Source organism: Arachis hypogaea, chromosome 6 (genome assembly GCF_003086295.3).
Source record: "Arachis hypogaea cultivar Tifrunner chromosome 6, arahy.Tifrunner.gnm2.J5K5, whole genome shotgun sequence".
Classification (NCBI taxonomy): Eukaryota; Viridiplantae; Streptophyta; class Magnoliopsida; order Fabales; family Fabaceae; genus Arachis; species Arachis hypogaea.
In genome coordinates this window covers 19,541,876-19,612,406 of record NC_092041.1, presented here as the reverse complement: position 1 = coordinate 19,612,406, position 70,531 = coordinate 19,541,876, and the positions used below count along the sequence as shown (strand labels likewise).

The 70,531-nt window shown below is 37.2% G+C and overlaps 7 protein-coding genes and 1 long non-coding RNA gene across 9 annotated transcripts; 6 read left to right on the top strand and 2 right to left on the bottom strand.

Annotated features, from left to right (window-relative positions):
* The first annotated feature begins 18,049 nt into the window (after positions 1-18,049).
* LOC112696402 (uncharacterized) lies at positions 18,050-22,360 on the top strand. The gene is made up of 6 exons (XR_011861962.1): positions 18,050-18,420; positions 19,993-20,725; positions 20,800-21,015; positions 21,116-21,208; positions 21,307-21,407; positions 21,846-22,360. It is a non-coding gene; the product is annotated as an uncharacterized lncRNA (long non-coding RNA).
* Positions 22,361-31,089: 8,729 nt separating this feature from the next.
* Positions 31,090-35,242, top strand: LOC112696401 (uncharacterized). Its single transcript, XM_025749155.3, has 9 exons — positions 31,090-31,529; positions 31,674-31,796; positions 32,521-32,601; positions 32,742-32,830; positions 32,952-33,026; positions 33,395-33,456; positions 33,533-33,592; positions 34,049-34,243; positions 34,857-35,242. The coding sequence occupies exons 2-9, from the start codon at positions 31,674-31,676 to the stop codon at positions 34,934-34,936; spliced, it is 765 nt and encodes a 254-aa protein (XP_025604940.1). The 5' UTR covers positions 31,090-31,529; the 3' UTR covers positions 34,937-35,242.
* Positions 35,243-37,874: 2,632 nt separating this feature from the next.
* LOC112696400 (expansin-A11) lies at positions 37,875-39,360 on the top strand. The gene is made up of 3 exons (XM_025749152.3): positions 37,875-38,319; positions 38,384-38,705; positions 38,777-39,360. The coding sequence occupies exons 1-3, from the start codon at positions 38,187-38,189 to the stop codon at positions 39,084-39,086; spliced, it is 765 nt and encodes a 254-aa protein (XP_025604937.1). The 5' UTR covers positions 37,875-38,186; the 3' UTR covers positions 39,087-39,360.
* A 1,108-nt stretch (positions 39,361-40,468) lies between these two features.
* On the top strand, positions 40,469-42,161 carry LOC112696399 (peroxidase 64). Its single transcript, XM_025749151.3, has 3 exons — positions 40,469-40,762; positions 40,845-41,033; positions 41,111-42,161. Exons 1-3 carry the CDS (start codon positions 40,559-40,561, stop codon positions 41,669-41,671), a joined length of 954 nt encoding a protein of 317 aa, XP_025604936.1. The 5' UTR covers positions 40,469-40,558; the 3' UTR covers positions 41,672-42,161.
* LOC112696398 (UPF0496 protein At1g20180) lies at positions 42,024-44,550 on the bottom strand. 2 transcript variants are annotated; one of them, XM_025749150.3, is made up of 3 exons: positions 43,917-44,550; positions 43,258-43,810; positions 42,024-43,011 (listed from the first exon to the last, which is right to left on the bottom strand). In XM_025749150.3, the coding sequence occupies exons 1-3, from the start codon at positions 43,975-43,977 to the stop codon at positions 42,435-42,437; spliced, it is 1,191 nt and encodes a 396-aa protein (XP_025604935.1). In that variant the 5' UTR covers positions 43,978-44,550; the 3' UTR covers positions 42,024-42,434. The 2 variants fall into 2 exon arrangements, with proteins under 2 accessions (XP_025604935.1, XP_025604934.1); XM_025749149.3 differs by having other exon boundaries at positions 43,258-43,813; positions 43,917-44,135.
* Positions 44,551-46,552: 2,002 nt separating this feature from the next.
* LOC112805415 (uncharacterized) lies at positions 46,553-47,649 on the top strand. Its single transcript, XM_025847803.1, has 2 exons — positions 46,553-46,958; positions 47,066-47,649. Exons 1-2 carry the CDS (start codon positions 46,553-46,555, stop codon positions 47,647-47,649), a joined length of 990 nt encoding a protein of 329 aa, XP_025703588.1.
* Positions 47,650-58,325: 10,676 nt separating this feature from the next.
* On the bottom strand, positions 58,326-59,917 carry LOC112696397 (probable cinnamyl alcohol dehydrogenase 6). The gene is made up of 4 exons (XM_025749148.3): positions 59,664-59,917; positions 59,255-59,596; positions 58,717-59,159; positions 58,326-58,634 (listed from the first exon to the last, which is right to left on the bottom strand). The coding sequence occupies exons 1-4, from the start codon at positions 59,756-59,758 to the stop codon at positions 58,432-58,434; spliced, it is 1,083 nt and encodes a 360-aa protein (XP_025604933.1). The 5' UTR covers positions 59,759-59,917; the 3' UTR covers positions 58,326-58,431.
* A 4,219-nt stretch (positions 59,918-64,136) lies between these two features.
* LOC112696396 (la-related protein 1C) lies at positions 64,137-68,562 on the top strand. The gene is made up of 6 exons (XM_025749147.3): positions 64,137-65,178; positions 65,618-66,200; positions 66,276-66,447; positions 66,543-66,633; positions 67,847-67,918; positions 67,990-68,562. Exons 1-6 carry the CDS (start codon positions 64,657-64,659, stop codon positions 68,218-68,220), a joined length of 1,671 nt encoding a protein of 556 aa, XP_025604932.1. The 5' UTR covers positions 64,137-64,656; the 3' UTR covers positions 68,221-68,562.
* The last annotated feature ends 1,969 nt before the right edge of the window (positions 68,563-70,531 follow it).

The window sequence follows — 70,531 nt, the reverse complement described above, 5'->3', positions numbered from 1 at the left end:
AGGTCAGATAGTCTGACCTGAAGAGGTCGGTCAGCTTGTCGCTAAACATCCCGGGTCGGACAGCTTGACCCAGGGTATGAACAGTGCCCCTGCTTGAGTTCGATCTTTCCGTGAGATCGTATTTTTCAGAGCTTCGATCTCTTTGGAAGTCATGCTCAAGCATCTGTCTGGCTTGTTTCTTCATTGCTTCGCAATCTTTGCAGATTTTCTAGAGGTTTGGTACTTCATAGTCCAACCTCTTTTGAGTGGTAGTGCGGGTTTTCTACCCTTGCCTTCTAGATCACGCCTTGCTTTAAGTTTGTGTTGACAACCTTTCTGCTTTGGCAAAGTTATCCTTGCGGCTTGATATCCGAGCTTTTAGTGACTTGTCCCATGACTTTTTAGTGTTCTTTATATAGAACCTTTTTTTAGTCTTGGGTGATGTTCGTAGCCTTGTTTGAGATTGTGCCTTTTTTTAGTGGAGTTGTATCCCTTTTGGCTAAGCACATTTGAGCCTTAAGTTGTTTCCCAACCTTTTGGCTTGTTCTTTTTTGAAATCGTACTTGCGCCTCTTCTTTATCTAACGTCGACCTGTAAGACTTTGCCCCTGCTTGAGTTCGATCTTTCCGTGAGATCGTGCTTTTCAGAGATTTGATCTCTTTGGGGAAGTCGTGCTCAAGTATCTTGTCTTCGGTCGATTTTGAGTAGTTTCTCCTTGTGCAAGTATGGTATTGCCCCTTTTTACTTTGAGAGGTCTTTTCAGCCTTCTTTTGATTTGTTTGTCTTCTTTGCTCGGGCTTTTTAGTCATAATCCAACAACTGTTCCGATGGGAAACCTTTTTATAGTCTGTTTGGATGACTTTATAGCGCCATTTTGATTTGTGCTTTTGCCTTTTAAGTAGTGTCTTTTTTCAAGACTTCGTACTTTTTAGCAAAGCATTTCTGGCCTTCCTCTAGCCGTTTCGAGATGTTTTTGTTCCCTTTGTGGATCTTTGCAGAGTGTCGGTACTTTGTTGTCCGACCTCTCTTGATCACTTCTGGTTTCGTCCACTTTCTGTTTGGTCGAGGTGGTCCTTGGGGCTAACTTGTCCGACGACTTTTTAGTATTCTCGTAGAATACTTTTTAGTCAGTCTGAACAATTTTGATAGCCTTGTCGTCGAGCCGTGGCTTTTTGGGCAGAGCTATGTCCGTTTTAGCGCACTTTTTGTTAGTCCGACTTCTTCTTGTCGATCCAATCTGTCGCTTTAATTGGCTCGGGCTGACTTCTTCATGTCGGGTCCTTTTAAGTTATTTTTGTAATCCTCTTTTTTGGACCTTTGTCGGGTCTCTTTCAGGGATTACTTTTATAACTTGTCCGTTGTAGGAGACCGACTTCTTTATGTCGATCTCTTCTAAGTTATTTCGTAATCCTCTTTCTTGGACCTTTGTCAGGTCTCTTTCAGGGATTACTTTTATAACTCTTTGGTAGTAGGAGTCCGACTTCGTTATGTTGGTCTCTTCCTAAGTTATTTTTGTAATCCTCTTTCTTGGATCTTTGTCAGATCTCTTTCAGGGATTACTTTGATAACTTTTTAGTGGTAGGAGTCCGACTTGGTTATGTCGGTCTCCTTTAAGTTATTTTTTGTAGTCCTCTTTCTTGGATCTTTGTCAGATCTCTTTCAGGGACTACTTGTATAACCTTTTGTTTTGGGCTGACTTTGTTATGTCAGGCCCTTCTAAGTTAAAGTAATCCTCTTTAATAGGGTTGGCCAGACCTCTTTCCGGGGTTTACTTATAACTTGGGTTGACTTGGTTCGACTTCTTAACGTTCGACCAGTCCTTAAGTTATTATTTTAGCGATCCGTAAGACCTCGTCAGGTTCTTTTTTAGATCACTTTCGATAACTTCTTACATTATTCTGTGTTCATCTTTGCCGATTTGTAGAAAGTGGTTGTCATCTCTAGATCGTCCTTTGGGTGAATCGCGTTTTCACTTTTATCGGACGGTTGTCTTTATCGTGATCGTGCAGTAAAATTGTTTTTCACTTTCTGCCGATCTGTTGCTTTATAATCAGGCGATGAACTCTGCTTTCACTTTTTTTCCGACCTTGTCAAAATCGGGTGATGAATTATGGTTTCATCTTTCCCGACTTTTATCATGATCGGGCGGTGAATTTGGTTTTCACCTCGCCGACCTTGTCGTGATCCGGCAGTGAAATTTGCGTTTCAGATTAATGCGTCTTGGTATAGCAGTGAATTTTGTTTTCACTTTGTCGAAATCAAATGATGAATTCAGTTTTCATCGTGGTCGGGCGGTGAAGTTGGATTTCACCTTGCCGACTTGTCGCTTTGTAATCGAACGATAAGTTTGGTTTTCATCTTGCCGACTTTGTCGTGATCGGGCGGTGATTTTGGTGTTTCACCTTGCTGACTTTGTCGTGATCGGGCGGTGATTTTGGTGTTTCACCTTGCCGACCTGCCGTAGTCGGGCGTCTTGGTAGGAAACCTTTTAGGGAATCTGCAATCTTTTAAAATAAAGATAAGAGTGTGTACATGTTAGTACTTACCTTTCTAGGTCGGGCAATCTTTTTGGATCTCGGCCTGGCGCCCTTTTTAGATTGCAGGCATGCCATGACCTTGGTAGCTCTTGCCCTTCGAGTTCGGACAGTCTGTAGCAACCTTTCCCCAGTTCTTCTGAACAACTTGGTATGGTCCTTTCCAATTGGCTGCTAGCTTTCCTTCTCCAGGTCGAGTTGTTCCGATATCATTTCGGATTAGGATGAGGTTGTTGTTGGCAAAGCTTTGCTGTACTACTTTCTAATTGTATCTTGAGGCCATTCGACGTTTTAACGCCTCTTCCTTGATCGGAGCTCTCTCTCGGACTCTTGGAAGTAAGTCGAGTTCTATCCTTTGGATTTGGGAGTTGACCTCTTCATTGTAGAAGATCATTCTGGGGGATCCTTCTTTAATCTCTACTGGGATCATTGCCTCCATTCCGTAAATCAATCGGAAGGGTGATTCCCCCGTGGTGAAGTGTGGAGTTGTCCGATATGCCCATAGGACTTGTGGGAGCTCTTCAGCCCAAGCTCCCTTTGCGTCCTGTAGTCTCTGTTTTATCCTAGCTAGTATGACTTTGTTGGCAGCTTCTGCTTGTCCATTGGCTTGTGGGTGTTCTACGGATGTGAATTGGTGCCTGTAATAATGTTTCTGTACAAGAATTTCTGACTTCTTTGAGCAGTGGCATTAGCTAGGGGCTCTGCCTCAATCCATTTTATGAACACCCCTACAATGAGGAACTTGACTTGTCCCAATCCTTGGGGAAATAGTCTGAGGAGGTCGAGTCCCCTCTTTGCGAATGGCCAAGGTGATGTTACACTGATGAGCTCCTCTGGTGGGACAATGTGGAAGTTGGCATGCTTTTTGATGTAAAGCTTTGACTTTGTATTTGGGTTTTTGCTCCATTGTTGCCTCCAAAGGGTGCCCCTGGATCTTCGTGTGAGTCCTGGGGTTTCCCTTTTACTGTTGTATCTGACACCTGATATTTTGCTGTTATTGTTCGAATTGTTGCCCGAGTTGTTTGGTAGTAACCCCATAGTTGACCTATGTCTTTGAGATGTATACTAAGATCCCGGACGGCATGTCTAATTGGCTGGATTCCATAGTTTTTTAATGCGTGTTACTGTGGCTGACCCTGAGTACATCCCTGAGATTGACTTGTTGTGGTCTTGTGATGTAGCCTGGATGAGGCTTTTGTTATTGCCCCCTGGTTTGGTGTTGGCTAGTTTTGAAAATGCATCAGCTCGGGCATTCTGCTCCCGAGGTATGTGTCAGACTTCATATTCCCCGAAATGTCCGAGCTGTTTTCTATTTTTGTCCAGGGTCCCCTGAATTGTCCGAGGTATTTTTTGTGGTGGGATCCCAGCTTGGTTGTTCCCTTCTATTTATGAGGTGACTACTTGTGAGTCATTGGACATGGTAAGCTCCTACCTTCTTAGCTAGCCTTAAACCAGCCAGTAGTGCCTCGTATTCAGCTTGGTCATTTGGCTTGTTTTGGCTTCCCTAATCGCTTTTCTATAATTACACCTGCACCACTCCCAGTTTTGTTTGAAGAGTCATCCATGTAGAGTTTCTATTTTGTAGGAGTTCCCGGGGTGTCAGTGTACTCTGTAATAAAGTTGGCCAAGTACTATGATTTGATGGCTGTCTGAGCTTTTATGTCGAAGATCGATTTTGACTGCCCACTGTAGAATTCTTCCTGCTAAGTCTGTTTTCTTGTAGGATGCCTTCGATGGGCTGGTTGGTCCAAACTCTGATAGTGTGAGCTTGAAAGTATGGGTGGAGTCATCGAGAGGTGAGTATGGGGGCGTAGGCGAACTTTTCTATCTTTTGATAGTATAGTTCGGCCCCTTTGTAGAGCCTTGATGATGAAGTAGATGGGTTGTTGCCCACTTTTGTCTTCTTTAACTAGTGATGAGGCTATTGCCCGACTTCCCACTACGAGGTATAATATGAGCTTTTCACTTTTCCTTGGTTGGGGAAGAATGGGTGGTTGCCCCAAGAACTTTTGAAATCTCGGAAGGCTTGTTTGCACCCCGTTGTCCTATTCAAACCTCTCTCCCTTCCTTAATATACCTCTTTGAGGTGTCCTTTGCGAGATGATTTAGAGATCCCTCCTCCTACGAATCTTCCATGAACATGTCTCTCAGGGGTGTGAGGTGAACGTTCAACTCGTTCGACCTCTTTGGTGTGAGACGTTCGACTTGTCCAACCTCTTTGGTGTGAGGTTGACCTTCAACTTATCCGACCTCTTTGGTGTGAGGTGGACCTTCAACGCGTCCGACCTCTTTGGTGTGAGGTGGACCTTCAACTTGTCCGACCTCTTTGGTGTGAGGTGGACCTTCAACGCGTCCGACCTCTTTAGTGTGAGGTGGACCTTCAACTTTGCCCGCCCTCTTTGGTGTGAGGTGGACCTTCAACTCGTCCGACCTCTTTGGTGTGAGGTGGACTTTTAACGCGTCCGACCTCTTTTGTTTTTGATTGGGCGAGTTGATGGGATCTTCTCAGTGTTGCATATTTCTCGGTAGACATCCACAACAGACACCTGAAGGGGGTGTAATTGTGGTATTTTCTAGACTTCTCTCCATGTTGATCTTCTTTTTCTTGGACTCTTTATCCTTATCCCGAGAGGAGTAGGAATGTTCGGTTTTTGAGATCTCTCCTAGTCGAGAGTTTTCCTCCATATTAATGTACTTCTCTGCTCATTCTTGTACCTTGTTTAGAGATGTTTGGGTGCTTCCTGGATATTGAGTGGCTAAAAGGTCCTTTTCGTAGACCATTGATGAGGCCTCTGATAGCTGCTTCTGTTGGCAGACTTTGTATGCCCATACACGTTTTGTTGAATATTTCCATGTTCTTGCGAAGGCTCTCTCGATCTCCTTGCTTGATCCCTAATAGGCTCGGTGCGTGTTTGGCTTTGTCCTTCTGGATGGAGAATAACGGATTGCATCTGAGGCCTCCGTGAAATACATCCTGCTTCTGAAATTGCTAAGATGATGGCTTGGATCTGATGTGCCGTCGTACGGGGTCATGTCTGGAGCTTTGAAGTCCTTTGGGACCTTTAGCTTTCATGATCTCTTTGGTGAATGGATCTTGGTCCTTGCAAGAGCTATCCTCATAAGAGGATCGATTAGCTTTGGCCTTGAGATCGGCTTTGAGTTTTAGGAGTTTGTCCTCCAATTCCCGGCGTCGCTTTATCTCCCTTTGTAGGTCTTTCTCTTTTTCACGTCGATATTGGGCTTCTTTCTCAAGTTGCTCCAATCAATTTTGAAATGCTTCTATTACTCCTGGATTTGATGAATTTTTGCCTCCGTTGGTTTCTGGAGTATCTTTGAGTATCGTATCCGTGTTTTTATGCGGCGTTCTATCTTTCAAACCTGAATCGTGGTCGTTGTCATGGTCATCCGCCATGTTAATAGGATGACTTCCAGGTTCCCCGGCAACGGCGCCAATGTTCCGAGGGTTACCTGAAACTGTAGGTCGATCTCGGACGAGATCTTCTGTGTTGGTCGGAGCCGACGTGTCCGGCAGGTGTACAGCAGCCGGAGCTGGTGTGTCCGACTTGTTGGACTTGGTGGTGGTGCTGATCCTTCGTCCCCGGAGGGTGGGGGGTACCTGCAAGGGACTCCGATGCTTAAGTTAGCAAGGGTATTAAGCAGGTATTGAGTAGAATCAGAGTATGAGTTATACCTGGGTGCTCCAGTGTATTTATAATGGTGAAATGTGGCCTCCTGTGGATAAGATAAGTTAGTTATCTTATCTTATCTTTATCTTTGAGTGAGGTCATCTTATCTTTAGGGGAACCGCCTTTATCTTTCTGGACTTTGGCTGCCTTTAGATTGGGCTGTGTTCCTTCGTTTTGGGCCTGCTTTGGGCTCCTTTAGCGATTTGGCCGAGCTCTTTGAGAAGAGGTCGGATATTGGCCGAGCTCTTTGAGAAGAGGTCGGATAGTCTGACCTGAAGAGGTCGGTCAGCTTGTCGCTAAACATCCCGGGTCAGACAGCTTGACCCAGGGTATGAACAAATAGAGCCCCCACAGTCAAACTATAAGTTTGGTGTTGAACCCCCACATTCAAACTCTAAGTTTGGTGTTGGAAGGTTCCAACATTGCTTTGAACATCTGTGAGGCTCTATGAAAGCCCACTGTCAAGCTACTGACATTAAAGAAACGCTTGTTAGGAGGCAACCCAATGTTATATTTATATATTTTTCATTGTTATTTTATGTTTTCTATAGGTTGATGATCATGTGAAGTCACAAAAACAATTGAAAAAGCAAAAATAGAATGAAAAACAGAAAGAAAAATAGCACACCCTGGAGGAAAAGCTTGCTGGCGTTTAAACGCGAGTAAGGGCACCATACTGGCGTTCAACGCCAGAAAAGGGCACCAGACTGGCGTTTAACACCAGAAAAGGGCAGCAGCCCGGCGTTTAACGCCAGGATTGGCAGAAAAGGGCATTTTTACATGCCACTTGGTGCAGGGATGAGATATCTTTGACACCTCAGGATCTGTGGACCCCACAGGATCCCCACCTACCCCACCACTCTCTCTCTTCTTCACCCATTCACCAATCACCTCAACACCTCTTCCCCAAAAACCCCTCACCTATCAAATCCCACCATTCTCTTCACCACTCACATCCATCCTTCATAAAACCCCACCTTCACTCCTATATAAACCCATCTTCACTCCTTCATTTTCACACAACCTAAACACTACTTCTCCCCCTTGGCTGAAACATAAAGCCCCCCTCCATCTCCTACATTTCTTCTTCTTCTACTCTCTTCTTTCTTCTTTTTCTCGAGGACGAGCAAACCTTCTAAGTTTGGTGTGGTAAAAGCGTTGCTTTTTGTTTTTCCATAACCATTTATGGCACCTAAGGCCAGAGAAACCTCTAGAAAGAGAAAAGGGAAGGCAAAAGCTTCTACCTCTGAGTCATGGGAGATGGAGAGATTCATCTCAAGGGTGCATCAAGACCACTTCTATGAAGTTGTGGCCATGAAGAAGGTGATCCCCGAGGTCCCTTTCAAACTCAAAAAGAGTGAATATCCGGAGATCCGACATGAGATCCAAAGAAGAGGTTGGGAAGTTCTTACTAACCCCATTCAACAAGTCGGAATCTTAATGGTTCAAGAGTTCTATGCCAATGCATAGATCACCAAGAACCATGATCGAAGTGTGAACCCGGACCCAATGAATTGGCTTACAGTGGTTCGGGGAAAATGCTTAGATTTTAGTCCGAAAAATGTAAGGTTGGCATTCAACTTGCCCATGATACAAGGAGATGAACACCCCTACACTAGAAGGGTCAACTTTGATCAAAGGTTGGACCAAGTCATCATAGACATTTGTGAAGAGGGCACTCAATGAAAGAGAGATTCAAGAGGGAAGCCGGTTCAACTGAGAAGGCATGACCTCAAGCCCATGGCTAGGGGATGGTTGGAGTTTATCCAACGCTCAATCATTCCCACTAGCAACCGGTCCGAAGTTACTATAGACCGGGCTATCATGATTCATAGCATCATGATTGGAGAGGAAGTAGAAGTTCATGAGGTTATATCCCAAGAACTTTATAAGGTGGCGGACAAGTCTTCTACCTTGGCAAGGTTAGCCTTCCCTCATCTCATTTGTCACCTCTATAATTCAGTTGGAATTAACATAGAGGGAGACATCCTCATTGATGAGGACAAGCCCATCACTAAGAAGAGGATGGAGTAAACAAGAGATCCCACTCATGGACATGAGGAGATTCCTCCTCATGAAATCCCTGAGATGCCTCAAGGGATGCACTTTCCTCCACAAAACTATTGGGAACAAATCAACACCTCCCTAGGAGAATTGAGTTCCAACATGGGACAACTAAGGGTGAAGCACCAAGAACATTTCATCATCCTCCATGAAATTAAAGAAGATCAAAGAATCATGAGAGAGGAGCAACAAAGGCAAGGAAGAGACATTGAGGAGCTCAAGCACTCCATAAGATCTTCGAGAGGAAGAACAAGCCGCCATCACTAAGGTGGACCCGTTCTTTAATCTCCTTGTTCTTTATTTTTCTGTTTTTCAAAAATTATGCTTTATGTTTTATTTATGTTTGTGTCTTATGATCATTGGTGTCTTAGTGTCTATGCCTTAAAGTTATGAATGTCCTATGAATCCATCACCTTTCTTAAATGAAAATTGTTCTTAATTGAAAAAGAAAAGAATTGCATGAATTTCAAATTTTATAACAGATTAATTATTTTGATGTGGTGGCAATACTTTTGATTTCTGAATGTATGCTTGAACAGTGCATATGTCTTTTGAATTTGTTGTTCATGAATGTTAAAATTGTTGGCTCTTGAAAGAATGATGAAAAAGGAGACATGTTACTAAGGATCTGAAAAATCATAAAAATGATTCTTGAAGCAAGAAAAAGCAGTGAATTCAAAAAAAAAAGAACAAGCAGAAAAAGCCAATAGCCCTTTAAACCAAAAGGCAAGGGTAAAAATAAAAAGGATTTAAGGCTTTGAGCATCAGTGGATAGGAGGGCCCACAGGAATAATATCCTGGCCTAAGCGGCTAAACCAAGCTGTCCCTAACCATGTGCTTGTGGCGTGAAGGTGTCAAGTGAAAACTTGAGACTGAGCGGTTAAAGTCATGATCCGAAGCAAAAAGAGTGTGCTTAAGAACCCTGGACACCTCTAATTGGGGACTCTAGCAAAGTTGAGTCACAATCTGAAAAGGTTCACCCAGTTATGTGTCTGTGGCATGGATGTATCCGGTGGTAATACTGGAAAACAGAGTGCTTTGGGCCACGACCAAGACTCATAAAGTAGTTGTGTTCAAGAATCATCATACTTAACTAGGAGAATCAATAACACTATCCGGATTCTGAGTTCCTATAGAAGCCAATCATTCTGAACTTCAAAGGATAAAGTGAGATGCCAAAACTGTTCAGAGGCAAAAAGCTAAAAGCCCCGCTCATCTAATTAATACTGATCTTCATAGATATTTTTGGAATTCATTATATATTCTCTTCTTTTTATCCTATTTGATTTTCAGTTGCTTGGGGACAAGCAACAATTTAAGTTTGGTGTTGTGATGAGCGGATAATTTATACGCTTTTTGGCATTATTTTTAGTATGTTTTAGTTAGTTTTTATTATATTCTTATTAGTTTTTATTTAAAATTCACTTTTCTAGACTTTACTATGAGTTTGTGTGTTTTTCTGTGATTTTAGGTATTTTCTGGCTGAAATTGAGGGACCTGAGCAAAAATCTGATTCAGAGACTGAAAAAGGACTGCAGATGCTGTTGGATTCTGACCTCCCTGCACTCGAAGTGGATTTTCTTGAGCTACAGAAGCCCAATTGGCGCGCTCTCAATTGCGTTGGAAAGTAGACATCCTGGGCTTTCTAGAAATATATAATAGTTCATACTTTGCCTGAGATTTGATGGCCCAAACAGGCGTTCCAAGTCAGCTCAAGAATTCTGGCGTTAAACGCCGGAACTGGCACAAAAGTGGGAGTTAAACGCCCAAACTGGCACAAAAGCTGGCGTTTAACTCCAAGAAAAGTCTTTACACATGAAAGCTTCAATGCTCAGCCCAAGCACACACCAAGTGGGCCAGGAAGTAGATTTTTACGTCATTTACTCATTTTTGTAATCCCTAAGCTACTAGTTCTCTATAAATAGGACCTTTTGCTATTTTATTTTCATCTTGGTTCTTCTGGTTCCCTCTCTAGGGCTGAAGCCAATGATCACCATTATCACTTATGTATTTTCAACGGTGGAGTTTCTACACACCATAGATTAAGGTGTGGAGCTCTGCTTCTGGGTCCACTTAGTGTGTGCTTGGGCTGAGCATTGAAGCTTTCATGTGTATAGACTTTTTCTGGAGTTAAACGCCAGCTTTTATGCTAGTTTGGGCGTTTAACTCCAATTTTTATGCCAGTTCCAGCGTTAAACGCTGGGAATTCTGAAGCTGATTTGCAACGCCGGTTTGGGCCATCAAATCTCGGGTAAAGTATGAACTATTATACATTGCTGGAAAGCCCAGGATGTCTACTTTCCAACGCCGTTGAGATCGCGCCAATTGGGCTTCTGTAGCTCCAGAAAATCTACTTCGAGTGCAGGGAGGTCAGAATCCAACAGCATCTGCAGTCCTTTTCAGCCTCTGAATCAGATTTTTGCTCAGGACCCTCAATTTCAGCCAGAAAATACCTGAAATCACAGAAAAACACACAAACTCATAGTAAAGTCCAGAAAAGTGAATTTTAACTAAAAACTACTAAAAGTATACTAAAAACTAACTAAAATATACTAAAAACATACTAAAAACAATGCAAAAAAGCGTATAAATTATCCGCTCATCAACAGGCATTTAAAGTCATCTCAAAAATTTTGGCGTTAAATGCCGGAACTGACACAAAAGTGGGAGTTAAACGCCCAAACTGGCACAAAAGCTGGCGTTTAACTCCAAGAAGAGTCGCTACACATGAAAGCTTCAATGCTCAGCCCAAGCACACACCAAGTGGGCCCGGAAGTGGATTTTTACGTCATTTACTCATTTTTGTAAACCCTAAGCTACTAGTTCTCTATAAATAGGACATTTTGCTATTGTATTTTCATCTTGGTTCTTCTGGTTCCCTCTCTGGGGCCGAAGCCAATGATCACCATTATCACTTAGGTATTTTCAACGGTGGAGTTTCTACACACCATATATTAAGGTGTGGAGCTCTGCTGTACCTCGAGTATTAATGCAATTACTATTGTTCTTCTATTCAATTCAGCTTATTCTTGTTCTAAGATATCACTTGTTCCTCAACTTGATGAATGTGATGATCCGTGACACTCATCATCATTCTCACCTATGAACGTGTGCCTGACAACCACCTCCGTTCTACCTTAGATTGAGTGGATATTTCTTGGATTCCTTAATCAGAATCTTCGTGGTATAAGCTAGAATCCATTGGCGGCCATTCTTGAGAATCCGGAAGGTCTAAACCTTGTCTGTGATATTCTGAGTAGGATTCAGGGATTGAATGACTGTGACGAGCTTCAAACTCGCGATTGTGGGGCGTTAGTGACAGACGCAAAAGAATCACTGGATTCTATTCCGACATGATCGAGAACTGACAGATGAATAGCCGTGCTGTGACAGAGCGCGTTGAACATTTTCACTGAGAGGACGGGACTGTAGCCATTGACAACGGTGATGCCCAACATACAGCTTGCCATGGAAAGGAGTAAGAAGGATTGGATGAAGACAATAGGAAAGCAGAGAGACGGAAGGGACAAAGCATCTACATACGCTTATCTGAAATTCTCACCAATGAATTACATAAGTATCTCTATCTTTATTTTATGTTTTATTCATCTTTTAATTATCAATACTCCATAACCATTTGAATCCACCTGACTAAGATTTACAAGATGACCATAGCTTGCTTCATACCAACAATCTCCGTGGGATCGACCCTTACTCGTGTAAGGTTTATTACTTGGACGACCCAGTGCACTTGCTGGTTAGTTGTGCAAAGTTGCGATAAAGAGTTGAGATTAAAATTGAGCGTACTATGTTGATGGCGCCATTGATGATCACAATTTCGTGCATCAATGTCTTTCTTAGGATCATCAAGAATGTGGTCTTTCCAGACAGGTACTCTAGCAACATCTCTCGTTGTGTTGATTTAAAACAGCGCAAGTTATCTGGCTTGAAGAGTCATAACTGCCACATTCTAATGGAACATCTCTTGCCAATTGCGTCAAGATACGTATTGCCCACCCCAGTGTCCGCCGTCTTGGCTGAGTTATCAGCCTTTTTCGACTAATATGCAGTAAATCCATAGATCCTCAGCAACTTTCTCTCCTTCAGGATCGTGTAGTCCATACTCTATGCCACATGGAGATAATATTTCTACCTTCCTTCTTCACAGTCATGGTTCATCTAATGGTGCATATGGTCGAGGAGGCACACCTCGGTGGCCCAGTGCATTACCGGTAGATGTACCCAATTGAGAGGTAAAAATCTACTTAAGCTTTCTCGACCTGTTTTATTAGAATAGCTATCATCTAGTACTTTATATGTTATGTTCTCGAAGGTACCTATGTCGTCTCAAGTAGTACGTGCGTAATAGGGCATAACCGGAGGGATCTATTGCAGAGGGCTACTTATCCGAAGAGATTCTCACATTCTGTTAAAGATACCTAGATAATGTCGAGACTAGGATCAACAGAGCAACGCGGGTTGACGATCGGCCGAACAATGCTCTGCCGAGTGAGATTGCCAGCATGTACTGGTCAATTGCTTTGCTGTAGAGAAATTCTTAGAGTAAGTATCGAGATTGAGTGTTAAAATTATACAGTGAGCCAATATGGTATTGATAATATTGAATATGAACAAACTTTTTGTATGCATAGTGAGTACAGAGCCATCACAAAGAGAAAACTGCGACATAAAACAAGGTCCCATTCTCACATAGATAGTGTTGTGCACAGAGAATTTTTCAACTGGTTCAGGCATGAGGTAATCCTTAATATCACTCGATCCCTCTACCCTTTGATGCTTTCTTACCTCTAATAGTTCAATGCCAAGTCCCATTTGGAAGCAACAGTCATTCGAACGAGTTGCAGTGGCTTGCCTGTGGGACCCTTGCTCAGGCCAGACGCTTTCAGGCTTACAACGTCAATAGATTTAAATTTAGAACCATACGAGGGAGGAAGAAATGAAAACACAGAATAGCGGAATTTATGTCACTTCGGATACTAGGAGTTATGCAAGCAAACGGGATGTCAATGTTGCCGTTTGTGGTGTCACATATTACGGGAGATTAGTAGACATCATCGAGCTAAATTACAGTGGTCAATTCACTGTAGTCTTGTTCAAGTGTCTTTGGGCAGACACCATGTCGGGCAAAGGCATACGACAAGACGTTTTAGGCTACACCTGTGTCAATTTTACCACTTCAATTCACACCGGTGATCGAGAAGATGATGAGCCGTACATCCTAGCATCTGAGGCACGTCTTATATTTTACGTGGAGGATGAGGTGGACAACGGATGGAGTGTAGTAGTCCATGTAAAGCCAAGAGATTTGTTTGACATGGGCAAAGATTATGAACATTGTGAGGTCGTCCTTCATCCCTGGCCCTGTATGACTAGCTTGCCTGAATTTAATGTCGAAGGCCTGTGGTTGACAATAGACGGTGTTTTAGAGGAATCCACTAATGACGGGGTTAAAGATTGTGATGAGGCTGACGGGGTTGAAGATTGTGATGAGGCTGTCGATTCTCCATGGATGTAGCTCATATTCATGAGAGATTCTGCATATATACTACTATTATGATTCACCTATGATAGATAGTGGATTGTATTCTAGTCATATCATTAGACAATAAATTGAATTGATTGAGTTATTTTAGATTTTTTAAAACTTATCCTCTCATATAAAGCCCTTTTATTTGACTGGTTTCTCATATAAAACTCCTTTATTTAACTGTTACCTCTCCTTCAAGACTTCCTATAATCACATTTTTTTATTGTCCCTGTACATTCTTTCTATGTCCGTGGCCTATCAGAGCCGAGACTTTTTTCTTATTTGTAGAAGCCGTTCGTTTATAGAGAAGATGATAGGGGCGTCTCCATTCTCTTCGTTGGACCACACAACATCCTTTGCAAGGTAGTTGTGGTTCAAAGATTCTCGTATACAATCATGGCTGGATGCCTTCTTTGGACACAGTCACCTCTATCGAGCTATTGGTCATGCGCCGGCTTCAATGATGAGGGTTTGATTGCTGCTGCCCAATTTAATTTTCAAAATCCTTTTCATATTCATGGATGAAACCCATTTCAGGTGGTTATGTTAAAATTTTAGGAGTTGATTCAATGGAATCGAAGGTACCAAGCTAAATTTGGGTTTGAGTTTATAATAAGTACAGACATGGTGCTCACAGAAAATACTTGACGAGCTGAAGGTAAAAATTCATGTTTTACTTTTGTATTTATCTAATGTATATAACAATTCTCTATCTATCTATATAGCTGCAATCAATTTTGTAATGATACAATAGAATCTTATCATGTTACGTCAAAAAATCAAATATTGATAAGAATAACACAAGCCGAATCACCATTGAGGATGGATAATTAATTGTATTTTGTAGATCAAGATAAACTCTATTTGCCCTTGCTAGAAGAAACTTAATTGCATAAAATAGAGATCCTTTTGTGGAACTCAAGAATGGCTGGTCTGTGCTCTTTTAAATTGCCTGCTTGTCTCTATCCTCTACAAATTTGTGGGTTTTAAAATTTACTCTATTTAAATTGCTTGTATTGGCATGATATGCGCAGGCTCAAGAAAGCTCCTCATTCTTCAGTTAAACAGTGACTTTTTTAATTATAAAGTATTGTGAAAGATTAGCAACATATCCTTGCCAAGGGGCTTTAGTGGATTGATTAGAGGAAAGATCAATACATAGATTGTTCTGACTGAGAAACTATCATTATATTTTGACTCAAGCTAGGAGATAATTGTTTATTGTGCATTTTCTTGTTATTGAAGTTTATTGTAATTTATCTTTTAGTTATTCAACATAGCAAGCAGTGACTCTTACTTCATAGCTGCCTAGAACTACATATTCAATCTAGCCTTGGGGTATGACATTGTTCCTGTGTCTTAAAGGCTTCTAAAACTATGTAGTTATCACTGAGCAGTTTTTTAAACCATTGGGCAATATCAGGGAGTAATATCTTTTTGTTTGATAATTGGTCCATGTGTGTTTTTCTTATTATTATTATTATTATTATTATTATTATTATTATTATTATTATTATTATTAACTTTAGTATTTTGTGCAGGCATGCTATGAAAATACTCTTGTCGTTGAACTGGATATTGCAGCACGGGAGGAATTCAAACTCATATAACATGGCCTTGAACGACTATGGGACAGTAAGAAAGACATGACTTCTACAATGTCAATATAATAAGATTATGTTCACACTCTAATTCTTCATATTTTGGGTGTGTCTGGATATAATGCACAACTCTCAGGTTATCTCGATCCAAGATTCAAGAGGCATCCGAAGAACCGGGAGAGGTGGTTCCAGATTCAATGGAGAAAGAGGACGTTGTACCCTCTGATGGTTCTGATGAGGCCAATTCTGCTGGACGAAAGGATTCCATGCTGTCGTATGACCCCAATAAAATGCTAGAAGAGAATGAATATCCTTACAGTGAAATGTCTCTTGGGAATAAGAATGCATGGCATTTGGCTATGTGGGCAACACGGTACTTGAATCCTTGAGGACAGTGCTTTAGTATATTTGAAGAATTTCGATTCAGATTATAGAGGAAAGCTGAAACTTATTCATTGATTTTGTCGCGACTTTATAACTGTTCAGATTGTTATTAGAGATTGTTCTTGTTGGACAGTTTATCATACTAGAGAACTTAGGGAATCTCATATTTAGTCAAGATTGGTACAGTTGTTATTTTTTTGAGGTGAATAATTAATGAATAAGGTTTATCACTATATTCCAGCCACATTGAACGCTCTTGAGTCTACTGTTATACATATGACATACATATGCAGCTCTAGGAGACTGAAACTTTAAGGTTCATATGATTAAATGTTGTTGTATGCAAGTCAATGCTTCTTTTGTTATGTAGTCTGCTATGTTGGTGTACTTTGCACAAGTTTTAGGAATTATTTTGGATGCAAATCTATAGTTATGAATGGAATACTATGAAGATAATGGGAGTAAGAAGAATCGCTATTTTTGGTGTAGCCAAGCTTTAGATATTGATGTGAATTCATGAAGTTGTAGATAGTGAAGGAAGTGTTCATGAGCATGAGATGCAGTAGATGCTATTAGAGTGGTTGCCGATTGAGAACAGTTTTCCTTGTTCTTATGGATTTAATTAGAATTAGAAATTTGAGGTTTTTCCCCCATTGATTCTTTCATAATCTTACAAATCTCTGTATAAAACTTGTATTGAGATTTAAAACTATGCAGATCCGATCCATAATTCACCATTCTTTCTTAAGGAATAGAATTGCTTATGTTAAGGGAAATAAACATAAACAAATATCGAATGAAGAAAAAGAAATTATCATTAATATGAGTCTCCATCCACATTTGAACAAGTGATAACAGTATTCTGAATAGAAAACTCTTTATGAGAAAATTTTCACATGCACTATACACTAAGAATGAAAGAAAAAAATCATTTGTTTTGTAATTGATTCAGACTATTCTTTGATTTTCACTACTCATACCATCTCTGTGTGTGTCTACACTTCTCAACCTATATTAGTCTTTTCTCTCATTTTATGTATATATAATTTTTTCAGTGAGCTTTCACTTGATATAATGATAATAATAATAATAACAATAATACTACCTCTCATGGTTCCCAATTGCTATCATATAAGAAACTTTAGAAGCTACCGGATTAATAAGGCTAAGGAAGAAATCCCATTCTGCTAGAAAACTAGTGGCATAGCTTATGTCTCCAATGTGAAACACTGAGTCTACATTCTCAAAAGTCACTTCTTCACCTATAGCTGAAATAATTGAAAGTGCTCCTGGTTATGAATGAAAAATGAAGTAAATGAATGATGATGTTGTTTTGGTATTATTGTTCTATATATATGTTAGTAGTTTTGTTAAAAAAATTTCCTAAATGTAATGTTCTTGTGAATCATCAAGAGGAGTTTTCCCATATCACCATATGTGATGAATCTTAGTTCATCTGATCCTCCAGCAGGTAGAGTTATAAACTTGATTTGTTCACTCTAACCAACAGAATCACTGCATCATCATAGCATAATCACAATGTATTGCAATACAAATAGTTTCACAAGAGCCAAATGAAATGAAGTGTTCATGATCATGATATGAGTTTCAAATGCAGAAGATGCTAATGAAATGAAATTGCAAATATTATTACAAGAGTCAAATGTAGGCAAAATCAAGTATATACTGGTGATGATACTTTGAAAATAGAAAATAATAGATATAGAAATGGATTATGTATTCTCAATATTAGTTTTTATTTGAAAAGAACAATGGATACATAATGAATATCTTTTTTGGAATCAAAACATAAATTGTTAATTTTAAAGAAATAAAAAACTAAAGACTAAATTTAATTGTTAAATTTGAGGTAAAAGGAAAAAAATGAAAAAAGCTGCGTGTAAAAGGTCAAATTTAAATATTATTATTATTATTAACCCCTATACTTTATTATTATTATTATTATTATTATTATTATTATTATTATTATTATTTTAAAATTTAAAATATCAACACTAAATTTAGTTTGTTTAATATTTTTATTTTTCAAATGCTTCCTGCTATAACTATTCTGGTTATTATACTTCTTATTTGGCAAAATATACTTATTGGCAATATGTTATTATTAATTCCGACTAAAAGTTAAAATAAGGGATTTGGTTTTTTCACAATTTCAAACAAGCGCGAAAGTTGAATACTCCCCTTACCAGCGTCCGCAACAGCAACTTCCTCTGTTTCTCAATCCTTATACACCCCAGCCCACCTCAAACACATTGAATCAAGGCCCCCTCCCCACCCAACCAATAGAAGCTCTCACATCTCGCACTCCAACAAAGACTGCTCAGCTTGCATCGGCATTTTGGGTCTCTAGAAGCTGTCGGTCGCTCAGGTGTCTCTACCCGCGTGATCGTCGTTGGATTGAGATTATTGTTGGCCCATTCTCTCTGCTCCAGTAATCATCCCTCTTTCTTTCAATAAAATGGGTGATGTTAAAATGTGATTACAGTAGGTGCTCTTATTATCAATGAAATTTGTATTATTACTGCAGAAGTTAGCTTTCATCCCTCCAAAAATTGAGTTAAGCTCTCTTGTCCCAGCCTGGTCATCAACAATCAACACAGTAGGTAATGAAAAAAACTTCATTTTACCATTCTCATATGCCAAATTTCAAATTTATTTTTACCCCTTGAAAAATAAAGGAATTCCCCTTAATTGTAGTCAACTTTTCGCTGAAACATGCCAATAATGGAGGAGTTTCCTTTCACCCTTTGTAGGCATGCATTGTGCATTCTCTATTTTTGATCATATCTTCGGACTCCCAATAGATAATTATTTGAATTACAAGTTTTGGACCTGTTTAATTGTTTACCATCTAATACTGTCGATGGGTTTCCCATCCAATCTATATTTCTACATATGCTATATACGTGAAGAAGTAAGGATAAGTGGTTTTTTCTTGCAGACTTTTTATAGTTGACCACAAGAGCAATATAGTTTTCTTCTTTGGTTGAATTTTTTGAGGGACTTAACAACTCTCTTATAACTATTTTAAGTTATAAGAAAATCATCATAAAATGCTTAGGTTAACACCAACAATTTCGAGCATGATGTTTTGATATATAGTTGTTTGCTGAGTCGGTTGTGTTCTCCACTTCTTCCTCAATTATAGGTTCAATAATAATTTTTATTGTTGAAACAAACTTGTACAACATTTACCTTTTATGGTGTTTTATATATTCAAGATGCATGTAAGTAACCAAATCAGCATATTTTAAAAATTGTAACATGGAAAGATCTCTTAATAGTTATTACTGTCGCCTAATAGATATTTCATTAACTTAAATATTATATCTTCTATGCATAACATATATATTTCCCCTTCTATACTTATAGTTTTATATCCTGGAGACTTTTATAGTGGGCCACTTTTCATTTCTTCTAAAGGTATGTGCACAATAATGCTTATGTATACACTGACACTTGTATTAGCAATTAGTAATATCTATTGAATCCAATGTCAAGTAAATTTAACATTTATTATTGGCTAGCATTGTATTCATTGAATGATTAGTTTATATATAGTTGGTTAATGTTTTGAAATAATAACAGATTTCATTTCAAATTATAGTTTCACATGTTTACAATCTTATATCTATATTTAAACTTGTTTTTCTATATGAATTAGTTAACGAATTACCTTTCAATTTTGGATGTAACAAATTTACCAAAAAAGCATGAATGTGACATAACCAAGATTTGATATTGATTTAATCTCTTAGTTTTTTTCTGATTTACAACTTTGTTGTACCCTCTATTTTTGTATGTCTAATGTTCCATTATTATGTTAAAAAAAAGGAGATTTATTTTCTTTTAGGTGGTGAGTGATTGAAATTTAAATTGTATATTTTTATTTATAATTTTGTTTATTTCATGTGTCATTAATAATTTTACGAACTTGTGTTAATTTAATTAGACGTCAGGTTCATACAAAATGAAAAAAGCTTCTGCCATGTAACATGTAAAAGTCTTTTAATATTCTATATGATTAGTGCATATAAAACTAGGCTTCTACTTACTAAACCGTTGCCGAAAGTTCTGTGGAAGTCATTGTAATAGGTGGGGATATAGGATTTTAATTATGAGTTACGAAAGAATACATCATGCTTTGACTCTTCTTGATTCTAATTTATTAACAGGTTCCCTTTATCTTCTAAGATGCTAGAAAAGGTCGTTACACGAAAAAATTGAAATTAGGACCAGAGTGTCAGCAACCACAAACGGCTCCACCTCCGGTCTCGGCTTCCTACCACGATAACTCTCAAATTCTCCCGGACAGTGGTGATAGTGTACCTACAACTTCACGCCCATTCCTTCTGCTGCGCAGCGTACTAAGGCCTGCTCTACAAAGGAGCATAAATAACATTCAGAACTCGGAGCCAGGCCATGTAAACTTGGTAGCTAATGCTAATGATGTAGATTCTGTTGATCAAGAAGCTAATGACCCCTTTGTTGATTCTAGAGCTCTAAATCGCAAAGGATGCAAGACTACAGAGTTTTGGAAAGTTAAGATCATCGATAACGTATTTAATATTTTTTCTATGTTCAACATGATTTAGACTCTATGTTATTTATTAATTTTCTCACGTGCTGTCCATAACGAATACAGATATAAGGTATTATATTTGGCTTATAGATTCCGATGGCATAATCAAGCGGGCAAGACTAAGCGTGAGGTATGCTATTAAATGGCCTAACGGTAGAAAGATCGTGCTCAGGTTCAACAATGCAACGCAAGCAATTGGAAATGAAGCTGGACTGTTGAGTGGCGTGCTTGGTCTGCTAGGATCTGACTTTGAAAAATTTTCTATCTGTGAGACAAGTTGGCGTAAGATTACCACTAAAGACAAGGTTTATAACGAGTGTGTCAAGGTAAAAGTTTATATCCCCTTTGAAATAAATCTGCTTATTTTTACAATTATTGACAAATTGTATTATCTGTATAGCAAATTTTCTACTTTGATGAAGATAGTGAAGGAACTATCAAGAAAAATATTTTGAAAAGTATGGAGAAGTCTTGGAAGGAAACAAGACTAAGGTTGTATAACGCTTTTTACGAGCCAACATTCATGACTAAAGAAAATATTGAGCACCGTCCGCCGGAAATCAATCGGGAGCATTGGAGATGGTTCCTTGACTATCGCGCCAAAACTGAGATGAAGGTAATCTAGTATATCATTGGTACACAATAATACAATTTATGTTGCATTGAGTCTTTATAAATCAGTTTCTAATCACCCTTTGTCTCTGATGAACCAACAGAAAAAGTGTAGGAAAAATGCGAAGATTTGATCAAAACAACTATATACCCACATTGGCGGTTTAAAAAACTTTGCACGGCGGATGGAAGAAGAGGTACTTTACTTTTTTTATTCACTCTTTGGACTATTTCTTTGACTTAAGTTTCCTTGATTGTGTGGAATACGGTAATGACATAAACTTTGTTGATACAGTCGGAACAACAAGGGAGAAAAGTCGGTAGAGGATAGTTCTGGATCACAGAGCACAAAAAAAATATGGCTCCTATATCAATGATGAAGCAAGAGCAATTGGTGTAAGTACTACTATTTATAATTGATCCATAAAGTTATTACCTCAAATAGGGTAATAGTCTACTTCTTTATGTTATAACCTCAAATAATGGTTTACTCCCCTATGTCAAAGTGGATCAAAAGACCTTTACAATTTCTAATTCAGCTTCCTTTAAATATCATTGTAAATATACGTGTTATGTTTCTAGACATTTTGAACTTCGATATAATTTGGAAACAGTTGGGGTAGAATTTGAATGATTGAGTTTCATTTATCCCTTATTTCTTTTTATAGTGGTTGGCATACTATGTTGTTATCTTTTGAGACCAATATTATACCCAATATTTGTGTATTTTTTACTGTGATGAACGTGATACAGTTAATCATCCTGTTTGGTGTGTTCTTGATATGAGATGGACCTATCAACAAAATGATTGTATTTGCTAATTTGTGTCCGTAGGAAAGAATTGAGTAGATTGAGCAACAGGATGAGTCATCTAGGGTGTTGTCTCAAAATGATTCCATTGCTCAGGTTTTCAGAAAAGAGAAACCGGGTAGAGTACGTGGTGTGGGTTTTGGACGACTCCTAGTCAACTCTTCGGTCCGAATTCACATGCGCCTGGCAACGAAGTCCAACTAAAGGAGACCTAGAGGAAGCTGCTTGAACTGTAGGCAGAGCTGGAAGGCAAAAAGTTGAAGAGGAAGGCGATGGAGGATGAGGCAGCAGCAGAGAAGAAAAAGATGAAGGCGATGGAGAGTGCTCTGATTTATCTGTTTTAACGGCAAGGTGAGGAGCTGCCACCAAACATCGCTGCAGGGATGAATTTCGTGGAATGATAGAGTGAAAAATAGAATATTCGGATTGGAGATATTTTGGACTGAAGCAAACATTTTATTGAATTAGACTGAGCAACTCTTTGAAAGAGATTTAATTTCTTCGAATTTTCATAAATATATTATTTTGTTTTGCTTATATTTTAATTTTGTTTTTGCTAAAAGTTTAGATTCTAAGGTTGAAAATATTTACTCTTAAAATAATAAAAAATCTAAAAAAGAATAAAAAAATAATTCAATAATATTTTAAAAAAATTATGCGTGTTTTTTTTTAAAAACCCAAATTTTCTTTTTTTTTTATTTTTTCTCAAATTAGCGACGGTTTTAAACCACCGAAATGTGGTTCAAAGATTATAAAACTGCCGGTATTTGTGACCGAAACTATAGTGTTATTTAGGGTAAACCGACGCTAAACGCGCGGCAACTTGGACATATCGAGATAAATCGCGGCGGTTTGAAAACCGCCAGTAAATATGAAGCAAATCGTGTCAGTTTGGTTTGGCGGCAGTTTTCAATTGGTGTGCCACGAAATTTTGATTTAGAGGCGGTTATACCAGCTGTTGCTGGAAACTGTCGCCAAACCCAATCTTGTCGCCCATATCCATGGCGGTCCGGTTAGTCACTGGCATTTGATTTTGCGGTGGTTTAAAACCGCCACTAATAAAAAAACTGCCGCCATTTCGCGCCTCCCTTGTGGTGCTTTTAGTAGCCCTACTTTATACGTATTTTTTTCTTTTCTTCCTTTTTTTTAAGGAGAAAAATTGGAAAGTAAACAAAAAAAATAGTTTAAGACCTTTATTATTTGATTAAATTTCTTTATGATGATGATAAAGTAAAAAAATAAAAATCTAATCATTCTATTAAAGTTGTAGGATTCATACATAATAGATTTTATAAATTTAACCGTAATTAACTATTTATTTTATTATATTAGAAATATTATCACTTTAGATAATTTTTTATTTTTTGGTGTCAAATTGAAATGTCAAAACATAAGTTACTTATTATTATTATTATTATTATTATTATTATTATTATTTTAAAACGAAAGAAGATCAACACACAAGTAGAGCGAGAAAGCTAGAAAAATAAAAAACAAACAACACCTCTTAAAAAAACCTCGTAAAATCTCACACCAATAGCTATCCCAATGTTATTTTTGGAATTGCCATCAACAACAAAAGGGATCGTCGCACCTCCATTCCTTGAAGTGAATTAGAGACATGTTGAAGATTTCTTCGGCACCTTTTTCTATGTTCTGAAACAATCTCCTATTCCTTTCCAACCAGACGTTCCAAACAACCGTGATGTAACTTATAAACCATTTGTTACGCTCATCTTTCCTACTTGTAACACCTGTCCAATTTTAAAAATGTTCCTTCAAAGTACCTGGACATGACCATTGTCTGCCAAACTCAGTTAACCAAGCACACCACACCTGCCAAGTAAATTCACAACCAAGAAATAAGTGGTGAACATATTCAATATCCTTATTACTAACACAAATTATCACCCTGATTAACAATTCCTAACCGACACAGCCTTGTCTTTGTATTCACCCTGCCTATCAATACAAACCAGGCAAACAATTCTACTCTTGGAAGGACTAATCCTTTCTAAAGAGTCTTAGTAAAGCTATAGCTTGTTACGTCATCCGGAAGCGTTTCTGCTTGTAGCACCTGCACAAAAGAGTTAGTAGAAAAAATACCTTTCCTGTCAAACTTTTAGGCAACTGTATCCTCTCTATCAAAGGCTAATTTAACCGGTCTCAAAGTTTCTTGTAATTGATTTACAAGTTCCAACTCCCATCGGAACAGCTCATGCCTCCATTAGAAGTTTCATATTCACTCTAATCCATCCCAAAACCCATAAGCTCCTATGACAGAGCCTTTCTAAATTGAAACCGAGAAGAGCCTTGGAAATCTATCCTTTAGAGGACCACAACTCAGCCAAACATCTTCCGAAAAATGAGTTCTTCTGCCATCATCAATCTCCATAGACAAACTAGTTATGATTTTTTTTTTCTTATATGTTGCTCCTTAATCTGTAACTGCCAAATGTCCTTCCATGGACCCCCTTTAGTAGGTAAAGCTTGGGTGGACAACAGCTCATTAGGGGAGAAATTATTACAAGAGCATACCACCTTCTTCCACAATAAACACTCCTCCTTTGAGAACTTCCACCACCACTTAAACAAGAGTGAGGTATTACAAATCATCGCATCTCCGACTCTTAACCCCTCTAGCTTCTTTGGAGCTTAGACCACTTCCCATTTAACCAAAGCCATACCCTTCCTTCCATCCTCCTTACTCCACAAAAACCTTCTTTGTAACGGAATTAATTTCTTCGCCACGGCTTTCGCCATCTTGTATAAGCTTAAATAATAAATCGGTAGGCTATTTAATACTGCTCTGATGAGCACCAACTTCCCCGCTTTGTTTAGAACCTTTGATTTTCATAAGCTGAGCTTCTCCTCCACTTTGTCTATAACTGACTTCCAAGTCTTGACCAACCTTGGGTTAGCTCCTAAAAGAATTCCAAGGTATCTAACCGGCAAAGAAGCTTCCTTGTACCCCAATAAGCTGCACATGCTTCAAACCCACTGATATTCACAATTAATTGGGATCAAGCTAGATTTATCAAAATTGATGCTTATCCCCGACATCAACTCAAAACATCGTAGGAGCCTCTTGTAGTTCTTAATAGTCTCTTCCTCTGGCGGACAGAACAAGACAGTGTCATCGGCAAACTAGAGGTGTGACAATTCTATATTATCTCTCCCAACAAATAAAGGGGATATCCGACCATTTCTAACTGCCCCTCTAATCATTCTATGTAGTACATCAACAACAAGTACAAACAAGAATGGAGATAGGAGATCACCTTGTCTTAGACCTCTTTCCATCTTGAACGGTTTTGTTGGTGAACCATTTATCAAAACCTATTTTCTGCAGAACAATTTCCACAAAGCTCCACTTGACCCTATCGTATGCCTTTTGAAAGTACAGTTTGATTATTGCCGCTTTCTTTTTTCTCGTTTTAAGCGAATGTACAGTTTCACATGCAATAAGACCCCCATCATGTATTTTCCGACCTTTGATAAATGCACTCTGAGTCTCTCCAACTAGGCCTGGCATAACTAATCTCATCCTCCAGACTAATACCTTAGAAATCACCTTATACACACGACCAACTATGCTAACTGGTCAGAGGTCCTTAATCTCCTTAGCGCCAATGAACTTTGGTGTTAATGCAACCCATGTGATATTAGAATCTGTCGGTAACCTGGATGTCTGAAAAAACCTAGCACAACTACCATGAATTCAGCTCCAATCTCATCCCAGCACTTCTTAACAAAATTCATATTATACCCATCACTTCCAGATGCCCTAGATGATTCACAGTCCCACACTGCATCTCTAATCTCTTCAACTGACGGCAACACCTCTAAAGTCGCAGCTTCCTCTTCAGCTATCATATCCACTAGTCCATCCCAAAAGCCCACCAAAGGAGACTCCTCCTGATGATATAATTTCTTGTAAAACTCTCAGATAGCTACTTTTATTCTCGCTTAATTTCTTACTGACCTTCCATTAATTACCAACGCATCAATCATGTTATTCCTCCTTCTTGTAGAAGCTATGTTGTGGAAGTACCTGGTGTTTTTGTCCATGTCTTTCGTGAATCGGGATCGCGACATCTATTTCCAATGCACTTCTTTTCTCACATACCAATTTCTGACAACAAGTCACTAACACCTTTCTTCTTATCTCCATCATTCCCTCATACACCCTATTGCTATCCATGTCATCTATCTTCTTGATCTCTTCTTCAAACATCAAGTTTTCTTATCCATATCGCCAAGGTTGTCCCTGTGCCATCTCCCCAAAGGAACCGTCAAGGTCTTCAATTTATCTGTGAACTGTATCTCTCCTAACCCCATTCCATTCCTCTTTAACCATTCTTAGAAAACCTTCATGTGTGAACCATGAGTCAAGGCTTCATAAAGGTCTCGGACCACATCTCAACCTTGTATCTTCGATTATTATCGGGCAATGGTCTAACAACCCCTTGGTCCTCCTCTTATGCGAATCTCTGGGAACTCCTCAACCCATTCCAGACTGAGCAGAACTCTATCAATCCGACTGCAAGAATGACCTGTGAACCAAGTAAACTTGCGGTCATTAAGCGGCAAGTCCACCAAGTACATATCTTGGATCCAATTCTTGAATTCTTCAGCAAATGCTGTTAAGCTAGTAGTACATTTTCTTTCCTCCACTTGAACAATCTCATTAAAGTCTTCCAAGAAGCAACAAGGGACCTGGCATAATCCTACTATATAGCTTTCACACAACTAGTTTTCCATCTCTAGTATGAGCACCATAAACCAAGAAAAAAGCAAAGTTAAAATTATTCTTTAATATGGCCCCTTCCACATACAACCACCTCTCCCCTTTATAGCAATTACTCATTTTAAAAATTGTTTCATCCCATATTATCAACAATCCACCCGATGCACCGTTAGATTCAACATATTCCCACCCTGCACTATCACACCCCCAGATTCTAGCTACATCAAATTTTGCCAATACATGCCTTTTAGTCTCAGTCAAACCTAACATATTCAATCTATATTTTTGCTTTAAGTTCTTAAGCATTCTCAACTTACCATCTCCTCTCAACCTCCTAACATTCCACGAGCTAAAGATCATTTTAAAAGATTGTTACACACCTTATTTTTATTCTTAGCTCTACAGCGCCTTGCCTTCGCCTTTTGTTTTACTAGTCTTCTTTCCTGAGCAATCTCTTCATTTTGAGCTTGGAGGACACCCATGATGTCATCTTCTTCATTGTACAGCACTGCATAGGACTCCACTGCTATTTCTCATGTCCTCTTATTTTTCAGCATTTGCTCTTCCAATGTTGCACTTTGATTGTCACCAAAAGCCCCATCATTTTCATCTCCGGCTTTCCCCTTTTGAGTATCTCCAACTCCATCCCCTCCTTGAACCATCATTGTCCGACATGCCTTCGATCCAGCACGTCCATACAGCATCAAAGACCTTTAATTCATTAATTGCCCAGTTTCGATCTTCAGCTTCACTTACGATATTGTTCTTCCCATTTGAATCGTTATCCCCGTCGACAATCCCCAAACTTTCCTTCATCACTAAGATCCCCACTTCCACCATTTTTACCACCAACATCACCATCGTCTCCATCACCTTTATCCATCCCAAGTCCCATGCTTTTAGTCCCCACAAACCCTTTGAAACTTTCATCCTCCAACTCTGCCAGAATCACCGCTCCGTTGACATTCCCAACCACCATCCCGTCCCCACACCCAGTATTCATCATCGGCTCCAACGCAGCGCCACCATTAGCCACTACCACACGATTATTAAAACCATGACTCCCACAGTTCAGCCTTCGCCACGCTTCTCCAGATGGCCATGCTTGTGCGTCCTGGGACCAATTAGCGCCCCCTTCCCCAACCAACCTTCCTCCCATTGATGTACTATAGATGGGTCGGCTCAGCGTTAGGGTATTGAGCTCCACGAGACCTGGTTTCACAAGACTCGCACTAGCACCTGATTCACTCGCCCCAGTGCCCCTCAAGGTTGATTGTGATGGTAGAAACAGGCCCATCTGCAATTGCGGACCATATTAGGATGACTAGCATTCTAGGCCCTCTTTTCTTAATGCTAGTTGATAAATTCTAATTTTGTGGTTTATCTTGTGCTTAATATAGGAGATTTTATCAACTTATCTTACATTTATTCAATGAAATAGCATAGTTTTGTAATTCTCTCTAAATTTGTGCTTAAGAGTGAAAACATACTTTTTAGGCCTTTAAATTGCTAATTTTAATTCACTTTAATCCCATTCGATGCCTTGATATGTTTGTTGAGTGATTTCAGATTCATAAGGCAAGTATTGGATGGAAGAAGTGAAGAGAAAAGCATGCAAAGTGGAGAATTCATGAAGAAATGAGCATTTGGAGAATTGAAGGCCACGCACACGCGTCATCCACGTGTACGCGTGAGAAGAATTTTCATGGCCACGCGCACGCGTCACCCAAGCGTACGCGTGAGGAAAAAATTTGCTAGCGATGCGCACGCGTCATCCACACGTACGCGTGACTAGCGGCACGTGACTTCATTAAAAGCAAAACGCTGGGGGAATTTTTGAGCTTCCCAGGCCCAAGTCCAACTCATTTCTGAGGCTATTTGATGCAGAACTCAAGAGGGGTCAAAGGGAAAGTAATTAGATTAGCTTAGCATCATGTTGTAGGTAGTTTTCTAGAGAGAGAAGCTCCCTCTTCTCTCTAGAATTAGGTTAGAATTAGGTTAATTTCTCTTAGATGTAGGTTTAATTTATTGTTTTCATCTTGTTTTCTTTACAATTTATTGTTCCTACATCTTTATTCTCTTAATTTGCATTGTTAATTTTGCTTTTTGTCTTTTTTTACGTTGATGAACTCTTGTTGGATTTGAATTTCTTTTTAATGCAATTTAATGTTTCTTTGTTTAATGTTGCTTTCTTTAGTGTTATTGTTGATTTCTTGCATTGGGTAGTTGTAGATTTTATTATTCTTGCAATTTAACATGCTTTCCTTTTATGCCTTCAAAGTGTTTGACAAAATGCTTGGTTGGATGTTAAAGTAGTTTTTGAGCATTCTTGGCTTGGAAAGAGAAATTAGGTGCTCTTGAGTCTTTAATACTCAATTTAGATTGGTGGTCTAGAGTTGTTAGTTAATATTATTTCCATTGACTCTAATCTCTTTCTAATTCAATTAGTAAGTTGATTAGGACTTTTGGATTGAGATTAACTATTCTTATTTGACTTTCTCTCATGTGAAGATAACATTGTACTTTCTTCCAATGTTGGAGATGACTAAATAGGATTAGCTCTCATTAATCATTGTATGATAATTAGTGACTAAGATAGAAAGCCTATATTCTCAACCCCTGCCATGAATGTCTCTCTTTATTACTTGCTTTCTTTAGTTGTTTTCTTTATTTTGTTGCCTTTTTAATTTCTTGTCCCTTTATTTGCAAACCCCCTTGGATACCATAATCAATAATGTGCATACCTCACTGCAATTTTTTTGAGAGACGACCTGAGATCTAATACTCTCGGTGTTTTTATTGGTTTGCACTTGCGACAAACAAAATTAAACTTTGATTGAGCATTACTTGTCGGTTTGGAACTATACTTGCAACAAAGTTATTTTCTCTTTTACCGAGAAGAAATTCTAAGCCAACAGTTATGCTCTATCACTAGGTTTATTTTTCACCCCCTTATAGCATTCCCTTGAAGCTCACATTTCAATTTGCCAAAAGCCCATGACACAGTTTCATCAGAATCTTCTCTATTTCTCATAATGGCTTCCCCCACAAAATCAGCACTTCCTTCATTAACATCATTATTTGATTTGTAGGTTACCAAATTAAGAGGATTATGTTTTAAATTTTCATTAACCCATTTGTTCAAAATATTTTTTGAAACTACCATTCTGTCCTTATCTTCTTCACCACCTCGCGTCACCGCCATCATCAGTTCTGCCGCCTAGTCTACACAATCCGGTAGATTTGTTCGCCCCACCGATCTGACAGCCACCTCTGAACACTTTCCTGCGGTACTTGTCCATTGCTGTTCACAGCTTGTGTCCTCATCAGCCTTTTTATCCAACTTACAATTTATTCCGTATGTTTTGCGCCCCACCTCTTTCACCAAAACATTAAACTCGCTAATGCCTATTGTAATATGAATCCATTCGTTGATCACGTCTATAACACAGGTATCAATTTGCACTCGTCCAACACTGAAGTAATTGCACGATTCCGTTATCGTATCACATCCAACTACTTCACCCCCATTGACCTCCTATGGTTTTAAACGTTTCAACGAACCAATAGTAGTGTTTTGATCGTCTGACTTTCTCTGAGTTATCTTCAATTAATTCATACTTGACATTCTCCTGTATTTTGCTTTCCCCAAGAAAATCACTTTACATCTTAGCCTCATCTTATTCATATCCCTTATAGCCTTCAAAACCCTCCCTTCGTGGTGTAACTTATGAACGCAAAAATATATATTATCACTTTTTTGTTTTTATGATAAATATATATCATTTATATGTCCCGTCTAGTTGAACAATTGAAATAATACTCTCTTCAATATATCTTTAGGAAAGTTATCTACAAAGATTGAGAAAGACTTATTCTCAAGTCTTTAATACTTTTCTCGATTTCAAACTCTTGAATTTCTGTTTTGTTTCCTATGTCTAGTCCTCCTAGTGTTTCCCGCTCTGGCTCTCTCACTTACTCTCTCTGTATTATTATTATTATTATTATAAAAAAATTTTGACATTATTTGACTCTCATGAGGTTGTTTCCAAAATAGAGAGAAAACTTTTCTTGTGTTTTATCTTTTAGGTTCTTGGAATATACATAAAAAATTTTTGTGTGGCAACCGCCAAAATGTGGAGTCAGAAGGCTTTGATTCCTGCCACCCACATTCCTACAATCCCACCCCACCCTCACCTTTTTTTTTTTGTATGTTTGTGGGTATGTGTGAGTTCCATAATGGAGCTCAAAAGAAAAGAAATCCAACTAGTAGTATACACATAACACAAAAAGAGACCAAATATAGTGGGTCATGTCCAAAAGAATAACCTTAACACAAGTTAATATCAATGACAAAAACCACAAATACCTTTTACCCAAAAAAAGAAAACCGTTAGCAATACCCATACTCGATATTCTAATTTAAAAAGGACTCTAATTGTCCCTTCCGGGACATCCGATAAAAAACAAAAAGGACTCTAATTAAAATACTAATCATCTATAGCACCAAGTGGGATTGAGTCTTCAAGTCCCGTACCATATTTGCCAAAGATCTTCTAGCAGATCCACTGCTACCAGATTGGATTATGTACAACAGCCTCCTTTTTTTTTTTTTTTGGTCGGTAACAACAGCCTCCTCAAGTCTGAGAAATTCTTCTGTGGGCAGTAAAATAAAAATTTCCACTCTAATTGCGCATTGACCCCAAATAAAATAAGTGGAGATGGGTAAGGCCCATAAAGGGAATTGGGCCGTGGGAAGGGGAGGTTGAGGTAGTGAGTGTTGGTTAGGGCAGTTTGGAGAAGGTGGGGGATATATAAGGGGGAGAAGACACAGTAAAGTGGTTAGGGCGTAATAGAAAATACAAGCCGTAGAAGAGGGCTCTCGCTGGCGCTTCGTATTGGTGCGGTGTGGGGGAGAAGCAAACACTCTATCCATCCTTTACGACCAAGGATTCCCGGTAAGCCTAACTCTTTCTATCTCTCAGATCGATTCCTTTTTCCACTCATGTTCTAGAACCTTCTTTCAACTCACTTTGTGTGAAGCATGTGATTTTCATTATATTTTTATTTTTGGTGTTGGTGTGTGGCATTGAAACGAATAGATGGATCGGTACCAGAAGGTGGAGAAGCCAAGGGCAGAAACGCCAATCGATGAAAACGAGATCCGTATCACAAGTCAGGGCAGGATGCGCAACTACATTACTTATGCCATGACCTTGCTTCAGGCACCTTTCTATTTATTCTTTCACTACCACAACTTACCCTGCCTTTTCAATTTTACGTGCTTGCTTTCTTCTTTTTCTCTACAACATCTACGCTTGTCATTATTATACTTCCTTCTTCTATTCCTTGTATAAAATTAGAATTTTCTTCATATGAACTGCTGAATTCACACAACAAAAGAATCCTGCTTCGCTGCTACAACGCTTAACTAAGTCCTGTTTGGCAATAGCTTTGTTTTGTGACATAGTTCTTTTTTAATTTTCAGAACCTGTTTTGGGAACACATTATATTGTAAGCATTTTTTAACCTAAACTAAATTTATGCACACCTATTAATTACGTGTGCAATTCAGGATATTTATACCATACTGCACGGGATATAGATGAAATACATGAAAGGGGTACAATATATTTTACAAACTATACATGTGAATAGTATAACATATTAAAAAAACATAATTGTTGAACAAAAAAAATCAGAGATAATGATTCAAATGTTACCATGAGTTATTATTAACATTAAAAAAACACTTATGTGTTTGAATATTATGGAACTCCCCATTTATATTGGTATAGAAAAAACAAAAATAGAAGTGTCAAAACAAAATGAAAGTAAAAACTTGGGAAATTTATCTGGATGAATTTGACATGTTACGTATCCAGTGCTGTTGTGAGGACCATTTTGATCAGTTTTTTTTCTCAGATTATATTGTTTGCTTCTTCACAGGAAAAGGGTTCCAATGAAATTGTCTTCAAAGCAATGGGTAGAGCTATCAACAAAACTGTGACAATTGTGGAGTTGATCAAGGTCTGTTCCTTTTGTAATTGGCTGAGCTGGGCTATGTAATCTTCATGATATTTTGTTTTGTTCTGATGAGTCCTCTATGTTTTCTTTTATTTATTTATTTTGGGTTTGCTTCTGTGATTGGGGGTGATCAAATAATGCAGAGGAGAATTGTGGGTCTCCACCAGAATACACAAATTGGATCCACTGACATTACTGATACTTGGGAGCCCCTAGAGGAAGGCCTCCTTCCGTAAGTGCAGTTTCTGGATAGTATTATAAACCTGAATGATTAAAGTGTTCAGCATTTCATTCAGGTTGTACTTTTTTTTCCACATATTTTATTTGATTATTTGATGTTGTCCATCATGCAGTTTGGAGACAACAAGACATGTATCAATGATAACAATAACCCTTTCTAAGAAGGAAATCAATACATCATCTGTGGGGTAAGTTGCCTTTTCCCACTTGCATTGTCATTAAGCAAAAAGTTTTTACGTGCAAGAGGTGGTTGTGGTGGATGTGTACAAGACAACATCTCGGAAGTTCCTTGCTTTGACTATGGCTGGTCATGTACTTGGGTTTCATCAGCATGCAGAGGGCTTTTGGCACTTAACACAACTTATTATATTACTATTTTAATTGCCCTAAAACTAAGTTGTTTTATGCTTTTTCTCTTGGTTGTTAATAAGTTAGAGAATGTGTACTGATTATCTGCACTTCCTTAGCTGTTTCCAAGATTTCATGTATTGAAAGAGTTTTATTGTTATAAACTGTGAGTATTTGATATGATCTTTAATTTGTTTTGCCATTTTAGGTATCAGCCTCCATTACCAGCTGACCAGGTGAAGGCATCTGCTGATTTTGATTATGAGGGAGGTAGGTTCATATAACAATTGGTGTTTTGGAAAATGAATGTCTTTTTCTCCATCCATATAACCTTTGTGTTATGCAGAGAGTTCACCAAATGGCCGAATTCGAGGTCGTGGGGGCCGAGGAAGAGGAAGGGCCAGAGGTATGTATCCTATTCTTGCATTCATATTTATATTCAATGTCATGTTTATAATTAGAGGTTTATAGGTTTTGATATCTCTTGGATAAATCAATTTTAAATTGTAATGACCGAGCCCTTTAACTTAGTCCATTATATTTTCCTCATCTCAGTTTTGCATTTTCAATCTAAAGTTAATGCCTTGGATGTTATTGTAAACATTTGAGAAAGTGATGACAATATGGCATAGGGTATAGGGTTTTCAAGTACACATGAGTGCATCTTGATAATCGAGTTTTATGTGTTTCAATAACCTTTCATGTAACTTGTCCACAACCAGTTAATCTCATTAAACGTTAGGGAAACTTGTCTGAATTTTTCTTTTAAAAAATATTTTGTTTGCAAGTTATGTGAATCGACCAGGTTAACAGAATGTTGATTCTATGGACATTTTTGATATGGCTGTTTTGTTCTTTTCAGGTAATGGTTTTATTTCAGCTGATTATGAGGATGGAGGTTGGGATCGCAACATGGGAAATCCCAGGGGGGGAAGGGGCAGAGGAAGAGGAAGAGGACGTGGTTTCCGTGGTCGTGGAAGGGGAGGATACAATGGACCTCAGCTTGATATGCAGCAAGATGGTGGATACAACCAAGATGTACCTCCTCAAGGACGTGGTACTTAATCCCTATTGGTTCTTTTATTTTTATTTTTATTTTTTTCCCTTTATATTCTAAAATTATCAAGTTCATTGTTCTATGTATAAGATATCATCTATAATCTTCTTTCACATTCATCATTTAACTTTTTTATCCAAGGATACACTGCAAGATACCCTCTTATACAGTGCCTTTTTTGTATAGACATGAGGAGATAAAGCATTATATGATCCTGCAATGGTGGTTATTTTGATTTATAAGAGTTTCATGAAATACTTGATATGATATATTAGGATATTACATTTAAATCTTGCTACATGCTGCATTTGTCAAACTTGTGGTTATCATTCATCAGGATGTGGTGGTATGTGGACTATGTTCATCGCTGTATGAACTGAAGTTGTGTACTTATTATTGATTCCAGGATGAAAATCTAAATACTATTAAGAAAAGAGTACTTACCTAACCATGCGAAGTTTAGTTATGGATATTTCTTTGTTGCAACTTGTTTGACGAATTCATGTTTATGATTTAACAAGCTATGATGGATAAAATGAAATATGAATATGAGATAACAGACAATAAGCTGCTTGAAAGTTCTTTATGATTATCTGATTAAATTTTATTGTAGGTCGTGGCCGTGGCAGGGGTGGTTATCGTGGAAGGGGTCGTGGCTTTAGATCCAATGGGCCAATCCAGGCAGCTGCTTGAGGCAGCCGATTGGCCACCTTCAGTGCACCGTTCATGATTTGATTGGAAGAATACGTTGTCCAATGTTATGTTTTGATTTTAACTTATTTCTTCAATTTTCCCCATTTCCCCTTTCTTTTTCTTTGGGGCCCAACGTACTTTAGGGCATTTTCTTACAGTTTCAGTAGACTTAGTTGGAGGCTGTTGCTTTATGAAGCAGCCTTCATGTTTTAGACCTAGGTTTAGATGCTTGAAAAGTTGTACCTCTGTTAAGGCCCTGAATCTCATTCTTTAATTTATATTTGCTAGAGATGTGTTTAAACTACACTCTATTTTTGTTTTATCTTATGCTGCAGTAGAGTGCATGATTTAGTCTTATCTGTACTATTGCATTGGTATGCTAAAGTTTTCCCTTTGCAGAGGTGGTTAACGTGGCAGCTAGATATGTATGGCATAGTGATATGAAATTGTATATTGTGTCTACTGTTTATTAATATGCTATAGGTGATATTACATGACTAGATATTTCCTTAGAAACTTGCTCTACAGATGAGGCCTTAGGTGGCTTTGAATTATAGGATTGGAGCACTCTGTTTTCCAGCTGACACCAGGGAAATGAAAGTGCGGTGAAAGAGTGGAGAGGCAACAGCCAGTGCAATTTGAGCAAAATCGGTAACGCACATGTTGGAGGAACGTCAACATATTTGTTTTCTTTTCTCTTCATAATTTCGTTCTTTACCACTCGAATTTCTACTTCTGCATGTATTTGTATTTTTATTGAATTCCCATAATTTTACCACATTTTAATGTGATGCCTTATATTTTTTATATCATGTAATGTCAGCTACTTATATAGAACATGTTGGTTGTTGAGCCTCCATATAATGTTTTTCTTTCAGAATCACATTATTTTTCTCACCGTTTTAGGCACCCTTTTATTGATATAATTATGAATATTTGCCCCCTACAATATCGACCTTTTTATCTTGAAGTGATATCTACACCTACAAAATGGATAAAAAAAATTAATGTTTGTGAGTATTAAAGTTGTGTAGAATGATATAATATATAAGAGTATTTATAAGTGCTAAGAGATAAGACGTAATATTTTATAATAAATATTTAGATATGTTAAATAATGTTAAATTAATCTAATTGATGTTAATTATACTCTAACATTCCTTCCAAACTTAAATGATAAAGTGCGAAGAGATGATAAACTATCACCTATTCAAAGGTGACGATGAGAATAAGTAAGTAGTGGATGAGTTAATCGGTGAGGTCAGAAAAGCATCAAAGCATTAACAAAAGAAAAAGAAAAAAAAGTATGATGATTTTACTAGAAGAAAATTAAATTATACTCTTCAAAAAAGATACTATGACTCTGATACCATGTTAGAAATAGGAGAGGAAATAATAGAAAAAATATTTGTGAGCATTCAAGTTGTGTAAAATAATATAATATAGAAGGATATTTATAGGTATTAAGAGAATCAAAATAATAAAGACGTAATATCCTATAATAAATATTTAAATATGTTAAATAATGTTAAATTAATCTAATTGATGCTTATTATACTCCAACAATAATCATGTAATAAAATTAAATTAAAATTACCCCTAAGATCAGAAGTTTACTAATTGAGTAACAATACGACGCGTCTCTCTTACTTCTGTACCGTGAATATTTCTGTTTTACTTGACTAGTCATTTTTTAGCTGTCGGTTATTTGAATAACAAATACTTTGAATATAAAGTTTATCCGAAATGAATCCTCTCTATTTTTTTTTTATATTTGAGAGAATAAAATCTGATCTCTCAACTTTAATTCTATAAGTGAGACTAAAATTAAATAGAAAAGAGAATAATAAAAAGTGAGATTCTATACTAAACACTATCCAATCTTTTTTCTATTGGAGAGATCCACTCCCGGTCCCCCCTCCCTTTTTTTCTCTTCCCTCAAACGAAATGAATATGATGACGTTTAATATATAACCATTGCTTTTTAAAAAAAAAAAAATTAGGCTTACTTTGGAAATGAAGTATTTGAGATATTGTTGAAACAAAAGCTTGATGATAAGTCCTTAGAACGATAGTAATGTATAATTTTATTTGTTTTTTGGACATACACAATCACCCACACTATACCGATCCTTGGTACAACTTGATGAGAGGCATACAAATTCTCCATCTGTGCCAAGCCTCAGCTGCATAATTAAAACTGTTAAGAATCCTGAGAAGGAGCATACGAACTACGGAGAAAGAAAGTAAATTACGCGGAATGACACATGAAGATTTTTCTAGTTTCAAGTTTCAACAAGCGTAAGTTTTAATTTAATAAATATATAAAATTGAGTTCTGACTTCACGAGAAGTATAGACGCGTTTTAGTTATTACAACTTTCATGTACATAACTAAGGTCCGTTTTTATTTAATCTGTAAATAGTATTTCTAACACATACCTACCATAAGTGTAAAAATTTAATAAAGGAAAAGGAAAAAAAAAATGTGTGATATAGAATCTTGTTAGCAGTCATTTCATGTTTGTTGTAGGTCCCATGATGAGCTTGCTATGAGCTTTGAGGACGCTTGACGGTGCTGCCATAGGGCTCGTAGCATGCATAGGCTTGAGTATATTATTATTTAATAAACGGTGATAAACTAAATGAATGTCAAATATATATCCTCCATGTGTTTTCAGAATGAATCAACGGTGATTATTATATATTTTGCTTTTGCTAAAAGACAATTGACAATCTATATAGCCAAAAAATGTGACATGTGCATGTAACTGAATTAAAACGACACTAGCAAGCATTTGCATGTGACACATTATGTTTATGATCTAAGACCATTTGTTCTGTCATTTTATCCACAAATAGCACACAATATGTGAACGATTGAAAATATATTTATATTGTTAAAAAAATAAATATATTAGAAGAAGCAAATGGGGGTGTGGGGTTTTGATCCATTCACGGCTCTAATGTTGGGATGTGCATGTGAGGTGCCAAGGGAAGAGAACGTGAGAATTATTGAATGATGTTCAGAACCTCTAAGGCTTTTACAGATTATTAAATTAGATTAAAAAATGTTCCATGAGTTCTCTACTACTGCAGGGCTCACATGTGCAAGGGTAATCCTTGGTGAGTTTGGTCCCTTATTTAAGGACAATTCTTTTGTGCTTGGAAATAATAGGTGTAAATAACAATATAATCCAATTCTATATCAGCTAAGCTAAGGCCTAAGGGGTGGTCGGAGAAGGATAACAATGGCCAAATTTATTCTTGTTTTGGCCACCTTCATTTTCACAGTGATGAATACTGCATATGCTTTCTCAGCTTCCGGTTGGACCAATGCCCATGCCACCTTCTATGGCGGTAGTGATGCCTCAGGAACTATGGGTAAGCAACGTATATACATAGCTTTCTCTAATAAGAGCGTGATATTAATGATGCATGAATGCAGGAGGAGCATGTGGGTATGGGAATCTGTATGCAGCAGGGTATGGGACGAGAACTGCGGCTTTGAGCACAGCCTTGTTCAATGATGGAGCCTCATGCGGAGAATGCTACAAGATCATCTGCGATTACAAAGCAGACTCAAGATGGTGCATCAAAGGAAGATCAGTCACCATAACCGCCACAAACTTTTGCCCTCCTAACTTTGCTCTTCCCAATAACAATGGAGGGTGGTGCAACCCACCTCTGAAGCACTTTGATATGGCACAACCAGCATGGGAAAAGATTGGCATCTACAGAGGAGGCATCGTCCCCGTCCTGTTCCAAAGGTATCCACACTTTGTAATTTGATTAATGATATATATGGATGCATGATCCTAATTAAGATATGATGGTGCAGGGTGCCATGCAAGAAGCATGGAGGGGTAAGATTCAGCATAAATGGGAGAGACTACTTTGAGTTAGTGTTGATAAGCAATGTGGGAGGTGCTGGATCCATCCAATCAGTGTCCATAAAGGGATCAAAAAGTGGGTGGATGGCTATGTCAAGAAACTGGGGTGCTAACTGGCAATCCAATGCATATTTGAATGGCCAATCTTTGTCATTCAGGGTCACTACTACTGATGGAGAAACTAAGCTTTTCAATGACATTGTTCCATCTAACTGGGGATTTGGCCAAACTTTCTCTAGCCCTCTTCAGTTCTCATAAGAATCTTCACATTTATTTTTACCATAACCAGAGCGGCTGAGGCGTGCTTAATTATTTTATTGGAGCAGCCCGCCATCCTCTTCTTCTTAATTTGGTGGATTAGCCCTTAATCAAGAACATCAAGGCCGGTGGTACCATTGTTTCCAATAATGTAATTTCAACTTGCTTAAATTTATACCATAAATTGTTCTAATATGAATTAATACTCTTTCTTTGTACCTCTGTTGGGGCATGTTGATTCCCTACTATAAAGTATTTTCACTGTTGTCTATCATTATTTAAATGGTTTTTCCTTTGAACATCTTTCTAGTATTTCAATAAGTGAAGTTAAGAATAATTGATTACTTTTAATACATTAGAATGATGATTAGAAGAGTTCCACCAATTGATTGATTGGTGCATTGATGAAAATTCCAAAGGCTTATATATATAATTATGCAGATCGATGCTGTAAAGAATCTATGTCATTTACATATGAAAATGATTATGATTGAGAGTCACGACATGATGTGCTGGCCTGTCACAACTCACAATCACTCTCACATGAATGAACATGAGTCGCATACAGACACACACAATCATATAAATATGAGATTGGGATTATGTACTTTCATTTCATGGTATAACCTATTTGAAACTCTTGATTAGTTGTCCCAATTGCCTATAGATAAATCTCCAAACTCATAATAATGTGCGTGCCTTAGCATGTAATGTACACATCAAATTTAACTCATATGCATATGCTTCATCATTAGATTTAGATGTGTACAATGAGTTATGGCGGTTCGATTTGCAGCACAAGTAAGTAACAAATTGCTGCTGTAGGGTATGTCAGATAAATCCGCTTTTCTCCCCCATCCCCTTAGACAGTGAAGTTAGAATAGGTGTCGTACAACAAAAATAAAAACAAAAACCGAAAAAATGAATAACATTCCTTAACTAATTAATTTTAGAATGCTAGTGATTGAAGTCAATATTAAACCATCCAAATCCAACTAGTCATTGGAATGTCAATTCCCACATCCAATTCCAACCAATGACCTCTTTTATTTAGTTACTGTCTGATATAATATCTTTACTTGTAGGGGAATCGATGACAAACAAGTAATGTCAAGAATATGTAATTAATTTTTCACCACAAATAAATGATTAATAAAGAAAACAAATGAAAGCAATTAGACAACTACTGTATAAGAAGAAGTCAAGAACCATATATATATCTTTTGTACAAACTAACTAACCTGCGTGGGTTCAAAAACTAAATTAAAGTACGCACTACGCACGTACCAAATGCATATATTGTTTTATTCAACAACAGAAGATGCTTTGATAACACTGCTCCACTAACTGCTTCATATTCCCTTAACAACTCCATCTTCACTCTGTTTCATTGCCTTCCCTATAAATGAATAAGCATTCCCCCCATTGGTCGTCAAAACTAAGGTTGAATTCTCTGATTAGGAATATCAAATATGGCAACAATACGTGCCTTAGTGGTGATGACCATAATGGTGTCCTTCACTTGTGTAGCAAGTGCACTAAGTGTGGATTACTATGAACACACATGTCCTCAGGTAGAGTCCATTGTTTCGGGTGCTGTGTATAAAGCAGTCATGAATGATATAACTGTCCCGGCTGCTCTACTTCGGATGCATTTTCATGATTGCTTCATAAGGGTATGCAACTTTTATTCCTTGTGCATATAATAGGCCTATATGAAGAAAATTGTGATTGAATTTACCTTTTTCCTTGTTAAAGGGGTGTGATGGGTCTGTTCTACTGGAATCAAAAGGAAATAATAAAGCAGAAAAGGATGGACCACCCAACATCTCATTGCATGCATTCTATGTCATTGATAACGCCAAGAAAGCAATTGAAGCCGTATGTCCCGGAGTCGTATCTTGTGCTGATATTTTGGCTCTGGCCGCAAGGGATGCTGTTCATCTGGTCTGATTTCCACTCCCTAACAAGTAACAATATAATTATATTACAATTGTTGACTTGAATTGACTTTGTATTTTTAGTCTGGAGGACCCTATTGGGAAGTGCCTAAAGGAAGAAAAGATGGAAGGATATCAAAGGCCATTGAAACAAGACAGTTGCCAGCTCCAACCTTCAATATATCCCAATTACAACAAAGCTTCTCTCAGAGAGGCCTTTCCTTGGAAGATCTTGTAGCCCTCTCAGGTGGCCACACCCTGGGTTTTGCTCACTGCTCCTCTTTCCAAAACAGGATTCACAACTTCAGCCCCAACAAAGACATTGACCCTTCCTTGAACCCATCATTTGCCACCAACCTCAGAACCATATGTCCCTTTCACAACAAGGCAAATAATGCAGGTTCCCCTTTGGACTCAACCAACACCGTCTTTGACAACGCTTATTACAAGCTCATCCTCCAAGGCAAGACTGTTTTCTCTTCCGATCAAGCACTTCTCACTCACCCCAAAACCAAATCCTTGGTTTCAAAGTTTGCTAATGCCAAAAACGACTTTGAACACGCATTCGTCAAGTCCATGATCAAAATGAGCAGCATCACAGGTGCTGGACAAGAAATCAGGCTCCATTGTAAACACGTTAGATGATCCTGTATTTGTATGTCTTATGGTTTCTTAAGAAATTGAAGACACGAGGGAGACACAATAATTGCTATAGCTTTTCATAATGAAGGTTTGTGAATATTGTTAAAACAATAATCATAGTGCTTAAGCTGTATACATTGAAGTGAAAGTTAAGGTGGTGAATAACTTACAAGTTTGAGATTATATTTGTTTAGTTTCTTGTTCTTAAATCGATAAACCGGGCTGTTGTGGAATGTGGAGTGTTATTGAGAAGTTGAGCGGCCAATCAAGGTTAATTAAATGTTGATTAAACTGTACAAGTTTAAAAGTTAATGTACATTAGTAAAATGTTCAAAATTATGAATCACACAACATATTTGATAAAGAACCTTGCTTATTATATGATTCTGTTCTATCAGGCGAGTTCATTTGAAGACACCTATTCTTCAAACGATAATAGCAATTGTAATAATGAGATCAATGTAATACTGTGGTATTCTAAGCCAGCTAGTAATCAGAGCCCACGAATTCATGTATACAACAAAAATTCACGCATCAGCAGATGGAAACTTGAACTTTTACAGGAATTCGCTCATATCACTTCCAGCTGGATCTATGAGAAGGAAGAGGAACTATACATTGTGAAAAGACAGAACATATACTAGGCAGTTTAGCTTAGGACCTTACATACAAACAACTCAACCAAAGACTCCCCTTTAATCACACATATATAGGGCCTCCAAAAAATTATAATAGAGGAACCAATACTTAACATTTGAATGAATGCTTATAAATCCTGGGTAATTTCTTGGAGAAGGAGGCTCCTTGATCTGTTAATGGTGAGAAAGCAAAAGTAAATATGGTTCTCAAGCTCCTCCAACTGATCCAAAAAGCTTGACTGATTGTCATTCAAGTCCCTAAGAACCTGCCTCAGTATCTCAGACTTTCCATAGTTCCTGACACACACTTGTGCAATGACCCTTCTATGCTCCACCTCATCATGCAGCCTCATCACCATCCTACTCACTGTGTTCAACTCATTTATCACTATATATATCCCTTTTGCTGCCACATCTAGTTGCTCACACAGCCTCTCACAGTAACTTCTCCTAATTCTTCCATTCTTACTATTCTTCCCTTTGAATATTCTCTTTATCAACCAACCAACCAAGCCCCCTAGAATTCCCGGTGCAGCCACCAACCCCACAATGCTGTGAAAACAAAGCACCAATAATGCAACAACTATAGCACTGTGTGCTGTCACAAGACCAATCCCTGCCACCTTCTTGCATATGCTCTTCCATGTTAGTTTCCTCTGAATCTTCACTCTCTTTGATCTCAGCCTATGCAACAGCTCCATGAACCTGCAGTGCAGTTGGTTATGCTAAAGCAATCAGCAAAAGTGCAAAATCCATCCGAGAGATTTAATATGCATTAATGGATTAGTTAAGTGAAAAACACATATACATACTATAAATATCACATCTTGGCTCTAAATCATAATACATGAATTAAGTACTTTATAAGTGTTTTCAAGTATATAGACTGTATCTTCACTTAATCAAAACTTAATTAATTGGTGTTAGACTTTATAGGTATATGTACAGTACCTTTGATGAATGTCGTGGAATTGAATGGACAAAGGGTTGTTCTGCAATGCAAAAGAAGCAAGCTCTCTATAGATAACATCCTTTTGGATTTGTTGTTGTTGGTCTCCATTGTTGTTACAGTCTTCATCAAGAACCATTTTGCTTATCTTAACAACCCTCTTGATTCTTCTATAAGAGAGTCTCATGGAGTGGAGCCCTTGGAGGATTTGGTCGCAACAATGGCAGGCTTCTAAGCTGGATTCAAAGTAGTTCACAAGGAGATGGTGAACTTTGGTGGTTTCAGCCACGCTTGTTATGTTCTCTTGCCTTGGATCAAGCAAGAACTCTGTGAGGTGCTTGCAGAATGGAAGGGTAGAAGAAGATGAATTTGTTGATGGAGAATTGTTATTTGAAGACAATAGTGGCGATCTTCTTATTGTTCTCCCAAGTTGGCCTTGTGCTTTGTTGCATATTTCTATGTATGACTTAGTTCTAAATGCTTCTAAGTATTCTTCATTCACGTTTGCCTTCACACACAAGCTGTCTTGCCCATCACATTCTTTCTCTGATCTACCTGCTTTATACAATTATTATCAGATGAAAGAAGATTAAACTTAAGAATACAATAGAAGAGTTGTTGCATGCAGATGTTATATGTTATGATGATTGATTCTGATTACCGGGCGTTGTTCTTGTTAACGTTGGAGTAGGACAACAAAGGGACCAAGTGTGTGTCATCATGGCAAGCGCATCTGAAGCTGAAGAATGAAATCTTGTCTATCTAATTAAGTGAATGAAGGAAGCATGAGACTAAAATAAAGAATATATATAGAGGGAGATATCTTGTGAGGTGGGGAGAGAGGTTAAGAGGGAAAAGAAAATCCAGTTGGCAGTAAGGAGTACCACAAAATAAATTTTATGGTTAATGTAATGGCAATTGATGCTATGACTTGGTTCTCAAGTTAGCTAGCGTACCTCACACGTAGACTACACTTGCTCCTCTTACAAGCTCTTTTCAATTATATATCTTTTCCATCCTTTCTATTGGCTATTGCTTTGCAATTACAATTACACACTATTACCTCAAAGTTTCAATATTTGCGGCGATTGCATGCATATCTATGTGTCTTTTATTGTAACTCTGTTTAATATACCATTAGTTAAAAGTAATTTTATACAGTCTATGAAATATAGCTTCATTTGTTTAGAATATATTTTTTTATTTAGTAATTGTATATAATAATGTGTCGTCTAATGATTTTATTTGTATGTAGTAAAATTTAATAACACAGAAATAAAAATGCTCAGCTCCCCAATTAACATCCCATGCAGGCGTAGTGGGGTTATTAAAATTGAATGAAGGGATAGGATAAGAGAAAAATTGTCTGTTAGCGCGATCGTTACATTGAGGCGTAACAGGCTAACAGCAGATATTTCGTTACTAACTAACGCGTTTGTGTGTAAGATAGATATATATATAGATGATGATTGATGAAGATCACACATGTCGCTAAGGGAAGATATTAACGTGGGGTCCTATAATTGGACGTCCCTTCAATCGATATCTGTTAGCCACGTTGGGCTACTAATGATTACAAATGTTATTTGCCAATTTGAGCTGATGTTAAAGATTCTCCTTAATTAAGCCCGGACCATGAATTCGTGAAGTACGTATGTGGTTACAAATCCATACTGATGTATCCATCTATATACTTGACTCAAATTAAAGCAATTAGGGATTGTTGTTTATTCCGAACCATTCAATTCTACTTGATTATGTGATTGGGAAGTTCAAAAACATAATTAGGCACGGATCGGAAGTTGGTACTCAGTTGACCCCCCAACCCTAATAACAAGCAGAGTAGCTGACTAGTTGAGAAAATAGCTTATTATATATTGATAGGCTGATAGCAATGCATATTGTGTGCAAACAAGTGGTTCTTTGTATATTAATTAAGTATTATGAAATTATTAGAAGATCATAATTGATCTAGCCGTTATGAATATCAAGTCATAACTCGGCATTATGAGTCATAATTCGGAAGAACATAGCATAGCTTGGCGTTACGTAATTAATTAGCAATCAACGTTATTAATCGATAAATTACGTTACAATCAGACCCAACAGATTATATCCTGAAAACGTTTAATGTAACGTCAGGATCCATCAAAGCCTAATCATTGCTCTTTAAATCCGAAAACCAAGAGAAAAGTAACCGACCTTACTTTACTTATAAAGGTATGGTATTCTATCTTATAAGATACATTGAATTTTTAATACTGACTTAAGTTTCGGAGTGCCTTTGCAGGTACACTCTCCCCTTGTTTCTTGCTCACGCTCTGCGTAATTGGACATCCCCTCGGAATAAAGTTCGGACTTTCACGAAGCTCAAAGCTCGACACCGAAGATAACAACTCGGCGTCGACTCCCAGGGACCGAGCTCTCCTTTCAGGTATCCATACAAGAACAATTAGCGCCCACCGTGGGGCCGAGAATATAATCCTTTCCATATATCATCGGCCTCGACAACCTCGCTTGGAGTCATGGCTGAACAGCTTCCACCCACACCATCTGAACTCCTTCAAATGGTGATCGAGTTCCGGCAAGCCAACCAGCGCATGGCCGAAGAGAACCAAAGAATGGCAAATCAAATTGCTAATTTCAATAACACCCGAATTGAAAACAACAACGATCGACAAGAACAGACAGAAGAAGTCGAGCATCAATCAGGGCCTACGCATGTCTCTGAAACTGCTCGGCACGAAGAAGAACAACTCGAGCATAATGAGGAAGCTCGGCCAGAAGATGAGGATGACCACCTAGAAAGCTCCTCTGGGCCGTTCACGGCCGAAGTGATGCATTTCGTGCTACCCAGGAGATTCACTCTGCCGACCACCCTGACTCCCTATGATGGGCTGGGTGATCCGTAGAAATACATCAAAAAAGTTCACCTCCATAATGATAGTAAACGGTGCATCTAATAAAGTATTATATCGTTGTTTTCCATCTTACTTGGACGGTCCTGCACTTGATTAGTTTTGTTCTTTGCCTGCAGGTTTTATTTCTCATTTTCGAGACTTATCAAAGCCCTTCGAGGAGCACTTTGCTGGATCAGCCATATACCTACATGACTCCGACTACCTGAACACAATCAAACAAGGCCAACGTGAGAGCCTCAGTGACTACATGACGCGCTTCACAAACATAGCCATGAGTATACCTAACCTCCACCCCGCGGTGGAGCTGCATGCAATAAAAAGTAGACTCCGACCAGGAAAGTTCTAGGAGACCATTGCTGTGGCCAAGCCCAAAACTATGGCCGAGTTCCGTGAAATGGAAAAAATTCAGATTGACATCGAAGAACTCCAACAAGCTCGGAAAACAGAGAAACCACACTACAGAGACGACGACAAAACTCAAGACAACAAGAAGAACTTCAAACCAACTCTGCGATATGACTCTTATACTCAGTTCAACACCAAATACGATGACATCATCAAGAAGATCTTAAATTCAAAGTTAATCAAACCGCCGAGAAAAGCCGGCAGCTACCCAGATTCAAAAGGCGCAGACAGATCAAAATACTGCTCTTTCCACCAAAAACATAGACACACTACTGACGAGTGTGTCATTGTTAAAGACCTTCTGGAGCGGTTAGCTCGGCAAGGTCACCTCGACAAGTATATCGGCAATCACATACAACGACGAGCACCTCCCTCTGGTGACCAAAGCTCGGCAACACAGAATGGCCGAGATAAAGATCGACCGAACACCAATCATCTTGACCAACTAAGACGTATTATTAACTGTATTTCCGGGGGTTTGCAGGTGGAGGAGCCACAAGCTCGGCAAGAAAGCGATCTTACCAAGCTATGCTTTCAATAGAAGCAGATCAAACACAAACACCTCCACACTTTCCTCAGATAACATTCCAGCCCGACGACCATAACATCAACGTAACAAATCTAGATGACTCGGTCGTCATTTCCCTTCAGCTCAGAGATCTCCTAGTGAAAAAGGTTTTACTGGATCCTGGGAGTAGTGCCGATGTCCTCTTTTACTTCATATTTCAGAAGATGAAACTGAGCAGCAACATCCTCCAACCTTTCACGGGAGACCTGGTTGGTTTCTCAGGTGAGAGAGTCTCGGTTATGGGCTCTGTGTGGTTACAAACGACACTCGGTGAGGATCCCTTATCCAAAACTTCAGATATCCAATACTTAGTTGTTGATTGTTTTAGTCCTTACAATTTGATACTTGACCGACCTTTCTTAAATAGGTTTGGTGCCATAGTTTTCACAATTCATCTCTGTGTTAAGTTTCCTTTGCAGGACAACACAATCGCAATTATTCACAGTGATGCCCGAGAGGCCAGAGAATGCTACAACAATAGTCTTAAAAGACCTAACTAGAACATGCGGGCTCATGTGAACAACATCGGCAACCAAGAAGACCTACCAGACCTGGCCGACCTTGATCCCAGGGCAGGAACCTTTGAACGACTAACCCCAACAGAAGACTTGCACAAAATCTATTTCACAGATAGCTCAGACAAGTTCACTTACGTCGGTTCCACATTAAACTGAGAAGAGAAAGCCTCATTCCGAACATTTTTTCAACAAAATACCGACCTGTTTGTTTGGACCCTAGCTGACATGCTGATAAACCCCATTTTGACGGTTTATCTTGCATTGATTCTAAGAGATTTTAATACCTTTTACCCTCATTTATCCATTGAAATAGCATGGTTTTGTGATTGTCTCCTTATTTGTGCTTAGATGTGAAAACATGCTTTTCAACCCTTAATTTGATGGTTTTAATCTCCCTTTGATTCCACTAGATGCCTTGATATGTTTGTTAGTGATTTCAGATTGAAAAGGGCTAGGAATGGGTCAAAGGAGTGAAGAGGGAAAGCATGCAAAGTGGAGAAATCATGAAAAGTCAAAGAAGTTGAACTCGCCCATGGACGCGCGCGCGCACCTACGAATCACCCAATGGACGCGTACGCGTGATGTGCGCGTACGTGTCGATGCTGATATATGATTTTTTAATGAATTCGCAACCAACAAATTCTGAAGGGTTGTGGGGCCCAATTGCAACCAACTTTGGCGCCAAAGATGCTATTTAAAGCCAAGGATTGAAGAGAAAAGGGGATTCCATTCATACACACAAATTAGGATTAGTTAGAAGTAGTTTCTAGAGAGAGAAGCTCTCACTTCTCTCTAGAATTAGGATTAGGATTAGGATTAGCTCTTAGATCTAGGTTTTAATCTTTGCTTTCTTCTACTTCTACCTTTCAGTTCTTTGTTGTTACATTCATCTTCTTCTATTCTTTTGTTGTAATTTCCTTTATGTTGTTCTTATGCTTTGTTGTAGATCTACTATTGTTCCTTCCATTTTATTTCAATTCAATAAGAGGTAATTCATAATAATTGTTTTTCTTTTCTTTTCTATTGTTGATCTCTTGCCTTTGTAGTTAGATCTCTCTTTAATTCTTGCAATTTATGTTGTTTACTTTTATTGCCTTTTATGTGTTTGTTGAAATGCCTCTTCTAGATATAGTGTAGATTTTATTCCTCTTGGCCTAGGGAGAGTAATTAGTGACACTTGAGTTATCTAATTCCTTTGTTGATTGATAATTGGAGAGATTGCTAATTGGTTTGGAGTGCACTAAAGCTAGTCTTTCCTTGGGAGTTGGCTAGGACTTGTGGCTCAAGTCAATTCATCCACTTGACTTTCCTTTATTTAGTAAGGGTTAACTAAGTGGTAGCAATGAACAATTCTCATCACAATTGAGGAGGATAACTAGGATAGGACTTCTAATTTTCATACCTTGCCAAGAGCCTTTTATAGTTGTTAGTTTACTTTCTTGCCATTTATCTTTCATGCCTCTTATCAAAACCCCAAAAATAACTCAACCAATAACAAAACACTTTATTACAATTCCTAGGGAGAACGACCCGAGGTTTGAATATTTCGGTTTATAAATTTAGGGGTTTGTTTTAGTGACAAACAACTTTTTGTATGAAAGGATTATTGCTTGGTTTAGAAACTATACTTCGACGCGATTTTATTTGAGAAATTCTAAACCGTCAAAAATTCAATCATCACATGCCAGGCATTGATCCATCTATCATATCCCACAGGCTGGCATTAGATCTGTCTGTCTGACTTATAGCACAGAAAAAGCGAAACCTCGGCCATGACCGCAAACAAGCCTCTCTGGAAGAAACCAAAAAGCTCATCAACGCCGGCTTCATCCAGGAAATCAGATTCACAACATGGCTAGCAAATATCGTCATGGTGAAAAAACATAACGGTAAATAGCGCATGTGTGTTAATTTCACCGATCTCAACAAAGCATGTCCCAAAGATTCCTATCCTTTGCCATCTATTGATTGCTTAGTTGATAATGCATCTAGTTATGAAAAAACTTAGTTTTATGGATGCATATTTTGGCTATAACCAGATCAAAATGCATCCATCCGATCAAAATAAGACAGCCTTTATTACTAAATATGGAAACTATTGTTATAAAGTCATGTCGTTTGGTCTTAAGAATGCAGGTGCAACTTATCAACGCCTAATGGACAAAGTGTTCGCCAAACAGATCGGCAGAAACATCGAGGTCTATGTTGACGACATGGTCGCCAAAACAAAAATTGGCAACAGCCACCTTGATGACTTTGCAGAAATCTTTGAACAAATCAGAAAATACAACATGCAACTAAACCCCGAAAAATGCACATTTGGCGTGCAAAGTGGCAAATTTCTCGACTTCATGCTCACTAGCCGAGGTATCGAGGCAAATCCAGAAAATGGCTTAGCTGTTTTGGATATGACCAACCCTCAAACTATCACAGAAGTGCAACGGTTGATAGGGAGACTTGATGCACTCTCTAGATTCTTACCTTGCCTAGCTTCTAAATCTTTATGCTTTTTCCAAAGTTTAAAAAAGAAAAAGGTTTCCAATGGACTAATGCTTGTGAACAAGCATTTACAACCATCAAAGAAACACTTTTAAAACCACCAATTTTACAAACTCTCCTTAAAGGGGAACCATTATTCTTATATTTATCTGTCACTAACTGTGCTATAAGCTCCGCTCTTGTTGCAGAAAGGCAAAAGCAGCAAATGCCGATTCATTCAATTAGCAAAACACTACAAAACGCTGAACTTCGCTATCCGAGCATTGAAAATCTGGCTTTAGCTCTTGTTTTCTCCGCAAGACGACTACGACCATACTTCCATAGTCATGTCATCCATGTTCGAACAGACCATCCTTTACGACAAGTACTTCAGAAACCAGAACTGGCTGGCCGACTAGTAAAATGGTCGGTGAAACTTTCGGAATTCGATATCAAGTACGAGAGCCGATTATCCATTAAGTCGCAGTTCTTGGCCGACTTTATCGCCGAGTTCTCAGTACCAGACGTAGCCAAAGATTATGTCGAATGGTCTTTGTACGTCGACGGGTCCTCCAACCCACAAGGATGTGGAGCAGGAATCATACTCGACGATAGCCACGGTAATGTCATTGAACATTCCCTCCACTTTTCTTTCAAAGCAAGTAACAATCAAAGTGAGTATGAAGCACTCGTTGCCGGACTTAGACTCGCTGCCGACCTAAACATCACTGAACTTAAGGTATACTGCGACTCCTTACTTGTCGTATAGCAGGTAAGCAACCTATACCAAGTAAAAGACCTCTACTTTTTAAATACCTTGACATCGTTCAAAATTTACTTTCAAAATTTTCTAAATATGACATACAACATATATCCCGGGAGAGTAATGGTCGAGCTGACATTCTGTCTAAACTCATCAGTACTCAACCAAATGGGTAATCCCTTTATCAGTCAACATTGCTTAAACCAAGCATTGAACTCACAGAAATCTTAAGTGTAACATAAGAAGTAGATTGGAGAACATCATACATAAACTATCTTCGGACAGGGATCTTGCCAGGCAACGTCGAAAACGTTCGACACTTTCGCCGACAATCCTCCTTTTTTACAATCTATAACAATTGCCTATATAGACGAGGATTCTCTCGTTCTTTACTAAAATGTCTTTGCAGAACTGAAGCCAAGCTTGCGCTTGCCGAGGCACATAAAGGAATCTCTGGCACACACCTCAGAGCCCGAAGCCTGTCTTCAAAGATCCTCAGAGCTGGATTATATTGGCTGGCACTACGACAAGACTGCAAAACAAAAGTCAAAAGTTGTAACAATTGCCAGAAACACATCCCGATCACACATCTCCTGGCCGAACTCCTACACTGTTCCGAGGTAAGCTGGCCGTTCAACCAATGGGGCATAGATATCCTCGGCCCTTTCCCAACAGCAGCAGGGCAGATAAAATTCCTAGTTGTAGGAATTGATTATTTTTCAAAATGGATAGAGGCACAGCCTCTAGCCAAGATTACATCACAATAAATACTTTCTTTTGTATGGAAATATATTATTTGTCGATTCGGCATACCTTGGCACATTATCACAAATAATGGTCACCAGTTTGCCGATAAAAAATTCACATCTTTTTTGCAGGAATTAAAAATCAAACAACATTTTTTATCAGTGGAGCACCCACAAATAAACGGGCTAGCAAAAGCTGCAAATAAAGTAATACTACATGCTCTAAGAAAGAAACTGGATAACGCAAAAGGCCTCTGGGTCGAGCTTATCCCAGAGATCATATGGGGATACAACACCACCATTCACTCAACCACAAAGGAAACACTCTTCCGGCTGGTCTACGGTTCCAACGCAATGATACCCGTGGAAATCTCCTAATCCTCACTGCGCACTGAAATAGCCGATCAAACTACAAAAGACATAGTTTGGCAATCCGAACTCGACCTCGTAGAAGAAATCTGATCGTTCGTAGCAGTCAAACATTTGGCCATGCAACAGCACATAGCCCAAAAATATAACCAGAGACTTCACCCAAGGTCTTTCTGAGTCAACGACCTTGTGCTCAGGAAAACAGAACAAGCTAGAAGACCATCAACACATGGCAAACTAGCAGCTAATTGGGAAGACCCTTACCGGATCCCAGAAGTCATCGGCAATGGAGCTTACCGATTACAAACCTTAGAGGGTAAAGATCTCCCTAACACTTGGAATGTATCATCTTTAAAGTTATATTACAGTTAAAAACCAGGGACAGGCGAGTATTCTTTTTCCTACTACCAAGATTTTTCGCACAAGGAGTTTTGCTTGGAGAGATTTTAACGAGGCTAGCCTATCTGGGCCTTTGAAATCAAAGATTCCACGATAAATAAATTTCTTATTTAATCCATTCAATATTTTTGCATTTCATACTTCTCATTTATTTGTCAAATATTTATACCACCGATCTATACTACGAATCCGACCATTCGAAAATAATTAGTCAAACAAAACAGCCAAAATTACTCCGAAACCGATCATTCGGAAATAATCAGTCAAATAAACCGATTTTACTTCGAAACCGTTCATTCGGAAACAATCAGTCAAATAAGACAATATTATTCCAAAACAGACCATTTGGAATCTATCAGTCAAACATAAATAGCCGATCTTATCCCTGAATATGACTATTTGGAATCAAATAGTCAAACAGATTGCCGATCAATACTCAGAAACCGACTATTCAAAAACTTTCAAATTAACAGCCGATCATTAAACAGAATCTGATTACACCAAATGTTATCATCAAATAAAACCTACTTCGACTACTCGGCATCTCCCTAAACTCGGCCTACTCGGCCTTTCCTCAACATTAACAATCTCTATCAAAACAACAGAACCTTACCATCTGAAACAAATTTACCTAACATTATGATATGTTTTACCCATATCAAGCAATTTGGCTCAAAGCCATAGTCACAAAATAGATAACACTCATAAAACAATATAATTATATTCTATACTAATAATAACATGCACAAAAGCATGTAATCAGAAGCATCATAAGTTACTTTCCTCCAAAAACAGTAGCAAGATAAAATTACAAAAATAAGCTCACCTCAGGAGAAAATTAGTTTATCAAACAAAATACATACAACAAAATCATATCTAAACCTGTTCAACATTCTCATCCCCCTAATCAGCAACACTATCATCCTCCACCATGACCCCATCCTGCACAATCTTCCCTGGATCTATCTGAGAGAAGTCCACTCCAGGAGCAAGAAACTTGGCTTGAATAGAAGCTCTCTCAAAACCTTTAATAAAAGAATCCAAAATCTCCCCTTGTTTGATCTTTTTAATTTCTCTCTGCTGACTTGTTAACTCAATAACAAGAGCACTCATACTGGAGAGATCAACCTTTTTCTTCTTCGAATAATTTTCCTTCGAATAATTTTCCTTTGTCAATAACAAATCCTTCTTTACCTCAGCCAGCTCTGCCTCAACCTCGACAACCCTAGATTTTTTCAAATCTAACTCCTGTTTTAAACTCGGATTAGGCTTCTCATTCGCAACTTTTAAATGTCTCTTTTCTCGGCTACGCCCCAAACTAACAAGCCGCAGACCGACAACCTAACGAAAAACAATGACCATTAGAATCATCAAATATCAACAAGTCAAACGAACCAGCAAAATAGTAATTACCTGCATATATTGATCAATCGCCACATCCCCTACCTCGTCCGCCAAGATAACATCGGACGAGGTCTGACATACTTCATCAGCAGTAACCATGAATGGATAATCCTTCCCCCAGAACGAGGAACCCTCACTCCGCTCAACAAAATCATGCAACTTCTTCTGGTTATCATAAAATTTCTGAACCTCCTCTATCGGAACCTCCAAACCATCATCGAACTCCTCCGACAAATCCACAACATTAGCTTTCTTCCTTTTTAAAACCACCTTATTTCTCTTCGGTTTTGGCTGATCAGCCTCGCCAGTACCGACCTTATCCACTTTCAACGTAGATCCTTCCTTATCTAGACCTTTGTTCCTCACCCGAGCCCTTAGACTTGCAGTAGATACACCCAGGTATTTGCCTCCTGAAAAGCAAACAAAACCAAAAATTGTTCAAAAAACCCATATATGATACAACATCCAAATTGAAACTCTTACCCAAATAATCTATAACAGCATCCTTATCTTCCTCCCACTGCAACAGATCATATACAGAAATCAATTCCTTCCGATCAACAACCTCAATCAAATACTCAATTATGCACTCATCCCTTGGGGTTATAGTCTCAGGCCCTAGAATGTTTTGAGACTCTGAGCACCACCAAAGAAGAAACTTTTTCCCCAAATGTTCATCCACAGAGAACGAAAAGTCGCCCTCAAAATTACTCACCTTAATATACATTTTGTTGAAGTTCTTAAAGGAAGATTTATATAACTTAAAAACGCCAAACCTCGGCGAACTATTCAGATTTATCCAACCACCTTTCCACACGCCCTTCGTTTGAAACAAGGAGAAAAATAGCTCCACTGATGGGATTTCTTCCAAAAACTCCAAAGAATCTCAAACGCACGCAGAAAAGCTCACCCATTTGGATGCAGTTGTGAAGGTGCGCAGTTCAACTGCTTTAACACTTGGCACCCAAAATCACTAAATGGAAGCCTCACCCTCAGCTCCTCCAACAATAGTTATACATAAAGAAATGCTCAAAACCCTCTCCTTTGTGGTAAACCTTGTCATTCTCTGAACATGGAAGTAACTCCAATCGAACTCCAGAGTCAGCCCTCACAACTCTATCCTTGTCTATGTCACTAATAGTACCAACATCCAAAAACTAGGGGTGTTCGTGGTGCGGTTTGATTCGGTTTTTTAAGAAAAAGTCATCCGATCCAATGTTATATTAATTGTGCGGTTCAATTTGGTTTGATTTTTTTATTAAGACCATCTGAACCAAACCAAACCAATTAAATTTGGTTTGGTTCGGTTTAGTTTGTTCGATTTTTAAATTGTTTTGAAAACCTATCCTATTCTAATCATCAAATCATATCTAGGGTACTAAAATAATTAATAATTTTGCAAAATCAACAGATGCAGATAGAACAATGATCAACTTGACTCATAAATCAGTAACAAATTAGCAGAAGCACAACAAATTAAAATCATTAGCAATTTTGTTGCAAAAACAGGGAAACAGATGGAACAATAATCAACCTGAACTGAATCAAGAAAGTAAAGAAATACAACAAAACTAATTCCAAAAATTTTGCAAAAATGATGCACCAATTCCAAACTAAATCAAGAAATAGAACCAAACTGAATAAAAAATACAACCAAACTAATTCAAAAAATGTTCATGTGGTGCACCAATTCCACAAGTTCTTCCTCTTTCACTTTTTCCTTTCCTGCATTAACATTAAATAAACAAAACGTTCAGAATCAACCCAAACTAGAATTTTCCTAAATCAAAACAGAACAAAAATTTCAAAATTAAAAAAGCAAAATCAGAATCAACCCTATACCAGAATTTTGCAAGAAAGTAAAGAAATACATCCAAACTAATTCCAAAAATTTTGCAAAAATGGTGCACCAATTCCAAACTAAATCAAGAAATAGAACCAAAAAAGTAAAATCAGAATCAACCCTAAACCAGAATTTTCTTAAATCAAAATAGAACAAAAATTTCAAAATTAAAAAAGCAAAATCAGAATCAACCCTAAACAAGAATTTCCATAAATCAAAACAGAACAAAAATTTTAAAATTAAAAAAGCAAAATCAGAATCAACAATTCAACCATAGAATCAAGAACAAGGCAACCAAGTGTTCATTATAACTTAAAATCAATAAAAAGACTAAACCAGAATTAATAAAAATAGAATCGGAACAAAAAAAAACTACCTGAGACTTAGGCTCCATTGCAGAGGACGACGGAGGTGCAGGATGGTGAGACAGCGGCGGCGACGAACCAAAGACCAGGAGTTGCTTCAACTGCGTCTGGTGCGTGCTGCTGCGGTTCGTCGAAGAAGACAGCGGCTGTTGGTTCTTGGAGGTGACGGCTACTGGAGAGGTGGTGTGTGGAGCTGTCGAGGCTGGGGAAGAAAGAGAAGCGCTACGAGCTATGAGAAAGAGAGAGAAAAAGAGAGGAAGAGAAAAGAGCCGCGCCGCCGCGATGGTGCTGTCTGGCGGCGTCGATGGCAGAGAAGAAGAAGGAAGAGCTTCCGCTGAGATTTGGTGCTACAGAGGTTGAGAGAGAGGGGTCGAGGGAGTTAGGGTTTCTGCTAGGGATGGCTATTAGATGCGGCTGGTTTAGGAGGGAGGTTGCTTTTATAGCAGGGTTTTTTTTACCAAAACCAAAAATCGAACCAAACCGCAAAAAAACTGCACAAATCATTTTTCGGTTTTTTCAGTTTTCGATTTGTTCAGTTATCGATTTTTTTGGTTCGGTTGATCGGTTTGTTCGGATTGGATCGGTTTTGAACACCCCTACAAAAAACAATGAAACATGACCCCTCACATCGTCATAAGACCAATCTATCTCCCCTTTCGTCTCTTTCTCATAACCCATTCGAAAACAGAAGTGAAGAAGAAGAAGAACAGATAACGAACCAAGAATCTAAACTAAGAGGACAAGAGGAAAGGAGTAACACCTACCTCTTTTACTCATTCTTTGGTTCCAACTGCTTGAGAGAGAATAATACATCAAACATGCAAACCTTCAGGATTCCAAAGTGTTTTAATTAACACACTTAATCCCAAAATTTCGTTTGCACTTCCCATCACATCAATTACATAAAAAAAAGCAAAGGGCATTGGAAACACGCACGTTCTGCAACACGCATTTAATTTTTTTCTCTCCTAATTATACCACTACTTAGCATTAACAACTGTTTATGGGCTACAAGGCAAAACCACTCGCCGAACTATTCAGCAGCCGACTTATGCATCATTTAAAGCTCAATCTGCTTCATTAAACACATTTCCAAGCTAAACTTGGGAGCTATGATCCGGCCATTATGAATATCAAGTCATAACTCGGCAGAACGTAGCATAGCTTGGCGTTACGTAATTAATCGGCAATCAACGTCATTAATCGGCAAGTTACGTTACAACCAGACCCAACGGATTATATCCTGAAAACGTCCAATATAATGTCAGGACCCATCAAAGCCTAATCATTGCTCTTCAAATTCGAAGACCAACAGAAAAGTAACCGACCTTACTTCACTCATAAAGGTATGATATTCTATTTTATAGGATACACTGAATTTTTAATACTGACTTAAACTTCGGAGTGCTTTTGTAGATATACTCTACCCTTATTCCTTGCTCACACTCTGCGTAATTAGACATCCCCTCGGAGTAAAACTTGAACTTCAATGAAACTCAAAGATTGATACTGAAGATAACAATTTGGCGTCGACTCCCAGGGCCGAACTCTCCCGTCAAGTATCCATACAAGAACAATAATATTTTGAGAAAAGACTATAATATTATGTTTTAATCGAACTTTGATTGGTTGCTTGCTTGCTATCTTCTATGTAAAAGGAGATGGAACCTTGGTAGTTGGTAGTAATGGGATCTTGGCTTAATTTCATCCAGCTCTGCATCAGATGGGTAAAAGATCCTATTAATACTGAATTGCAAATTATATATTTTAAATAAAAGATCTAAATACATGCTAGCTTAGCACTAGCTGCCTCTTTTATTTGTTTATTTATTTTTGACGGGATTCTATTATTCTTAGCTACTTCAATGACGTTGCTTATTTAACGATTAAAGCTATATCAAATAAATAAATAAACAGGGTTAGTCATAATTTTAATTTTGCCATCAACCTTAAGTTTGGTCACTCTTCACGACAAGCAAACCTTCGGGTTAGGACGCGCTCAATGATATTTAATTTTCCCAAACGAAAATATCTAATGATACAGAGAACCTATATAACTGAGTTTAGTATACAGTGTGCTGATCAAATTTTCCCCATCTTATAAAAGCATACATATATAATGGGTAATGTTAGGGAGACAAAAAAAAAGTCAAAATTTGTTTTATTTAGCATTCATTAATTGTCGCAATAATTAATGAATGTTAAATAAGACAAATTATGGCTGTTTTGTACTGATTTCTTTGGTTACCAAACATTTCCGATAATAAAAATAGTGCAAAGCAAAATGAATATATTCATGGTACAAAACCAATATTATTATGACTTGTTGAATAATTATGGAATTAATACTGAAACAAGCTAGGGAAGAGTAAAAATAGCAGAAGCTAAGGAATCATATTAGTTATTAGAGGTGGCAGCAGCGATGTCAATGACAAAACGGTAGCGGACATCATTGTTAGCAAGACGTTGAAGAGCTTCGTTGATTCTGTCTGGAGTGATTAATTCAATGTCACATGTGATGTTGTGCTTCCCACAAACGTCCAACATTTCCTGGGTTTCTTTTATTCCTCCTATGATCCCACCTTTGATTGATCTCTTCCCTGTATATATATTAATTGAATTTAATTGAATGTGATTATTATTAGCAAGGAAAGGGCAATTAGAAAGATTGATTGATGTTACCAAATATCAATGGGAATGCGGGCAATTGGAATGGCTTGTCGGGTGCACCCACAATAAACAAAGTGCCATTAACTTTGAGCAATTCCAAAATGGGCAAAAGAGAGTGCTCAGCTGAAACAGTGTCCAAAATGAAATCAAGGGTTCTCTTGGCACCCTGCATTTGCTTGGGGTTGGAGCTGACTATGAAATGGTCGGCACCCAAACGCTCCTTAGCCTCCGCCTCTTTGGAAGGAGAAGTGCTTATGACAGTGACATGGTGTCCAAAGGCCTTGGCAAACTTGACAGCCACGTGGCCAAGACCACCCAAGCCCACAATGCCAATGCTTTTCCCTCGCGATTCAACCAAACCGTGGTCTTTCAAGGGACTGAACACCGTCACTCCAGCACACAGCAGTGGTGCCGTTGCGTCCATTGGCAGATTCTCCGGCACATGTACCACGTATCTTAACACAAAGAATTAATTCATCTTCTCTTTCTTAATAATAACCAGCAAAAAAAAAATTGAAAGAAATCGTGGAACATGCGGAGTAATATATACCTGTAATCAGCGACCAGCATTTTTGAGTAGCCACCATAAGTGATGCTACCATCCCAGAAAACTCCATTGTAAGTGAACTCAAGTTTCTCGCAGTAGTTCTCCTGATCGGTCTTGCAATACTCACATTCCAAGCATGTTGCTGCCAAACACCCCACTCCTACTCTGTCTCCTTCTTTGAATCCCTTCACTTCCCTCCCCACCTTGCTTACCACCCCAACGATCTCGTGCCCCGGAACAACCGGGTACCTAGTGATTCCCCATTCATTTTTAACGTAGTGAATGTCCGTGTGGCAAATCCCGCAGTACAAGATTTCTATGCTCACGTCATTAACACCGTTGTCTCTGCACAACAAACAAACTAAGCTACAAATCCAAATACATTCAAAGTATGTATTAAATATGTATATACCTTCTTTTGAAAGTGTAGGGGGTTATGTTGCCAGAAGAATCATGAGCAGCCCATCCAGAAACTGTTTGTGTGTGATTGGGTGTGGTCTCAGCCATGATCTAAGAATGAATTCTTGATCTACTTGTTTCTACTGATGATGTGGTAGTTGGCCACACTACTCCCACATTTATTTATAGACCAAAACTGTACCACTAGATCTCATATCTTTCTTCCGAGAAATGCCTTTGATATTTTTGTTTCTCAATTAAGTACCACTCATCTTCAATTTAATACTAATAATAAAAGGGAAAGTATGAGGAGCCAAATTTGTCTAGTCTAATTTTAACAAAAATAATATGATTTAATCGATTATATATATTAAATTTTAATTATTAAAAAATATCTTAAAAAAAAACGTTTTAAACGTCTTTATCTGAATTGTTAAAAAATATTATTCCTCTTTTATTTCTAATATTCTATAGCTAAATCTTTAATTTTTTCCTAATAAATATAATAATAGATAAAAAGAAATTTAACTAATATATACTTTAAAAACACTTGATAAAATTACTAATTAAAAAAAATATCCCATCACCAACCAACTTTGATGAGGATGTCTCCATTAAACTTTGTAGATAGCATAATAGTAATTGTTTTAGTCATATTCGCTATGTAAAGTTGAATGGTCTATTGAACTAAATAGTTGACCGGAAACTGCCCAGAAATTTTTGAACGGTGACTACTGACTAGTATGGCGAGGAAACGTGCAGTCCATACATGATAATGAGTTGACTTCTATAATTAAATCTTCTACACTTCTGCCGCTATTAATTGCACACATACATATGCTATTTGCTCTAAATCCTAAATTAACTAAAAAATACCAGTAATATATATCAAATAAAAGTTAAAACACACGATACGATTTTCTCAAAAAGAATACCCATCTAGTAGAGGTTTTAGTTCTTGACGATGTGAATATATAATTTTGTTTTCTTTTGTGCTTTTTTGGAATGAGCCTCTTTTAGAAAAGAAACATGTTAGACAAATTTTCGGTAGTTAGTGCGTGTTGCTGATTTTCATGGATGCATGTGGAGCTGTATTACTCGATAACCTTACGGTTGGTGGCGAGATACTGATTCCTATTACCTCAATGTTATATAAACAATTCTAAACAAATAATTTTATTAGACAACTATATATTACTTTATACATATATTTCAAGAGAACTTTATATATTTCATTTGAAAAAATAAATATTAATTTCAGATTATTATCAAATGTTAATTACAAATAAAACTCTTAAAATAAACATATACAATGTCATTAGATTTGTAATTTGTTTGATGAAATTGTATATATAACACTTTGTTCAGATTATTAAGTCATAAACATTAAACATATATCATATACTACCTTCTCTTTACGTTTCTTATTCACTTTAACTAAATATACAATTATTAAAAAAAAACTTGAAATATAATTAAGAATCATTTTAAAATACTATATATATTTAAAGTGAAAAAAGAAAGTATTAATTTTCTGTAGTTCATATCTTCCATACCTATGATAAGGACATTTTGAAGGATCAAGCATATCATAATGCCAAATGAAATGCTCAATCGAAGACAATTATAAATACAAGAAATTTCCTTGAAGTGGCCAATAACTTTTCGGTTGTTAAACTTGGTCCCAGCTGCTGGGTCAAAGTTACGACAGAAATTAAGGGGTTAGATTAGTTTTGGTTTACATTATTTTTAGCCTTTTTTGTTTTATTCTAATTATATTTATTTAAGTGTAAAATTTGATGATGTATTTTTTGGCTATTTTTTTAGTAACAGAGAGTGAGTATTTGTTATGTTCAATTATAGATTAGTAGTGTGCTTTTTATTAAGAATTTTTTAAATTTAAAATTGCAAATCAGAATCGAGTGTTCGATTTATGACAAAGTGAATTTAAATTCAGGGAGAAATAAAACTAAGCCTTCGCTTTGTGCATGATAAATTTTTTTATTTTAAAAAGGAAACAAATTGGTGGGTAAATTTTGTAAAAGAATAAAATAAAATTTAAAAACCCAAATCTAATACTAGGTCTTGTGAAAAAAATTAAAGAAAAATTTCAGAAAATCCAAATTTAAAGGTAGGCTTTATGAAAAAAAAAAAGATTTAAAAATTTTAGAAAACTCAGATTTAAGGATATCCAATTAGTGATTCCTTAAATCTGAGAAATAACACACCCAATTCTAATATAAGTGAAAAATAATATTTCATCCTAATATGAAAATTAAACAGCAGTATTTTTTATTATTATATATTATTTACATATTTTTTTTCAATTTTTATTTTATTTTTTTTAAATTTCATTTTCAATTGGATACGGATGATCCAAATCGATCTAACTCGGATTTAACTTATATGGATTCACTTACAAAAACTCTTAAATTTAAATCAATCCAAATCCAATAAAATTTAATCAATTTAATTTTCATTATTTTCCAAATTCAAACCAACCCACCCCGTGAATGTCCTACCTGCGTCAACCACTAAATGAGGCCCTTTAATTCCTGACTTCCTGTTGTGTTGTTCTTTATTTTCATGACTGGACTCCAGCTCGCTAAATTTAATTTGGTACATCCATTATTGCACCATCTATTGGGGCCAGTAGTTGTTGTAAATCTAACTTTTATTTATTTATTTATTCTCCTCTTCTAATTTCAAGACGTGTGAAAATAGTTCTTCAGTTCCCACCATATTTATTCTAGTGTTGTAGAAGAAAAAAAGTGGCTGTAAATGATAATTAAAAAAAACAAGAATTTAACTAATTTGAATTAATGGAGCGAAACTTATTTATTTGCTTAAGTAAGTATTAGAGATTAACTTTTTAAATAAAAAGTAAATACTATTCTAATTTTTAATATATTTAAATTAAATCTTAATTTTGTCTCTAATTTTTAATATATTTGGGTTGCGTTTTCTTTTTAATTTTTATTTTTTAGTATTTTAGTTAAGATGGGCTTTCATTTGAGGCAATCTTGTTTTAGGCATTTCAACATGCCGTTGACGTCAAGACCAAAAGAAAAAAAATGCTGTTGACGACTTTACGTTATGAGGATTAGATGAGGCAGGTCAAAAATATGGGCTTCAACACTGCATCAAGGAGCCCAACCATATTCTCCTACATTACTTGGCGCCTTCTTTAGTTCTTTCAATGAAATTCTATTCTATTTCATAAATCACAATCCAATTAATTTTTTGGCACTCAAACTCAGTGAAACAACTACTAAAAATCCCTTGACGGTATAGTGTAGTGGCAGATCCATAAACAATCTACAGAGGAGCCCAAATTCAATGAACTGTATTGCAATTTAATCATTTGTCAATGCCTAGGCTAGGATTGGGACTGTATCGACCAAAAAAAAAAAAAATCATTTGTCAAATAATATAAAATAAAATTTATCTATTTTATATTTTTATGTTAAAATTTAAAATACCATTTTTATATGAATTTGTAATATTATAAAAATCTTACTATATAATAATTAATCTTAATGAATAAAAAATAATTTATATTTTTGTATATTTGTTAATTTAAAAATAAAAAATTATATTTACTGTTTAAAATATGATATATTAAAAATATTAATTTATTTATGTATTAATATATTCTTTATTTATTAAAGTTTTTTTTATAGTGTTTTTAATTTTTATTCAATGAAATTTAAAGATTTATAAGAAGTGACATATTTAGTGTGTATAAAATTATTGAGTTTATTTTATACATATCTCAAAATATGCATACCTTTTTGAGAAGAGGAATTATAATTTGTCTTGCTTTTTATTTAAAGGAGAAAAGATGAATTTAAAACTAAAGAGAATATGAACGAATCAAAATTAAAATTTCAAGATATTCAATCCATCTAAATTTCGGATTATATTTCAACTTGCTGTACCTCATTTTTATCCGTGAGTTTATCTTTTTCTTTTTGGTTCTCCTTTCCAAAAGATAATTATGCGTTTATCTTTTATCTCATTGTTATTTGTAAGTTTATATTTGTTTTATGGTTTATCTTCTTATTTTTCTTAACTAATAATTTGTTTAATCTTGTCCATATTCCTAAAATCACCTGTGATCTTTCACAATTAAGAGTATTGATATGCACTTTTCAGCTAATAAATTGTCTGATAATAATAATAATTAATTTCTCGAACCTCATTATATTAAGCAATTAAATCTATAAATGTTAAAATATTATGTATTGATGATATAAAATATTTTATATAATTATTTAATTAATTTTATAATTTTAAATAATTATTTATATAGTTAATATAAAAAATAATTATTTTTATGATATAATATCATGTAATTGTACGTATGTATAAAATTATTATATACAAAAATACATCAAAATTAAATTAATTTTTTAAATCTCAAATTACGTGAGAAAGGAGAAAAACGAAAACAATAAGTGGGTTTTTTTTTTGGTGACTAAACAATAATAAGTAGGTTTGATTAGCTTATTAAGCATGACTAAAACTGGGGGATGATAAATTAAACAGAGGGTACGGGGAGACATAAATAGGTTTTTGATAACACCAACACTTTGTTTGTTGTGTGTTGCTTGTGGTGGTGTTGTTGAGCCGCAAAGCAAAGCAAAACAAAACAAAGGGAGGGGCAGAGAGAGAAAGAGAGAGATCGCAGGTTTTTTGTGCTGTGACTTGAGAAGACTGAAGAGAGATTGCAGTGTTTTTATTTTCATATTCTACCTTCTATCATAACCCCCAAAGTTCCTCGCCTAGACACAAACCTTGATTATTTTATTTTTATAAAATTTTTTTCCTTTTTTTCCTTAGGTTTACTTTTTTCTGATTTATTATTTATTTGATCCTCTTGTTGGGTTCTTCTATTATACTGATCACAATCACAATCTCCGCACTTTCTTAGTTTCACTTTGTAAAAGAATAAAATAAAAAGAATACAGAAATTTGAGGAGAACTAGAAACCCTAATTGGCAATGGTTAACACAACGGAATCTTCCTCTAACCACCACTCCCCGCCGATGACGGCGGTCCCCCCTGAATCCGACAGCCCTAAGTTCCCGCGAAAAAATCTCCCTTCTCCATGGGCTCAGGTTGTCCGCGGCGCCGAACCCGAATCCACCGCCGGGACTCCCCAATCGCCGCCGCTGCCGTCGTCTGCCTCCTCCTCCTCCTCCCTTGCTGCCAGCGTTGCGTCAGTCCCGGAGCAGCTGCCTTCTTCAGATTCCTCCTCCCCAAAGGCCGTAGCTGCCTCGCCGCTGGTGGACAACAGGAGTGTTGTGACAGCTCCTCCCGATAGCTCCGATGGCGGTGAGGGCAATGCGGGTAGGTCCAAGAAACCCGCGTGGAATAAACCTTCAAACGGGGTCGTATCTGAGGCCGGTCTTGTGATGGGAGGGTCGTGGCCTGCTTTGTCTGAATCCACCAAAGGGACTCCCAAATTGGCCCCCGAATCATCCTCCAAGACTGCCTCAGATGCATCGCTCTCCACATCTCAGGTTTGATTCCAATCCATGCCCTGATTCTATTGAATGTTGTTCATTGAAACCAAGAAGATTCCCTTTGATCTTTTCATGTTTCGCCGTCTTAGATGCCAGCTTAGATTTACTTACTATGTGTGCGAAACAGCTGATAATCAAATCACACTGATATAAGAGAAGCAAACACAAAGCAGTTATGGTGAATCCTACATGTGACTACATAGTTTAGCATATGGGTACAATTGAAAAGGGGATAAATTTTAGTGTATGGATGATGTGGTCATAGGGTTTGTCATGTAAAGACAATTAAGATTGTTTCTTGTTTTATTAAGTGTTATGCCATTCTCAAGAAAGTATAAGTATATTTCTCATAAACAAGGGGTTTATATTATTTACACGCTAAGAATGGTAGCTACTAAGTATTATATGCTTGTGTGACCTTGCTATTGTTCTGTAGGGTCCTGTAACTTCGAACGCTCCCCAAAGACAAGCTACTAGCCATGCAAAACCCAACTCTGCAACAACTTATAACATACCTAATAGGCAAAGACCAATGAAGCGTGGAGGTGGCAGCAACATTGGGTCTGGTCCTTCTTCAAGCGGCTTTCCCAATGTTGCGCCACCTCCACCACCCTTTCCTGTATACCCAGTTCCTGCACCAGCAATTGGTTACAGTAATGTCATGCCGGGAGCTCCAGACCATTCTCCAAGAGATCATTATCGTCGTAATACCTGGGATGCAAGACCACCTGTTGGGAATTTTGTGCCTCCGATGACTGAACATCGGGGTTCATCTGAACATCGGGGTTCATCTCGCCGGGGTAATTTTGGGTCCCATCCTAGGGGAGATGGCTCCTATCATAATAATTATGGTAGTAGGCGTGATCATGATCGTGCCAATTATGGGAATGCTAGAGATGCTCATGTACACCAACCAGGGGGAATATTGAGGCACCCACCACCGAATGCTCCTTCATTTGTTAACCCCGCACATGTTGGATCCTCACCCTATGCTAACCACATGGGCTTCCATGGTCCGGGTGAGTGTTATCTCCCTTTCTAGATGTGTTACTGATAACTGATTTGTTACTGACACTCCTTTATTTCCACTTCAGACTTATTATATGTTTCACCAGTACAAGTAGATCCCATGAGGGGCATGCCATTCTTTCCTTCCACTCCTCTTCCTCCTTCTCCTCCTCCTCCTCCTCCTACGATGTTCTTCCATGCAGAAACTTCTTCTCCTCTTAACAATATGATTATCAAGCAAATTGAATACTACTTTAGGTGAATTTATTTGGATGTCTATCTGTTATTTTGTTAAGAAGCTTTTGACAGTTTAATACTTTATTTATGCTTTTTTTTTTTAATTTTTTTTGCAGTGATGCTAATTTAGTAAAAGATGAATATTTAAGGTCCAACATGGATGAACAGGGTTGGGTTCCCATTACGTTGATAGCAAACTTTCCTCGTGTAAGTTGATTGTGGCTTAATAATAAGCAATACTTCATGCATCTTTCTTGTAGGGAATTTGAATATATGCTTACATCTTATAAGTTGGTTTTTGAATGGTAAGTAAGATTTATAGATATTGGTGAGTAAATCTTAGTAACTGAAACGGTTTGTATCTATGTGAATGGAATAATATTCTGTTTTACTATGTTAGTCGGCCTAACATTTTCTGTTGTAAGTTTGTTATATACCTAGGATCTATGCCTTGGTGTCTTTTCACCTAGTAAGTATGTATTTCCTTTTATTTGTATGATTTTGTTGTTCTTGGCTTCTTGCCAAATATATATTGAGTCATAATTGAAGTAGTACCACTCCATCTGGCTGGAGTGGTATTAGCAAATAGGAGTTGTTTATTTGAAATTTAGATGTACTATATTCTCTTGTACTGCATGATTGATGGTCTGAAATCCCATTCGTAAATTTTTAATAGAGTAATGCTATACATTCAAGTCTTTATAAACCAGGTTAAACAAAAAGAGTTGGATGTGTAGCATTATTCTTTTTAATACTCTTTAAATGTTGCTTGTGCAAAACCTCAAATTTTAGATTTCTCATTATCCTTTTGGTTGATCTTTTTGTTGGAATCTTTGTAATGAACATACATGATGTTACTAGTGTTGATGATGGATGGAACCCTTAAGTTTTCTTTACATATATTTGAAATCGTTTTTTTTTTGGGAGAGGGAGGGGGAGGGGTTGGAGGAAACTAATTCCATTCCCCATTGGGTGAAAGATTCATCCTATGGGTATAGAGTAATTTTGGTTAGGCGCTAATTGCAACATTGCCATTTTGATTCGTAAACAATGAGGGTTAAAAATAGATTTTATTGTAGTGAATGAATATTTTGTTCATTTATACTCTGCTTTAATACTATTCACTAATATTTTGTTATTACCAACAATGATTAACAATAGATATGAAGCTAAACATAGTTTTTCTTTTTTTACAAAGTTTCTTTTATTGATCATATAGAAATGACTATTATTTTGATGTATGCCATCTTGTTATTGATTGTTTGTATTCTTCAAAAAAGCAAATTTCTTACCTTTGTCCTGATTCTCATGGTGCAATAATTGTAAGTTTCAGCTTCAGCGCATAATTTTGCGATGACATTTTTTTTAAATATCAAACACCTTAGTTGTGGTTTTGTATTGTATGAAATGTTTTTAACAGGTTAAAAATTTAACAAGTAACATCCCATTGATACTGGATTCATTAAGAGGTTCAGCTATTGTCGAAGTGCAAGTAAGTTCCTAATATCTTATGTCAAGCTAAGGAGGTTCAGCTAGTTTTTATTCACCAATGTTGGTATGCAGGGTGACAAGTTAAGGAGGCATAATGAGTGGATGAGATGGCTGCCAGCGACTCATCTTCGGTCAGATTCCAGTTCAATATCTACTGGTGGACCGAATTTCAATAACCTTGCAGCTAATTTTCAAACAATCACTTTGGAAGAAGCAGCTAAAATTGAAGGTACAGTCGAGATGTCTGATGTTACTCAAATCTCAAATGGTGATGATACTGCTGCTCTTGTCAACAAGAATTAGAACTGTACCTACATAATCTACCCCACTCTAAATTTCTTAAATTTCTTAGCCTTGTCAGGCGTCTAGTATCCAGCATTGCAATATCTGATTTTTGGCATTTTCTTCTTCAATGCCCTCTCTCCCTTTTTTTTTTCTTTGAGGTGATGGGAACAGAGGTTGGATGGAAGTTAATCCTTCCTACGGTTGCTGAGTTCGATTTTGATCGTAATTGAGTTTGAGTTGTGGAAACAAATAAAAATTGTTCACAATTGTTACGATCTAAAGTTAAAAGATTATGAAATTGGACAGACAAATTGAGAATTTTGATTGAGGCATATTTAATGTTATTGATTTATGGTGGCATGTGTGGATATCTCATTGGATGGTTACTATGTAAATTTGTTATAAGTTATTTATTGAGGTAACTATTCTCATGAAGATGCTAAAAACATCTTTTCGCGATGATCTTCTTTGTTTAAAAAGTGTAACTTATTTGTTTAGCAATACTTTAAATAAAGGTAACACTTTTACTTCAAATAAAAATCAAGTCTTATCACCTATTATCTAATGGTCAAAATGAAGTATCTTCATATGATGACAATAATAAAATCTTCATTGAGTAGCTATCAGGTCTTATGTTTGATTTGATCTTTGATGGGTTTACATAACAGTGAAGGTAAACCATTATTTCTTCGTTATTGCCAGGTCTTATGTTTGATTTGATCTTTGATGGGTTTACATAACAGTGAAGGTAAACCATTATTTCTTCGTTATTGCCAGCATGTTGGGAATAGTACTTCCAAGAGCTGTTGCAGAAAATTAAGTCTACCAAAAGTTATATTTTATTCTGTATTCTCTAATTAAATTAACACAATCAAACCCGAAACGAAATTCCCAAGTGACGCTTATAAATGTGACTCTGGGATGTTCAAAAAGCAGTGGGATCGATCGAGGTATGCTCGTAATGCTTCTTAAATTCCCAAACCCCACGCTAATTGCATGAAACATTTATTATATTATTTTATTTGTTGTATAAAAAACAATGAAGATTATGTGATGAAGTTGTTGTTAACACACTATTGACTACACATCTTGTCTTAATAGTTATTAATAATATACTTATATTATATATCTGTGGGAATTTTTCCATCAGGAAATCTTCCGAGAAATCCCTTCCATATAAGGTGGCAAGGATCGAGACTGCAAATGCAAAGTAGTAACTAGTAAACAAAAAGTCAAAAACTACTAATCTCGCTAATGTATATCTCTAAGGAGAAGTGATACATCTCCCTTTTTCTTGTCTCATGGTATTCGGGGTTTGTTTGGGTGAGTTTTTAAGAAATTTTTTTTAAGTTATAATTTTTTAAAATATCTTATCGAGAAGTAAAAGTAATTTTATGTTTGGATATCTCATGTAAAAAGGTCTTTTTATTTATCAATTATGTTTAGGTATAACAATATAAAAGTACTTTTTTATTTATTTATTACATGAAAAATATCTTTTTTTTTAAGAAAAAAAAATTTTTAAAAAAAAGATGTAAATTACAGTTTTTCAAAAAAGATATTTTTTTAGTTTACTAATGCTTTTACTTTTACTACTAGAAATTTGCTAAATACATTAAAAAATAAAAAAAATCTTTTTTATCAAAAAAGATATTTTTTAACAAAATAATGGCGGCTAAAGATGCAATTATGAACTTGATTGTCAACTACGAATTTAATGTAGGTTCATATATTATTATAGACTCTCACTCTTATATAGTGCTAATTCCATGAAAAAATGGTATGGTAATTCATATTTTTTATACTCAACTAACTCATTGGTAAAAGTAGAAAACACTACATCCACCGGGGGTAGAAATAGAAAAGTTCCATCAAGAAGAAATTAATCAAACTTTATTACAATGAAGTAGATTAATGAATTGGTAAAGTTATCTTCATGTTTTTCTTTACCGTAACATAGCACGAGCTTGACATATACAATGACAGAGACTTCCTGCAACTGTTGAAGATGAAGCTGTTTTTGTCCTTCCAATGTTTTTGTCCTTCCAAAGTTGCTATAGAACATTTTATCGCATCTGATCTGTAACTTCTTTCAGCATTGCCAAGGATTGTCAGCTGATTTTGGAATTACTATTTTTTCTATTAATGAAATTACTATCTTGGATAAAAAAAATAAATAGAAAACACTAACAAAATAATAGCATAAATTTTATTTATACTTATTTGATGACATGAGTTGGTGCATAAGTATAAAAATATAAATGAATCTATTATTTTCTTAGGTTGATAACTGGGTTTACAATTCACTACAAAAATTAAAACTTCTCAT

Bases quoted from the DNA above. Each gene is read 5' to 3' on its own strand.
- LOC112696401 (XM_025749155.3), top strand. From the start codon at position 31,674: ATGGATCGGTACCAGAAGGTGGAGAAGCCAAGGGCAGAAACGCCAATC. The intron at 32,602-32,741 runs GTCTGTTCCTTT...CAAATAATGCAG, and splicing joins CAATTGTGGAGTTGATCAAG to AGGAGAATTGTGGGTCTCCA. The intron at 34,244-34,856 runs GTACTTAATCCC...ATTTTATTGTAG, and splicing joins TGTACCTCCTCAAGGACGTG to GTCGTGGCCGTGGCAGGGGT.
- LOC112696400 (XM_025749152.3), top strand. From the start codon at position 38,187: ATGGCCAAATTTATTCTTGTTTTGGCCACCTTCATTTTCACAGTGATG. The intron at 38,320-38,383 runs GTAAGCAACGTA...GCATGAATGCAG, and splicing joins TGATGCCTCAGGAACTATGG to GAGGAGCATGTGGGTATGGG. The intron at 38,706-38,776 runs GTATCCACACTT...ATGATGGTGCAG, and splicing joins GTCCCCGTCCTGTTCCAAAG to GGTGCCATGCAAGAAGCATG.
- LOC112696399 (XM_025749151.3), top strand. From the start codon at position 40,559: ATGGCAACAATACGTGCCTTAGTGGTGATGACCATAATGGTGTCCTTC. The intron at 40,763-40,844 runs GTATGCAACTTT...TCCTTGTTAAAG, and splicing joins TTCATGATTGCTTCATAAGG to GGGTGTGATGGGTCTGTTCT. The intron at 41,034-41,110 runs GTCTGATTTCCA...TTGTATTTTTAG, and splicing joins CAAGGGATGCTGTTCATCTG to TCTGGAGGACCCTATTGGGA.
- LOC112696398 (XM_025749149.3), bottom strand. From the start codon at position 43,977: ATGATGACACACACTTGGTCCCTTTGTTGTCCTACTCCAACGTTAACA. The intron at 43,814-43,916 runs GTAATCAGAATC...AATTGTATAAAG, and splicing joins GTTAACAAGAACAACGCCCG to CAGGTAGATCAGAGAAAGAA. The intron at 43,012-43,257 runs GTACTGTACATA...ACTGCACTGCAG, and splicing joins TTCCACGACATTCATCAAAG to GTTCATGGAGCTGTTGCATA.
- LOC112805415 (XM_025847803.1), top strand. From the start codon at position 46,553: ATGGCCGAGTTCCGTGAAATGGAAAAAATTCAGATTGACATCGAAGAA. The intron at 46,959-47,065 runs GTGACCAAAGCT...GGGGGTTTGCAG, and splicing joins ACGACGAGCACCTCCCTCTG to GTGGAGGAGCCACAAGCTCG.
- LOC112696397 (XM_025749148.3), bottom strand. From the start codon at position 59,758: ATGGCTGAGACCACACCCAATCACACACAAACAGTTTCTGGATGGGCT. The intron at 59,597-59,663 runs GTATATACATAT...TTTGTTGTGCAG, and splicing joins CCCTACACTTTCAAAAGAAG to AGACAACGGTGTTAATGACG. The intron at 59,160-59,254 runs GTATATATTACT...CTTTGTGTTAAG, and splicing joins ATGCTGGTCGCTGATTACAG to ATACGTGGTACATGTGCCGG.
- LOC112696396 (XM_025749147.3), top strand. From the start codon at position 64,657: ATGGTTAACACAACGGAATCTTCCTCTAACCACCACTCCCCGCCGATG. The intron at 66,201-66,275 runs GTGAGTGTTATC...TTTCCACTTCAG, and splicing joins CATGGGCTTCCATGGTCCGG to ACTTATTATATGTTTCACCA. The intron at 67,919-67,989 runs GTAAGTTCCTAA...GTTGGTATGCAG, and splicing joins CAGCTATTGTCGAAGTGCAA to GGTGACAAGTTAAGGAGGCA.